At 40.7% G+C, this 72,089-nt stretch overlaps 1 protein-coding gene across 3 annotated transcripts; it reads right to left on the bottom strand.

The window, feature by feature from the left end:
• Positions 1 to 12,238: 12,238 nt before the first annotated feature.
• LOC132833259 (protocadherin-10-like) lies at positions 12,239 to 69,247 on the bottom strand. 3 transcript variants are annotated; one of them, XM_060851394.1, is made up of 5 exons: positions 66,374 to 69,247; positions 65,569 to 65,627; positions 65,366 to 65,472; positions 44,341 to 44,640; positions 12,239 to 13,880 (listed from the first exon to the last, which is right to left on the bottom strand). In XM_060851394.1, the coding sequence occupies exons 1-5, from the start codon at positions 68,843 to 68,845 to the stop codon at positions 13,861 to 13,863; spliced, it is 2,958 nt and encodes a 985-aa protein (XP_060707377.1). In that variant the 5' UTR covers positions 68,846 to 69,247; the 3' UTR covers positions 12,239 to 13,860. The 3 variants fall into 3 exon arrangements, with proteins under 3 accessions (XP_060707377.1, XP_060707378.1, XP_060707379.1); XM_060851395.1 differs by lacking the exon at positions 12,239 to 13,880 and adding an exon at positions 53,449 to 53,573 and having other exon boundaries at positions 44,558 to 44,640; XM_060851396.1 differs by lacking the exons at positions 12,239 to 13,880; positions 44,341 to 44,640 and adding an exon at positions 48,848 to 48,925.
• Positions 69,248 to 72,089: the final 2,842 nt, after the last annotated feature.

Raw genomic sequence — 72,089 nt, 5'->3', positions numbered from 1 at the left:
TGTTCTCTGAAACGTTCCGCAAGTAGGCGGCCTGTCACTCTATGATACAGGAGGCCACATCGGGTGCAGTGGATGCAGTAAATGATGTGTGTGGAGGTGCAGGTGAATTTGTGGTGGATATGGAAGGATCCCTTGGGGCCTTGGAGGGAAGTAAGGGGGGAGGTGTGGGTGCAAATTTTGCATTTCTTCCGGTTGCAGGGGAAGGTACCAGGAGTGGAGGTTGGGTTGGTGGGGTGTGTGGACCTGACGAGGGAGTCACAGAGGGAGTGGTCTTTTTGGAACACTTATAGGGGAGGGAAGGGAAATATATCCCTGGTGGTGGGGTCCGTTTGGAGGTGGCAGAAATGACGATGGATAATACGATGTATATGGAGGTTGGTGGGGTGGTAGGTGAGGACCAGTGGGGTTCTGTCCTGGTGGCGATTGGAGGGGCGTGGCTCAAGTGCAGAGGAGCGGGAAGTGGAGGAGATGCAGTGGAGTGTATCGTCGATCACGTCTGGGGGGAAATTGCGGTCTTTGAAGAAGGAGGCCATCTGGGTTGTTCAGTATTGGAACTGGTCGTCCTGGGAGCAGATGCGGCAGAGACGAAGGAATTGGGAATATGGGATGGATGACACCTCCATCCCCCATCACGAAGGCCTCAAAGCCCTCCGCTTCTTCCTTTCACGCCATACCAACCAGTACCCTTCCACTTACACCCTCCTTCGACTGACTGAACTGGTCCTCACTCAGAACAACTTCTCTTTCCAATCCTCCCACTTCCTCCAAACCAAAGGAATAGCCATGGGCACCCATATGGGCCCCAGCTATTCCTGCCTCTTCGTAGGATATGTGGAACAGTCCAACTTTCACAGCAACACTGGAAACACCCCACACCTTATCCTCTGCTACATCGATGACTGTATCAGCACTGCCTCGTGCTCCCACGAGGAGGTTGAATAGTTCACCCACTTTACCAACACCTTCCACCCCGACCTCAAATTTACCTGGACTGTCTCAGACTCCTCCCTCCCCTTCCTAGACCTCTCCATTTCTACCTCGGGCGACTGAATCAACACGGACATTTACTATAAACCGACTGACTCCCACAGCTACCTGGACTACACCTCCTCCCACCCTGCCCCCTGTAAAAATGCCATCCCACATTTCCAATTCCTTCGTCTCTGCCGCATCTGCTCCCAGGACGACCAGTTCCAATACCGAACAACCCAGATGGTCTCCTTCTTCAAAGACCGCAATTTCCCCCCAGACGTGATCGGTGATACTCTCCACTGCATCTCCTCCACTTCCCGCTCCTCTGCCCTTGAGCCCCGCCCCTCCAATCGCCATCAGGACAGAACCCCACTGGTCCTCACCTACCACCCCACCAACCTCCATCTACATCGTATCATCTGTCGTCATTTCTGCCACCTCCAAACAGACCCCACCACCAGGGATATATTTCCCTCCCCTCCCCTATCAGTGTTCCAAAAAGACCACTCCCTCCGTGACTCCCTCGTCAGATCCACACCCCCCCACCAACCCAACCTCCACTCCTGGCACCTTCCCCTGCAATCGGAAGAAATGCAAAACTTGCGCCCACATCTCCCCCCTTACTTCCCTCCAAGGCCCCAAGGGATCCTTCCATATCCACCACAAATTCACCTGCACCTCCACACACATCATTTACTGCATCCGCTGATCTCGATGTGGCCCCCTCTATACTGGGGAGACAGGCTGCCTACTTGCGGAACGTTTCAGAGAACACATCTGGGACACCCGGACCAACCAACCCAACCACCCTGTGACTCAACACTTCAACTCCCCTTCCCACTGCACCAAGGACATGCAGGTCCTTGGACTCCTCCATCGCCAGACCATAGCAACACGCGGCTGGAGGAAGAACGCCTCATCTTCCGCCTAGGAACCCTCCAACCACAAGGGATGAACTCAGATTTCTCCAGTTTCCTCATTTCCCCTTCCCCCACCTTGTCTCAGTCCCAGCCCTTGAACTCAGAACCACCTTCCTAACCTGCAATCTTCTTCCTGACCTCTCCGTCCCCACCCCCACTCCGGCCTATCACCCTCACCTTAACCTCCTTCCACCTATCGCATTTCCAATGCCCCTCCCCCAAGTCCCTCCTCCCTACCTTTTATTTTAGCCTGCTTGGCACACTTTCCTCATTCCTGAAGAAGGGCTCATGCCTGAAAAGTCGATTCTCCTGCTCCTTGGATGCTGCCTGACCTGCTGCGCCTTTCCAGCAACACATTTTCAGCTCTGATCTGCAGCATCTGCAGTCCTCACTTCCTTCTTGTCATCTACTTCTGCATGATTGCAGGAGTCTCTTGGCTGTATGTGTGAGCGTAAGTTGGAACTTTATTAAATTATTTGTTCCATTTGGTGTTAAAGACAGCAAACATAGCTTGCTATGCTTTTAAAAATGACACAAACACCTGTTTGTGTGTATCTTTTAGAACTGTATCATTTAACTAGTTAAATGCTCACTAGATTGTCAAGCATATTAAAAACAAAACAAGATGTTGGCAACAACCAAAAGATGGAAAAGGAAGGTAACCATTCTGTTGTTTCTTCCTAGGTCATAACAGAATTGCTAATATCATGAAGACATTTCTGACTGCATTTTGCATGTTCAAAAACGATGAGGTTGGCACCTGTGCATGCAAAATTTAGTCTGGGGTACCAATAATTGGACTACTTATTTTCTCAGCACTACATACAGGGATTTGCCATTGGACAATCCACTAATACTAGTAATGGTGTTACAGAAGAACAAAAGATCAATTATTGCAAAAACATGTGAGAATTTGCTGAGGCCAGAGAATGGGCACCAAAATCATTTCATGTCAGCTAACCAGACGCACGTTCTTTATCAATTCTATTCTTCTTGCAAACACTTCAGACAGAGAGATTTCCATTGGGAAACCTTTTAATGTTGATAATCAAGCTGGGATAAAGATAATGGCCTGGATCTAGCAATTGTGATGACAATGAAGCAGTGAATATTCACTAATTTGTGAAATTGACACCGTCTGCTGGTGCCTGCATGAGAATGATGTAATTGACAAATGTGGAAGTTAGCTGTCAGGAAATTCTGGTTCCTCCATTGAGTGCACTATTGCTTTCTTCATAGAAGCCATTAGGAGAAAGTTCATGATTTAGTGTGAAATTCCACTTTTACACACAGCACAGTGACTCAGTGCTTAGCACTGCTGTTTCATAGTACCAGGGACATGGGTTCAATTCCACACTTTGATGACTGTCTGTGCGGAATTAGTATGTTCTCCTCCTATCTGCAAGGCTTTTGTCTAAATCCTCCGGTTTCCTCCCACTGTTGAAACATATGCAGGTTTAGCAGATTGGCCATAATAAATTTCCCATAGGATTACAGGAAGATGGGTCTGAGTGGGATGCTCTCTGGCTCCAATGGGCCGAATAGTCTGCATTCACATTGTATGGCTTCAATGATGATATAAACCATTGAAAATGTTATGGAATGTTGAAAGGGGTGTACCTGAATTTAAATCAGTGTACAGTAATAATTACTATTCAATAGCTTTTCTGGCTCTGTAAACTAATTTTATAAATCTGAAGTGACATTCCTTCCATTCCATAATTTTTGAAAAATCTGCACATTTGAAATAAAGTAATTTATCTTTATCTAAATAATCCTGCAGATTCTATTTCAATTCCATTGTTAAATCCCAATATTTATCAAGTTGTTTTTAAAATGGCTATAAAATGAAAGATTATCAGTGCTTTTAACTTTCTTCATTGCTCTCGATGGGAATTCATCAATCTAATTAGCAGCTCGGAATTCACAGATGCTTCTCTATTTCTTCCCTATGGCTGTCACTAAAATGAAATCAGTACTTATAATAGAGGAAAATGTTGCCAGAGAACTCAGTAGATTTGTGCAGGGAACTCTCTTCATGGTCAATGGCATGCTGACTGCAAAATTAAGACCATGAAATTGTGTTTGGTACTGGAGCTGAAAATAACCTAAATCTGGCTCTTCTCAGAAAATGAGAATGGAAAACAGGGCAATGTCCAGGACAACAAGTAGCCGGCATATTTCCTTGCTGTTGGCAAATAACTCTCAAACTGAATGGTTGTTGGCAAAATCTCCCTTTAGACGAAAGTTTATTTCCAGCAATAGTCAAATTAATGTAGCAATGGAGCAAAATGTTGCAGGACAGTTTTCAGAATAATAAGACAACAAATAATGATTAACAACTGAAAGGAATAGCTACAATCAATGATTGTAGGTAGATTTAAGAAGTAAGCTCATAAAATTCTGACTAAGATAAATGAAGAATCTGGAGAAAGGTGTAAATCGGATTTCTATTTCTCTGGAGACAAGAAGGCAATCCTCAAATTCTTATGGGAGAAATCTATGAACATTGATGTATGTCGATTTATGAACATACATTGATATATGCTTTTAAGAGTTACCTCTTAGTCTCAGTAATTAAAGGAAGTCAAAAGAAGTATGAATAAACTAAATCCTTGTATGTTAGGATTTAACATTTTGAAAATGCAAATTGCTTTGTTGCTTGTGGAATCCTATTTTGTACAGCATGCTGAGAGAAATAAAATTGCTTATAAATCAAATTTGTGCATATCAGAAATAAAACTAAACCAGTACTAAACTTGCCAGGAGCAAACTTGGACTTGAATGGTTTCAACAATACATGTGGAGAAGAATTATTGTACAGGGAAAAAGATATTTCACTAGAATACATTCACTGCCTGCTGATTCTACTATAACTTCATGTCAATGCTAGAATTTTGCAACTGCCATTCTCTCCCATCATGTGATCCAAATCACCATGACAAGTGTGACACTCTAAGTCGTAGTAGCAGTTCCAAAAAGCAAAAAGCAAAAGTTGTAAATTTTAAATGCAAAAGATGAAAGACTGCACAATTTTACAATTGAAGTTTAAATAATTTCGAAGGCACTTTAAACTCATCGAGTACATAGATCACTTGTGTTTGGGCATTCAATTCATGCCAATCTGAAGGAGTAGTGTAAAATTGTAAGCCAGAATTGGGATTAACATTTCATGAGGTCTAATAACTGAGTGAACACAATCAAATTAGATGACATGAAGTTGTAAGTCACAGTTATGGAATGTAAAGGACAATTTTAATGTAACAGCAGTCTTTCAATCGATGATCAATTATTATGGCAAATCTAGACTACTTTCAAACTGAGCACTGTTTTGAGAAACTCTGTTGAACTTTCACAGAATACATGTAATAAAGTTACATAAAAAAGTGTGCATAACCAAACTACTTCAACCTATCACAATGACACTTAACTCAATCATTGTTTACTATCAAGCTGGCATGTCCACATTCTCATTGGTTCTTATAAGATCATAAGAAATAGGAACAGGAGTAGGCCATTTGGGCCCTCGGGCCTGCTCTGTCATTTAATAGGATCATGATTGTTCCAAATCCTTGCATCCAAGTTCCTGTCCTTTCCCCAATAAGCCTCAATTCCTCTACTATCAAGAAAGTATCTATTTCAGCCTTAACTTTACACAAGGAATCTGACACACAGCTCCCTGTACCAAAGAATTCCAAAATCTCACAGTCCTCCAAGAGGAGAAATATCCTCTTCATCTCTGTCTTAAATTAGCACCCCTTTATTCTGAGACTATGCCCTCCAGTTCAAGAATCTCCGATGATTGGAAACATCCTCTCCTCTGCCAAGCTCCTTAAGAATCATTCTTTGTTTCAACCATTGATTCCATGAGGTCACCTTTCACAGAACACTGAGAATCAGATGTCCTTCTGAAAGTGACATAATTTAGATAATACCTAATGAATTTCTAGATTTCAATGTTCACAGGAAGGAAGGTGAATAAGAGTGGGGGATTCAATTTTAAAAATGGAACAGCAAGAAAGAATTAAAAATAGAGAAAGAATTTTAAAAAGTAAAAAGGCTCATGAAGAAAAATTAAGAAAACTTTTTAAAAAATACTACAGTTATAAAATCTCATAGAACCATTCAAAATATGAAAAAAATGAGATCTCAAACTTATAATTGTACATTTTCTGGGAAAGAGATATTGATGACGGTTATTTACAATTATCAAATAAAAGCAAGACACTGCAGATGCTGGAAATCTTAAACACACAGAGAGAATGCTAGAGAAACTCAACAGGTCTGGCAGCTTCTGTGAAACAAGAACAAAGAACAGGAGAAGGGTCTGAAGAAATCATACCAGATATTAAGCTTTAATTGTTTTTCTCTCTCCACAGATGCTGCCAGACCTGCTGAAGTTCTCCAGGATTCTCTATGTTTGATGAACAATTGTCATATTATTAAAATGGTGCCCTATTAATTCACCCAAAGGATGTGGGCATCATTGGCTGACCAACATTTGTTGCGTCTCTCTAGTTGCCTTTGAGAAGGTACTTGTGAGCTGTCTTCTTGAACCTGTAGTCCATATGTCCTAGGTAGACCCACAAAGCTGTTAGGGAGGGAGTTCCAAGTTCTTGCCCTAGCAACAGTGAAGGAACAACAATATATTTCCAATTTGGAATGCTGAGTGGACTGGAGGGGAACTTGCAGATGGTGGTATTCCCAAGTATCTGCTACCCTTGTCCTTCTGGATGGAAGTGGTTGTGGCTTTGGGAGGTCACAAAATCTTCAATGAATTTCTGCAGCGCATCCTGTAGATAACATACACTGATGCTACTGAGCACCAGTGGTGGAGTGACTGTGGATATGCTGTCAATTAAACTTTGTCCTGGATGGTGTCAAGTTTCAAGCATTGTTGGAGTTGCACTCAAACACGAGGATCGACGTTTCGGGCATGAGCACTTCTTCAGGTTCATGCCCGAAACATCGATTCTCCTGCTCTTTGGATGCTGCCTGACCTGCTGCGCTTTTCCAGCAACACATTTTCAGCTCTGATCTCCAGCACCTGCAGTCCTCATTTTCTCCCCATTGCACTCAAACAGACAAGTTGAGAGTTTTCCATAACACTCCTGACTTGTGCCTTGCAGATGGTGGACAAATGAATTATTCGCTGCGATATTCCTAGCCTCTAACTTGCTCTTATAGTTATTGATGTTATATGGTGAGTCCAGTTGAATTTCATGGTAACCCCCAAGATGTTGATAATTAGGTATTCAGTGATGGTAACATGTTACAAGAAGCAGGGGCTAGATTGTATTTTATTGGAGGTGCTCATTGCCTGGCATTTGTCTGGCACAAACATTACTTGTCATTTTTTCTGCCAAAACTTGGATATTGTTCAGGAATGTTTGGATTTGAACATGGACATCTTCAGTGTCTGAGAAACTACATTGTGCAAACATTGATGCGTAATCTCACTTCTGACCTTATGGTGGCGAGAATTCATTCATGAAGCAACTGCAAAAGGGACACTTAGGACACTTCCCTGAAAAACTCCTGCTGAGACATTTTGGATCTGTGATGAACTGACCTCCAACAACCATTTTCTTATCTACCAGATATAACTCCAATCAGTGGGGTGTTTTCCCCATTCCCATTGAATCCAATTTTGCTAGAGTTCCTTGATGCCACACTCGATCAAATGCAAGGTGTCAAGGACTATGACTCCCACCTCACTAATGGAATTCAGCTGTATCCTCCATGTTTGAACCAAGGCCTTTAATGAGGTAAGGAACCGAGTAGCCTTGGGGGGGAATCAGAACTGGGCACCAGTGAACAGGTTATAGAAGGATACAGCGCAGTACAGGCCCTTCGGCCCTCGATGTTGCGCCGACCGAATCCTACCTAACCTATACTAGCCCAATAACTTCCAAATGCCTATCCAATGCCCGCTTAAATGACCATAAAGAAGGAGAGTTCACCACTGATACGGGCAGGGCATTCCATGAACTCACAACCCGCTGTGTGAAGAATCTACCCCTAACATCTGTCCTATACCTACCACCCCTTAATTTAAAGCTATGTCCCCTAGTAACACCTGACTCCATTAGCGGTAAAAGGATCTTAGTATCTACCCTATCTAAACCCCTAATCATCTTATACACTTCTATCAGATCTCCCCTAAACCTTCTCTTCTCCAATGAGAACAGCCCCAAGTGCCTCAGCCTTTCCTCATAAGATTTTCCTACCATTCCAGGCAACATCCTGGTAAACCTCCTCTGCACTCGTTCTAAAGCTTCCACATCCTTCCTATAGTATGGCGACCAAAACTGCACACAATACTCCAGATGAGGCCGCACCAGAGTCTTATACAACTGCAACATGACCTCAGGACTCCGGAACTCAATTCCTCTGCCAATAAAGCCCAGTACACCATATGCCTTCCTCACAGCACTATTTACCTGGGTGGCAACTTTCAGAGATCTGTGTACATGGACACCAAGATCCCTCTGCTCATCCACACTACCAAGTAGCCTACCATTAGCCCAGTAATCCATCATCTTGTTATTCCTACCAAAGTGAATGACTTCGCACTTAGCTACATTGAATTCCATTTGCCACATTTCCACCCAGCTTTGCAACTTATCTATATCCCGCTGTAACCTACCACTTCCTTCCTCACTATCCACAACTCCACCGACTTTTGTATCATCCGCAAACTTGCTTACCCAGCTTTCAAGTCCTTCCTCTAGATCATTTATAAAGATAACAAAAAGCAATGGTCCCAAAACAGATCCTTGTGGTACACCGCTAGTAACTGCGCTCCAAGATGAACATAATCCATCAACTACTACCCTCTGTCTCCTTCCAGCCAGCCAATTCCTAATCCAAACCTCTAATGTATCCTCAATGCCATACCTCCAAAGTTTTAGCATTAGCCTACCATGGGGAACCTTATCGAACGCCTTACTAAAATCCATATACACAACATCTACTGCTTTACCCTCATCCACTTCCTTAGTCACCTTCTCAAAGAACTCAATAAGGTTTGTGAGGCACGACCTGCCCTTCACAAAACCATGCTGGCTATCCCTGATCACGTTATTCCTACCCAGATGTTCATAAATCTTATCCCTTACCGTTATTGTTGAGTACGATAGCATGGTTGAAGACAACTTCCATCACTTTATTAATAAGCTTAATAATCAAGAATAGACTAATGGGATAATAATTTTGGATTGGATTTGTCCTGATTTTTGTGTACAGAACGTACCTGTACAGTTTTCCACATCGTTGGGTAAATGACCATGTTGAAGCTGTACTGAAACAGCGTTGTTTACCATAATTAGAACTAGAGTTAATTTTCTATATATCTTTAATAAACTTGTTCAAATATGACACACCTCCAGATCAGCTGGGACTTCTTTTTTATTCATTCGTGGGATGTAAGTAATCTGGCTAGATCAGTATCTATTGCCCAACCCAAATTGCCCGGAATGCAGTTTAGAGTCAATCTCATTGCTGTGGGTATGAATTCACATGTGGGCCAGTCCAGTAAGGATGGCAGATGCTCTTCGCTCAGAGAAATTAGTGAACCATGTAAATATTTACAACAATCAACAGTGGTTAGATGGTCGCCATTAGACTAGCTTTTTATTGAATTCAAATTTCACCATCTGCCACAGTAGGATTCAAACTGATGCTCCCAGATCATGAGTCTGAAGTGGATTACTAGCCCAGCGATATTAGCACAATGCCACCATCTCCCCAAGCCCAGGTCTTATGGTCCCACTATGCTACAAGACTCCCAATAGATTTAATTTTTTGTTATGAGTATAATGAGTAATTCATGTATGAATTTGGCAACCTCATGAAAATCACAGGCCACTTAAGAACAAGGTACAATTTTCGCAAAGCTAACAGTGAAGTAGTGAGGGCCTTGTGGTGCAGTGGTAGTGTTTCCATCTCTGGATCAGAAGACCACAAGTCCCACCTTCCCCAAACATGTGACCTTAACATGTCTGAGCAGATTGATTAAAAAACATCAACTACGAAGCAGTACAATTAATTGACTAGTGACTTGCAATTCACAAGAAAATTCTTGCTCCAAGTTAATGGCCTATTTGCAGTTAATTATAGGTTCAGATGCAATTCTCTTTTAAGGAGAATCCAACAGAAATATTACTGGAGCTATGCAGTGGTATAGGCGAGAATGGAAACTCGTAGGATTATTTCCAATCAGTAAAAAAATTGTAAAACCCTGGTTTGTGCCAGATGCAATCTGTGCTTGAAGTTTTGCACCAGTTTGATCAATTAGCATTCAATTCTCTGGAAAAACCTCTGCAATCTAATTGACATTTTAGGCTTTTTGTTTAATTGGGGAGAAAGTGAGGTCTGCAGATGCTGGAGATCAGAGCTGAAAATGTGTTGCTGGAAAAGCGCAGCAGGTCAGGCAGCATCCAAGGAACAGGAAATTCGACGTTTCGGGAAACGTCGAATTTCCTGTTCCTTGGATGCTGCCTGACCTGCTGCGTTTTTGTTTAATTGCCAAATATTAATCTCTTAAATAGAAGAATTGATGCACTTAAGTTTGATCATCAAATGTCAAAGACAGTAGCTGAAGGAAAAATTTTAGAAGAATCAATAATTATTCTCTTCACCATGAAAGTTTCTAACAGTAACGTAAGAGTAAATACTCAAAACATGTAATGGCTTTAAACTAAAATGATCAAAGGTGAGAGAAAACCTGAAAGAATTTAAGAAGATAAATTTTATTCTTTCAGAATTTCAATGATGGTAATCCCAGCTGGAATTTTCAAAGGGTTGGCAACAGGTATGGCAGAGCTTTGAAGTTCAGTCACAGAGATCCAGTCAGATCCTAATGCCTCTGAAACAGCCTAGACTTTTCAATAGGCTGTTGTGTGTGGGCAGATGTGGGTACTGCAGATGTTGGAGATTAGAATCAAAATTAGACTGGTGCTGGAAAATCACAGCAGGTCAGGCAGCATCCAAGGAGCAGGAAAATTAAAGTTTTGGGCAAAGGCCCTTCATCAGGAATGTTGTTTGTGGGAGCAGGCAGTGGGGAAGACACTCACTTCTACTTAATAGCCCCTTAATTTGCTGTCATCAACAGAATGATTTGAGAAGAAATTTCCTAGCGAGCCCAATTTATTCTATCCACATGAATGCACAGCTGCTGAGTTCACCAAATTGATCATATTACTTACGACAAACTTTTAAATGTAATCTTTGTGACCATTATGAACACTATACCTACCTGTCTCGACCATGGTCACAAACAACTGTGTTCCACTTCTGGGGATCTTTGTAATCTTCTTTGCAAAGCAGCACAACCCCGAATATAGCTGCTATCTGCCTTTGTCACTAACACCTGGCAGGCAGCTCCCATCTACTGGAGGTACTTGGTGCCTCTAACTGAATGCTGACATAGTCTCCTGCCCAATTAGTCTACTTGCATTTGAAAGGCAATTTACAAACATGCCTCAGTTCAGTTGCATATCTGGACCTGAAACTTATGTGGGTATTAAGTTTCTGATTCCAAATTAGAAACTGTGCTCCTCGATATTAAAATCCTTAGCAATTGTTCTAAATACTTAAACTTCTTGCAATACTTTACACAGTACATCTTCATTATGTAATGCTAGTCATATAGCACAAATAATTTGTAACCCAGTCAATCCGGCATCATGCAAACTTAAACATAGTTATCCCAAAATCATCTAGTCTTGAATACAGCAGCATCATCCAGAGCACAACTTCATCTAATCTTTAGCCATTAATCGTACACATTGTACAATCTTCACATAACCATTAAAACATCTTCATGTAGTCACTCCAAAATTATATATTCTTAATAACCAGACCAATATTATATAATCCTTAACATAGTCCCATCAATAATTACAGAAACATGAGATATGATTACATAGACTGTAAGTTGTATTCCTGACAAAGGAATGTAACCCACCCCCCATATACTCTTCTTCTCTTGCATCCTTTTGAGAATCATTTTTTTTCTAATGGTTTTGTATTCCTTTTGATGTCCTAAAGGTAAGAGAGTAAACACTATGATCTAAAATTGGTTCTTTCTTTACCAGAAGCTACAAACCAATGGCAAATCTTTAGACATCGCTTTTATGGTAATGATTTCAGTTCTTCGAATACCAGTTTGTTGAAACAATGAACTTCAACCAATGTATCTCTATGGTTGGCAACACAAAGTTGCAAAGACATTAATAGTCATTTCAACAGCAAATTATACTTAACACAAAGACTGCAGCATTAGACTAACATTATTACAGAGACATAAAAGGTGTTCACAGAACTTTTAATGAATAGCACTTTAAATCCATGATTGTAAACAATTGCATCATTATTCTGTACTGCTTGTTGAATTAACCCAAATGACTGCTGTGTAGCATTATATTTATTTCATGTTTCAAAGTTTTGCTGACTATTTTAAGCACGTATAAACTACTACAGTGTGGATAGAATAATGTATTACAGTTTTTATTGACAATAAACTGTTTCAACAATGTGAGAAAAATACAACATCCATTTGTTCATAATATCTTATCTTTAAAAAAGTCAAGTTTCCCCAAATTTTCAGCTTAATCTGATGTTTCTTTTAATCTAAAAAAGTTAAATTTGGTAGCTTAAAATAAGGGTCGGCTTAAATAGTTTATCTGACCAAAAACCAAAAGAAAAAGTGATCCTGTATATTATAAAAGAGCGGACTAACAGAAGAATCTCCATTCAAAGATGTGGAATGCTCTTGGGGTTCAAATGATGTGATTAACCTTGGGAACATTGTTCTATAGATTGCTGAATATCTAAGAGATCATATCAATATGTTATGGCTCTTAAATATACTCCTACTTCTCACTCATTGTATTTCAGTCATACCAAGAAGTTCTAAAAACTTATATCATATTTACAGGAAGTGGGTTTGCTGGGGGTAACTTTATACCTAAAAGGATTCTTCTCCTTGAGTAAAAGTGAAAAAAGACATCACAAGAGAAAGATCCATAGATTATATGCATGAGATAAAGGAAAATGATCTTTTCTGCTGTCTACCAGTGGAATTGTTGGTTCCTTGTGGAATCTAGAACAATTACTCATGAGAAGGTACCCAAAAAAGTAGTTCAAAATGATTTGTCGTCTTGCAAAGAGAAAAATCTTTTGTGTTTAAATTTACTTTTAACTTTAAGTGTTATCATGGATCAGCTTTCTAAATTTCTCTTTTGGTGTGGCTTTAATCAGTTGTGGAAATGAAGGATGGGATTATTGATAAATAGAATTATTGATATTGAGAATTGCTAAATTGTCCCCTTACCGAATACCATCACTTCATAAAAAAAGCAGTACACTTTTTTATTTAGAATTTCTGAAAGAGTACAGTAAACACATTTGCAAATAACACTGTGTATAAACTACAGAACGTTATTGAACTGAGGAGCTCTGATAATTGTGGATCTGCGCTCATCACTAAAAAGACCTAGGAGTGTGCGTGAAGGACACAGTCACAGTCTTGAAAACTTGTCGCTATTTGGGAACACTCGTCACAAAAAAAATAGAAAAAACAGTCACATCTAAAACAGTGATATTGCATTTGTAATGCACATCTGATTGGTTTCTGTACAGTTGGCTTCTTTTGGTGCCGATCTGTGGCGGTCAGTAATTAAAGAAAGAGTTAGGAGCTCAGTAAAAGTTTTTGAGTGCTGTAAACAGGCACACACAGGTCATGAAAGTGACTAGACCAGTCACATCCAAAGAGTCTCCAAATCGCATCATTCTCAGACCTGCTGAGAGCATTCGATTCCACTATTAGCACGATTGTCTCCAATAACATAGGAATCGACTACATTATGCACAACTCGATGGCCAGGATGACGGACTGGAAAGCTGTTTCTTTTTCTTTTAAGTCGTTGGCTTGTGCAAAATCATGCTGCAACAACAGAAGGGACTAGCAAATTCTCTTCCGTGCTGTGGAGAGAAACAGACGAATAGCAACAGGTTAGTGATAGAGCTGATAAATATCAACATTTCATTTCTGTCACTGCCAAAGTGTATGTCACCCTCAATGATTTAATGCCTTATTGTTTCCCCTCAGTCACTGCAGCATTTCTAATCTGTGCTTTCAACTTCTCAGAGTCTCTTCATTTCAAACTTGCCTAAGCTTCAGCTAAGGTAACATTAGCAGTCAACGCCTTTTCCTGCACAAATGTCCATATAACCATCACTACTTTTCTTGTCAAGCTGCATGTGCCTGACTGAATCAACTTCAATGTGCTTATCTTCAAATTTCACAACAATCTCCCTTACCCTGTCAACCGTATTTCATCCCCTCATGACCAATGACGGCTGTGGAGTGCCTGTCACCACAGCACCATTCGAGGCAAGTTTTTTGGAATTTCCCTGACTCCACAACCTCAAAAAACAACTGTTTCTAAAGTTTACCACACTCCAAATGTATCTTGATAGCGGCCTAAAGATGTTTACTTTCACATGAGGAGCTCTGTTTAAATATATGATCTAAAAATTATCATATAAATTATTTGTGTTGTTTTCAAAGAACATAGGATTGAATGAAAAATGAGAAAAGACATATTAACTCTGTTCTTCTCTCTCCACAGATGCTGCCTGACTTACTGAGTTTCTCCAATCTTCTTTGTGTTTATTAATTATTATTATCATTGTTTTCATCATTCCTCTACACGACCTAGCATTTTCTCAATTGAAGAGGACCTGTTCCATGGCCTTTTCTCAGATCTCCCTTGAGCTCAAAAGCAGTGTGAGTTAAGATGTCTTGCAAATGTCCTTCACTGAAAAAGGTGTCTCTTAAAAACTCTGGCCTTGATTAGGGAATTCAATTCTTAGCAGAAATGAAATTTTGGAAATTATGCTGTGACATATGAATATATAACAAGTGGCACTGTGTTAGTAGATTGCTTTGTTATCCTTTATCAGTCTACCAATTCCAGTAAAATACAAAGAAAATACATTACAGAGAGACATGACATTAGCTCACAACAATCAGAGCAAAAAAAAACGTTCTGTGATATGCTTGGTGAATCCAAAAAAAGATTTTACAACACAAACACCAGGTTAATTTAAATGCATTTTAACAAGTCCTTATTTTTCTTTTAGTATCAAGTTACAAGGTACATTTTACTAATATGGATAATTTCAAAACTAATTTAATTTTCCATGTTGAAATTAGGTTGAATTGATCTGAATAGCATTCTTCCATTTCTATCAATTCCATTAGAGCTTGTTCTTTTAAATCAACATAAATATTTTAAGCTTGTTAGGATTTAATTTTGTTCAATATTGGGGCAAGAAAATGTTCTTTGAAGTATGTAACTAAGTATCATATATCATGGTATTCTGATCTCATTACGTTCAGATTTTTTTAAGAGTATCAGGGTTATGATAAACTACAAAAATGCCAGCGTATATATTGAAGGGAGAATTTGAAGCATGCTGAATATTTGAATACACTACATTGAATACACTGAGACATAAATGTGAAAATTTACACAAACATTTGCAGCTTGTGCCAGGCTTTCTGACTGAACAGAATTCCAATGCATCAAAATACTCTTGTTCACTCGTATAAAATGTCAAGATGTCAAACAATTTTCATTCATTCCATTGTATCTAATCATTTCCCATACACTTCTACAATATAGATTTCAAATGAATGAAACCATTTTTCATTTTTCTCACCACTTTTTCTTTTCTATTCTTTATCATTTTTCCCTGAAGGGAAAGGAGAGTTACAAGTACCACCAAGATGCAGTAAATAATGTAAAATGGAGCACACTGACTGTTAGGAATCGGTTGTGATTTTAATTGTGTAAGATTGATGGCCCATTTTATCTTTCTCCCAATTAGTATTCCCAGTGGTATGGAGGTGCCAGTGTTGGACTGGGGTGGACAAGGTCAGGAGTCACACAACATCAGGTTATAGACAACTGGTTTATTTGAAATTATAAACTTTCAGAGCGTTACTCCTTTGTCAGGTGAAGGAACAGGACTCCGAAAGCTTATGATTTCAAATAAACCTATTCAACTATAACCTGGGTGTCGTGTGACTTTTGATATTTCCATTGATATCAGTGGGAAGAAAAATTAGGAGATGGAAAATGAACTATCATCTTGCCAACATTGGTGTTACAATGTCGCACAGAACTAAAACTGGCCTAGTTTTCTAAAGGAATGTGCATCATTTTCATTTCAGTTTAAGAATGGAAAATTCAAGAGGTTTCTTTACAGGTGTGCACTCTAACCAGTCTGAATGTCTGATATTTCCCAGGAGAAAGTGAGGTCTGCAGATGCTGGAGATCAGAGCTGAAAATGTGTTGCTGGAAAAGCGCAGCAGGTCAGGCAGCATCTAAGGAACAGGAAATTCGACGTTTCGGGCATAAGCCCTTCATCAGGATTCCTGATGAAGGGCTTATGCCCGAAATGTCAAATTTCCTGTTCCTTGGATGCTGCCTGACCTGCTGCGCTTTTCCAGCAACACATTTTCAGCTCTGATATTTCCCAGGGGCAGGTTAAGGAAATTTTTCTTTCTTAAGTCCCCTCTGCAGAACATCCTTCAATGCTATGCCTAAGCAATCACTATGAATGTTTAGAACTCAATGGTGACTGTCAAAGGTCACTCAACCATGAAGGATTTCCTTTGCTAAATGGGATCCTTCCCTTAAGGCGATTTGACAGTAGCAATCAGATAATGATTGTACGTGAGACCACCAATTTATCTTTCTAATCTGGGCTTCTCGGCTGAGATGAGCTACTTCAATCTAGAATCAAGATCAAACATTAACTATTACACTATTTCTATTAAATATTGCCAGACTATTGCCAGTATTAATTTTAACCTGGAGTTCTCAAAATATTTCACAGGTATAGTTACTTTTGCGTGAAGCATAACTTTTGTTAATATTTACTGCTTTGCTCACAAATGATTTTTTTTAGAGTGGCTGATTAATTAGGCTTTCTGTTCGGATTTGCTGATTAGTTATATTCATTGGCAACTTAGTGAAACCCTAGTTCAAGTAATATAACTTCTTGACAAAATATATTTCTGTGCTTATTCTGTTCAATTATAAATGCTAGCTGGTAAATGAATTGTTAAATTATTTGGATACAATTTATTGGTTACAATTGTTCGCCCTCTCTGAATTATGATGTGAGCAAGCCTAATGGGGACCTATTAATTTAGAAAGCAAAATTATAAAAATGGAAGCATTAGAGATTTGGCTTTATTTATGATATAATCAGGACCGTAAGTGCCTGAACTATACGCTCTCAATTGTAGATGATGAAATTTGGATTCAATGTAAAAATCTGGAATAAAAAGCTCATCTGAGAGAAATCATATAAACATGGTTGACAGATAAAAACATTCTTCACCAGTGTCCTTTAGGGCAGAAAATATGCGATCTTAACTTGGTCTAGCCACATGTGAGGAGAAAGTGAGGACTGCAGATGCCGGAGATCAGCGTCGAAGAGTGTGGTGCTGGAAAAGCACAGTCAGCCAAGCAGCATCCAAGGAGCAGGAGAGTCGACATTTCAAGCATAAGCCCTTCATCAGGAATCCTTCAGTTTGGGGGCAGGCCATTCAGCCCATCAAGCCCATAGTGAACCTTCGAAGAGCACCCCACTCTGATCCACAACATCCCTGCATTTCCCCAGGCCAATCCAACTAACCTGCATATCTTTGGACTGTGGGAGTAAGCTCTAACACCCAGAGATAGCCCACACGGACACAAGGAGAATGTGCAAACTCCATGCAGACAGTCACTCGAGGATGGCAATCAATCTCAGGTCCCTAGCGCTGTAAAGCAGCAGTGCTAACCACTGAGCCATCATGCTTCTTCCTAAGTTGTGAGATTTATAACTTGGAGTAACTGCATGCTAAATCAGGGAAAGGCAGATTATGGATTTACACATCAATTCTCTCTAGATAAAGGTCAGAATCACATTTAGCAATTGCAGGAAATACCAACGTGGAAATAACTGTTTTATGTACAGAACAGTGCATTACATTAGGGTATCTAAACAAAACAATAATTCCAAAGGGATTCTTCCTTAATGGAATGTGTTTTTGAAACCTCTCTGTGTTTGATAAAAAAGGCATAATTTCTATCTTGATATGATTATGTGCAAGTGAAGCTATGAAATCTTTCAACATGGTTCCTTAATTGCACTGTGTTTTGGTACACAAGTGGAAAAAGATTGCCTGATTTTTTTTAACATAGAGGAAGCATTTTTCAAATGTGAATGATAGAGCAAACAAAGTTTGAAATCAATCATGCTGAGTGCAATCAATCTATTTTTATTGCAGAGTGCACCATCTTAATTCAGTTTGGCAGGGTGAGAGAGAAACAGGAAATAGATGCCAGACACTGGAGAAGAGAATGGGAAGAGCACATAATGAAGAAGAGATCATAGCTGATAAAAGTAAACAAGGAAGGAGAAATATTGTAACACTGAGAACAAGACTGGGAACAAAGGATTCTAAATATCATGCAACATTCAGACAAGAATATATCCACCAGTTCAGAAAGGTACATTTCAGTGAATGCACTTAGAATTATAGAAAACACACAACAGAGTACATAATTCACTCCATCTCTCCCAATGCTACATACACAAGTTTCCTCTAATACTGTTCTGAAGAAAGGGTCACTTGACCCAAAATGTTAACTATACTTTCTTGTCACAGAAACTGCCAGACCTGCTGAGGTCTTCCGGCAATTTCTGATTTTGTGTCTGATTTCCAGCATCTGCAGTTCCTTTCTTTTTGTTTCTCTAATACTACTTTTTCCCACTATTTCTGTATTCCTTTTACAAGTTTCCTTTCATTTTCAACTAATTCTTATTTAGTAATGTGTTCAGAGTGACATACATAAATGAATTTAATTTCATTCTTCCAGAATACTAACACTACACTCTCCTCAACATTTAGTTGGTATCATCCTAACAACCCTCTGATGTAAAGAAATACTTCCTGACATCTGTCCTAAACCTGTCCTCACAACCTTGAATGAATGTCCTCTTGTCCTGTTATCACAGTTTATCGAAAGATATTGTTTCATGTTTACAGTCTCTACTCCATTAGGTGTCTTAAATAGCTCTACAAGGTAATTCCGGATGTCTCTTTTTCAAAATTACCTTGGTTACTCTGAATATTTCTCACAGCTTTGTTAGACCAGATTTTGAGTATTAAGTGCTGTTCAACTCACCATATCATAAAAAAAGGATAATGAGGTACTGAAAAAAGGGCAAAGAGAAGACTGAAAAGTTAATATCAAAAATGCATGGAGCATACATATCAGGAAAGAATCAACATACTGGGTTTCTACTCTCCTGACAAAAGAATAAGGGGTGACTTAGATTATGATTGAGTGTATATAAAGAGCATGCTGCCTCTTTTGGAGAAAGTGATTACTGGAGGTGACCAATATAAGACAGCTATCAGGGAATTCAAAAGCAACTTCTTTCTTATAACATTGAGGACATAGAAGTCACTACCGGAAGGAGTGATAGAAGTACATTATATGGATGCATTTAATAGGAAGCTGGTGAAGCATCTGAGTAAGAAGGAAATAGATTGATGGCTACAATGAAAGATTGAAATGTAAAAAGATGGGAGGAGGCCTGAGTGGAATAACCACCTGCCTTAACTGGTTGAGCTAAATAGTCTGTTTCAGTGTTATATATCCTATGGGAAGTTATCCATCTAATACCAAAAGATTTGCTTTTTCCTTCTGCACAATATCCTTCGTGTCTCACTGGTTATCTTACATTGCACCAACAAGAACTGTAATATTTCACTGCAGATGCAGCCTTGACAGTGGAATATAGCCCCTACAAGAATCTTGATTTGGTAATACAGTCCTTTATTCTGCTTTCTTTGCTTATTGCTACAAATTAAATATTGCATCAAGATTGATTTTACTTCTTTGCAGGCAAGCTTTCCTCAACTGGTGAACTGCATAATTCTCCTAATACATAGCATTTGACTCTATAGAACATCATTTGCCACTGATCAGCCAGATGCACACCTGAGATAATTTTAAATATCAGCACATTGTGTGGGACGTCCTGCTTGCTGGCTATGCATGCTTGGAAATCAGTCACACATTGCACATAATTTCCCAAAAAATAACAACTGCAAACCTACTGATTTGAAAATTGTAGGCTTTACATAGTGAACTCATGTTTTTTCCAATATATGCTATGAGGGGCAATTCAGACTTGTAGAACTTTTTAAAAATCTTTTAAAGATCTTAACTGTTCAATCTGTGTGCCCGATTTCTTTTCATTTGATGTTATCTTCAAATTGTGCTGTCTTGAATAGTCAGTGCTTACATAGATTGTTTCTGTATGACAGAAATGGAAGCAATCCCAACACACATCCCATGGTATCCACTTCAATACTGATCTCCTACAACTCTGCTTTCTCTGCCTCGACCAGTTACTGATCTGTATCTATATCTTGTTCCAAATAATTGTTAATCCAGTCTCTCATAGTATATCATCACAAAAGCCATTAGGAAACAGAAGTGCAGTTTGTCATGTGTATTTCATCATCATTGCTGGATATGTTGGCCTCCTGAAAGTTTCTGAAAGATTGGTTAGGAACACAACTCCCTTGGGAGCCATATTGGCTAGTATTTATTAGGCAATTTTCATACAAGCACACTTACATTTATTCCTAATTATTGATTTCATTTGTGTTTTTATACTGATTATAGATTGCAGGCTAATGGATGCTCAGTTGCTAAGCATGAATGTTGTCATCTTCTTAAAATGTTGGAATAGAATTGTCTGCTTTCAGTCTGTTAACCTTGCCCTTACATTCCACTTGCTCAGTATTACCTTCAACATGATGCTGAAATGTAGTCCATTCATCCAAGAGAGTATATTGTGCTTTCAACTCAATGCAGGTCCCTTAACATTTGTCAATAGTGTTAAATGCACAATATCAGTTCAGACAATTCTTACACACAGTTCCTGATTTTCATTGTGATCATCTAAAGTAAAAATTATTCCCTTTCAGTCTCTTCGGGATTTTTGCTTCAGATCAAGTCCTAAAGCATGACATACAATGTGTGCTTAATATATCCAGAGACAAGATATTTCTTTCTTTCCTATTTGTTTTTGGTATGTGTACAACACTGGCAAAGCCAGGATGGGTTGTTCATCCCAAATTGTATGCTTATCATATTATAATCATTCTCATAAACAGTTCCATTAGGTTTTAACTTACTTGTTAATTTTCCTCTGGTTGCTACGGGAATTGAAAGAATGGTTCCAGGTCTCTTTTGCCCTTTCAGTAACTTAAAATTCTGCTTCTCATATCATTATGCATGTACTTAGTGCAACCATCAACAATTTTTTGTAATTCTTTCTATTCTTTCCTTAATCGCTCTTTTAATTATGTAGATCATATGTTTTAGTTTGTATTTTTAATTATGTCTCCACTGTATTCAAACATTTTAACATTTTATATGCAAACCTGAATGAAAAGAATGGAGATGCAGCCAATGTTTACAGATCATGGCTCGAATCCAGCTTATATTCATAATGCAAAGTGTTTTAAGGATTGTTATCAATGTGCATCTTAAGATTGCATTGGCCAGAAGATGCAGTTAGTTTGGATTTCAAACTAATAAACTAAGCCTCCAAAGTCTAGTGGACAATGGCTACAAGCCAAAAATAATTCATGGATTGTTTAAAACGTGATATAGTGGTTCTCTAGGTTAGGCTTTTAAACAGGTGAGCACAGGGCAAATGAGTTTGCTGCATTGAATATTTGTTTGACGTGGAATTACTTAAAGATTATGCAACATAAAAAGATGGGTCAGCACAAGTTTGTCTTGCAGCTTTTCTCCTTCCCACTGCCCTGGGAAAACAGCTAATAGAATCAAAGACCCCTTCCACCCAAGTTTTACTCTCTCCCATCCTCTTCTATCGGGCAGCAGATACAAACATTTGAAAACACGTATTTGCAGATTTAAGAACAGCATTTTCCCTTCTGTTATCAGACTTATGAACGGACTTCTCATATGTTAGAACTATCTTTCTCTATACCATCTCTATAGTTGTAACACCATATTCTGCATTCTGTTCTATTACTCTGATGTCCTTATGTAAAGTATGACTTGTCTGGATAGCATGGAAAACAATATTTTTCATTAAGTACATGTAACAATAATAAATCAAATCAAAAAATCCCACCTGTTTGCTCTGTTCCCATATTCCTTTCTACTTCCAAATTCACTAACCTGATCTTGATAGGTCTCTGTTTTAGTCATTAATTTTGGTTATACATTTTACATTCTCATAGCCCTCTATGTAAAAGATTTCTCCAACTTTCAGTCCTAACCCCTTACGTTTTATCTTGTGCTGGTGTCACCTCATTCTCATTCCCCCATCACTGTAAAAAACCTGTTTCCATACACTCTGTCCCAATACAAAGTAGTAGCAGTTAATGATAACTGGAAGAAAGTCTTACTGGAGATTAGAATTTTTTGGACTTCCACAGACATATATCCTTCCATTAATTAATAACAAGGAGAATAGTATGCAGTTTTAACTTTGTGGGAAATTAATAGTAATAACATCCATTTAGATAGCACCTTTAAAGTTGTAAAATGCTCCAAAGAATTGCACAAGAATTATGAGTTATCAATGGGCATATGAATAGGAAGGGTTTAGAGAGATATGGGCCAAGTGTTGGTAAATGAGACTAGATTAGTTGGTATCTGATCGTCAAGGACAAATTGGACCGAAGGGTCTGTTTATGTGCTGTACATCTCTATGACTCTATGACTAAGAGTTATCACAAATAGCATCTTACACATCATTCAAAGGAATTCAACAGATCAGCTCAGAGATAACAGATATGTTTTAATTACAATGATAATGAAGACACCCGCATCCAAACAATGTGATGTTATTGTTGATCAGTATTAATTCAGTCATAGAATCAAAGAGTCATAGAGATGTACAGCACAGAAACAGACCCATCGGTCCAACCCGTCCATGCTGACCAGATATCCCAACCCAATCTAGTCCCATGTGCCAGCACCTGGCCCATTTCCCTCCAAACCTTTCCTATTTATATACCCATCCAAATGCCTCTTAAATGTTGCAATTGTACCAGCCTCCACCACATCCTCTGGCAGCTCATTCCATACACGTACCACCCTCTGCATGAAAAAGTTGCCCCTTACCTCTCTTTTATATCTTTCCCCTCTCACCCTAAACCTATACCCTCTAGTCCTGGACTCCCCAACCCCAGGGAAAAGACTTTGTCTACTTATCCTATCCATGCCCCTCATAATTTTGTAAACCTCGAGAAGCTCACCCCTCAGCCTTCAAGACGTATATGCCAAATTCCATGTAAGTCCTTGCTAAGAGTACACTGTGTTGAATGAGTTAATAGCTCTGAAAGGGTTAATGTTGGAGATGGCACTAAGCTCCATCTAACCTGATCATAAGGATTTGTGTGGGCAAAGGAAGAATGGTTTATGTTCTCAAAGAGGACAGACTTGCTATGCTAGGTCTCCTCACAGTCTTAGTAACCATGTCTCAGTTCCAATGTCACCTGAATTTGATTGCTATCATGTAATATATTACAACTTGTTAAAGACAATAGCCTCTGCTTGTTAAACATCATTCCTGGTTTCCCACTGCCACAGTGTAACAGTGACTTCTTAGATCCAATCAAGAAAAGTGATAATACAACAAAATACTCCAAACAAAAGCTGATAGAGCAGATAAAATACACTGTATGTTGTTTTGGATGTATCATCAAGGAAATAATGATACCTTGGAAAGTTCAATAAACAACAAGGCAGATTGTTAAATTTGTTTCGGACAGAGAAAAGAACATTGAGGGAATAATGTAATTCAGTCTAAATTTATACAAAATAAAAGTCATGTAGACTTGAGCAAGTTATATGCAGTAAATTGTGGTCACACCAGAAAACATGTGCTCAATATTAGCAAGCTTCAAATGAAATGAGATTTTAAGATTAGTTTTCAGCATCAACACCAGACATTTGGAATAAATACCTGGAAAAAAACAGTTATGGATGCATTGAATAACTCTTCAAAAGAGTAAGACAGACATCTGGCTAACAAATTGAATTGGAAATTATCAGCATATGTATAGGCATAGATGATTCACAATGTTGTAGAACATAATGGTCCCTTTGTTATTAATGAATCATTTGAAAAGGAAGAGGTTAGAATTGAATAGTACAAATTATAAGAATGGATTTATATATTAAATTTGATTTGATTTACCATCTAGAGCTAAGAGAAATTACAAGTTTTGGTTGTCATCCCCAGGGGAATACAGACAGTATTTTCAACTCTTGGTCCCAGCCAAAACAGCTTGACCTGTGATGGGTTGGGAATCCTTTGAGAGCTGCAACAAATTTGGTTATGGCTGTTTAGCTGAGCCACATTATTAATATACTGCGTCAGGTTACCTCAGCAATTAGCAAGGGTGGGTGGGATAATGCATGGGATTTGCCAAAGAAAGGAATTCTCATGCATGGGATTCAGTGGCTGAGCAGAACAGAAGTATTTGACATGATGGAAGCCACTAGAATTGATAGTCCATCTGCAAAGTTGCCTGTGACCTCCAATTCCCTCATTCTTACTTGGAGATCCAACTGCTGGAGGTGATCACTTCTAAGGTGGTGAGGAAATGACCATCTTTCTAATTAAACAGGAATGCATGGAAGAGGCCAAGGAGGTCAGCAACAGGAGGGTCTGTCATGAAGTCAATTCCTGCAAAATATCCAGGGCCTCAGGAAGGTGGGAAAAATGAGTGACATAACATTTTCAAATGCCAAACCCACCCTGAAGATATTACCAGTACTGTCTTACATAACATTCTGCAATAAAACACACTTGCAGCTGCATTTTTGTGTCCATGCAACTCATAATCATCAAGACAACCAACACTCAATATTATCCTATTGCCTCTCACACCCATGCTGCACAGTCACCTTCCACAACTATTCCTCCTCACCACACAAGCCCTTTCTACCCTGCATGGCTGCCTTTTTTGTCCAGTGGTGCTGGAAGAGCACAGCAGTTCAGGCAGCATCCAACGAGCAGCGAAATCGACGTTTCGGGCAAAAGCCCTCTTTATTCCTGATGAAGGGCTTTTGCCCGAAATGTCGATTTCGCTGCTCGTTGGATGCTGCCTGAACTGCTGTGCTTTTCCAGCACCACTAATCCAGAATCTGGTTTCTAGCATCTGCAGTCATTGTTTTTACTTTGCCTTTTTTGTCTCCTTGCTGGAGTAGAACGCACACAATTTTGTTAAGAGATAAAGATCTGAAGAGGCTGTGTGGGTGGAGAATGGTGATGGTTTGATTTTTCCGAGGGATAGCTATCTTGACAGCCACTGACAATGTATAACCACTTGGTCACTGGGAGGTTGCCTTGTTCTAGAAGTCAGCAGTGACCTGCCATGGCAGCACAAGATTTCTGAAGTCCTGGCATTCTAATACGTCAATAGAACTGATCATTTGCATGTGGACACTTCATTTGTAGTTTTCACTCCCCAGAGCCACAGCTCAGCAACCATCCGCCAGCCCCATTCACCTCTCCATTCTCCCCCCAAACTCTGTGGAGCAGTATAGGGCTGAGAATGCAACCAGTGTTGCTGCTGGAATTGCTTAGGCTGCTGAAGGTACTGTTAGTGTTGTTAGTTATTGAGTATATGATTTGGGAAATCATATTGCGGTTGTACAGGACATCGGTTAGGCCTCTTTTTGAATACTGCATTCAATTCTGACCTGCGTGCTATAGGAAAGATATTGTGAAATTTGAAAGGGTTCAGAAAAGATTTACCATGATGTTGCCAGGGTTGGAGAGTTTGAACAATGGGGAGAGGCTGAATAGGCTGGAACTATTTTCACTGGAGTGTCAGAGGCAGAAGGGTAACCTTATCGAGGTTTTTAAAACCAAGAGGGGAATGGATAGGATAAATACACAATGTCATTTCCCTGGGGTGGGGAGTCCCAAACTAGATGGCATTGGTTTGAGGTGAGAGGGGAAAGATTTAAAAGCGAGCTGGGGGCAACATTTTCACACAGAGAGTGATGCAAATAAGGAATGAGTTGCTAGAGGAAGTAGTGAAGGCTGGTTCAATTACAACATTTAAAAGGTATCCAGATGGGTATATGAACAAGAAAAGCTGAGAGAAATATGCGCCAAATGCTGACAAATTTGATTAGATTAGGATATCTGGTCAGCATGAATGAGTTGGATCGAAGGGTCTGTTTCTGTGCTGGACAGCTCTATGAATCTATGACTCTATGCTGGATTTGCATAGCGCTAAAGATTGTTCCCAACCATGGTGAAGGCAGCTAAGGAGTACAGCTGAAGATGAGCATAGTCTCAGACAGATGAGCTGACTTCCAGGAATTTAGCGACAACCTATCAAGCAGCATGAGTACAATCTGATAAGAAATGCTGTGACAACTATTCACACACCTTCCCATGGCTAGGACTCTTTGTTTTCATTGTTAGAAAACTTCCAAGACCGTAATGACCTCCTCAGGAGACAGACACGTGCTGCAACCAACAGGGTACCTTTCGTTATCCAGTATTTCCCAGGAGCTGACAAACTACGCCATGTTCTTCGTGACCTGCAACACATTATCAATGAGGATGAGCACCTCATCAAGACCTTTCCCACACTTCCACTACTCTCCTTTAAACAACCGCCAAACCTCAAACAGATCATTGTTCATAGCAAACTGCCTGGCTTTCAGGACAACTCCATACAACCCTGTCACAGTAGGCACTGCAAGACATGTCAGAGCGTGGACATACCTCCCACCTTGACCATCCTCCAAGGCAGACTTCAGGACAGGCAGCAGGAAAAGTGGCCGAGCAGAGGCTGATAGCTAAGTTCGGTACTCATAGGGAGGGCCTCAACTGGGACCTTGGGTTCATGTCACATTGCACTAAATACACACACACAGACACTCTACACACACACGCACTCTTACACACACACACACTGGCACTCCTTTACACATTTACACATGGACACACATACACACAGACAAGCACAGACACACACACACCCTTACAGACACACACACTCTCACACTCACACATGCACCCCCTCACAGACTTAAGACACTCTGCACTCACTACACACACACACACATACACTTTCTCACATGTACAACCCCCAACCCAGACCAACACACACACACAGACAAAGACCCACATGCACACATATATTTTGTGGGGTGAATTTGTGCTTGCAGGATTACATTGTACTTTGCTCAAAAACTGCATGCATTCATGTAGAACTCTGAGCTCAAAAACTGCATGAATTCATGTAAAACTCCGTTATCTCACTTTTAAGATTAGAATCAATCTAAACATCATGGCATAGACAGGGGGCCAACACCTTCAACATATTGTCTAGCTATCACCATTGTTAACAGCTAACCTGAGAATGCAACTTTTTTAAAAAAAAGTTTTGTGATTTACACATGAAAGAAGTGAATCTATCATGGTATTCAAACAGAATTTAGCGACAACCTGTCAAGCAGCATGAGTACAATCTGATAAGAAATGCTGTGACGACTATTCACACACCTTCTCATGGCTAACACTCTTTGTTTGCATTGTTAGAAAACTTCCAAGACCGTAATGACCTCCTCAGGGGACAGACATGTGCTGCAACCAACAGGGTATCTTTCGTTATCCAGTATTTCCCAGGAGCTGACAAACTACGCCATGTTCTTCGTGACCTGCAACACATTATCAATGAGGATGAGCACCTCATCAAGACCTTTCCCACACTTCCACTACTCTCCTTTAAACAACCGCCAAACCTCAAACAGATCATTGTTCATAGCAAACTGCCTGGCTTTCAGGACAACTCCATACAACCCTGTCACGGTAGGCACTGCAAGACATGTCAGAGCGTGGACATACCTCCCACCTTGTACACGGCAGGTACTCATGTGACTCAGACAACATTGTCTATCTTATACGTTGCAGACAAGGATGTTCTGAGGCATGGGACATTGGGGAAACCAAGCAAAGGCTACGACAACAGGTGAATGGGCACCACACAACAATCAACAGACAGGAGTATTCCCTTCCAGTTGGGGAACACTTCAGTGGTCCGGACAGTCGACCTTGGACCTTCGGGTGACCATCCTCCAAGGCAGACTTCAGGACAGGCAGCAGGAAAAGTGGCTGAGCAGAGACTGATAGCTAAGTTTGGTACTCATAGGGAGGGCCTCAACCGGGACCTTGGGTTCATGTCACATTACAGGTGACCACCATTGCACTAAATACACACACACAGACACTCTACACACACACTCACTCTTACACACACACACACCGGCACTCCTTTACACATTTACACATGGACACACATACACACAGACACACACACACCCTTACAGACACACACACTCTCACACTCACACATGCACCCCCTCACAGACTTAAGACACTCTGCACTCACTACACACACACACACACACACACACACACTTTCTCACATGTACAACCCCCAACCCAGACCAACACACACACACAAAGACCCACATGCACACATATATTTTGTGGGGTGAATTTGTGCTTGCAGGGTTACATTGTACTTTGCTCAAAAACTGCATGCATTCATGTAGAACTCTGAGGTCAAAAACTGCATGAATTCATGTAAAACTCCGTTATCTCACTTTTAAGATTAGAATCAATCTAAACATCATGGCATAGACAGGGGGCCAACACCTTCAACATGTTGTCTAGCTATCACCATTGTTAACAGCTAACCTGAGAATGCAACTTTTTTTAAAAAAGGTTTTGTGATTTACACATGAAAGAAGTGAAACTATCATGGTATTCAAACAGGTGACAGACTTAACAGACAATCAATTTTCAATGTATAATTTCAGTTACATCACACTGTGAATTTTTGCTGTGAATTCTGTGTGTTAGGATTCAGACCTCCACTATCACCTGATGAAGGAGCGATGCTCCGAAAGCTAGTGTGCTTCCAATTAAACCTGTTGGATTATAACCTGGCGTTGTGTGATTTTTAACTTTGTGCACTCCAGTCCAACATCGGTATCTCCAAATTCAAGACCATCGGCTTTCTTGAAGAAGTAATCCCCACTATTCATTTGGTGCCTTGCTGACCTCCGCAAGTTGCTGACAATTCGAGAAAGTGATGTATTGTTTGTTTAATACCAGAATGATCACTTAAAATGCAGCTAATAAATATTTGTAAGTTCTAATACCTTTCCAGGCAGCTCCAAAGGAGGTTCCCACTTACCTGGAAACACACCCAGGTACATTGCAGAAGGAGGTAGAATGATATCTGATCCAATGTAACATTTGTAGGGGTTTATCACCTTGCATATGCCCAAACTTACCCTACCTGCTCATAAAAATTCCCAAAGAAGTTCACTGCTTACATTTCATTGATCTTCGGAGCGAACAGGATTTAGCATTGAATGCTTATTCCACACTTTTCTTACACATTGTGGAGGTACTTTGATTATGGATGGGATTGTGAAGTCGGTGATATTGATTCAATTGTCTGCTATAAGTAATTCCCAATTTTTGTTTCCACTGGAAGTCGGAACTTTCCCTTTCTGTCCACACCAGCACTGATTACAATCCAAAGGAATGCAGGGTCACAATGTTTAAGAAGCAGTTTAGAAATGGAATTCATTACTTGTTTAACTGTTATTTCACCTCTAATGGCAGACTTTAAAAATTACCTTTCAGTTGATTTATCTTTTCTTTGAAGGAGGTTAACTTCAAATTAGCTGCCAACCTGGGTAATCGTGAGGAAAAAGATCAGTCTGAGACTGACACAGTTGGGAGAAGGAGCAAGTCAAACGATCAGGGCAGACAGGAACAAAGCAGTGAACAAAGTAGGACTGAAAACTGCACTTATTTCGATGCAAGAGGCTTATCAGAGAAGGAAGATAAGCTCAGGACATAGTTAGGAACATGGGGCTGGGATATCATAGCAATTACAAAGATGTGGCTCAGGACTGGCAGCTTAATTTTCCAGGATACAAATGCTGCAGGAATGACAGAAAGGGGGGCAAGACAGGAGGGGGAATGGCATTTTTGGTAAGCAATAACACTATGGCTATACTTAGGGAGGATATTTCTGGGAAAACATCCAGGGAAGTTATTTGGTTGAAACTGAGAAATACGCAAGGGATGATCACCTTATTGGGATTGTACCATTGACCTCCCAGTGCTCAGTGGAAAGTTGAGAAACAAATTTGTAAGGAGATCTCAGTTACCTCTAAAAATAATAAGGTGGTTATGGTAGGGGATTTTAATTTTCCAAACATAGACTGCGATTGCCATACTGTTAAGGGTTTAAATGGAGAGGAATTTGTTAGGTGTGTGTAAGAACATTTTCTGATTCAATATGTGGATGTACCTACTAGAGAAGGTCCAAAACTTATCCTACTCTTGGGAAATAAGGCAGGGCGGGTGACTGAGGTATCAGTGGGGGAGCACTTTGGGCCAGTGACCATAATTTAATTAGATTTAAAATAGTGATGGAAAAGGATAGACTGGATTTACAAGTTAATGCTCAAAATTGAAGGAAGGCCAATTTTGACGGTATTAGGCAAGAACTTTCAAAAGTTGACTGGGGCGGATGTTCGCAGGTAAAGGGACGGCTGGAAAAGGGGAAACCTTCAGAAATTAGATAACAAGAGTTCAAAGACAGTATATTCCTGTTAGGGTGAAACACAAGGCTAGCAGGTGTAGGGGATACTAAATGACTAAAGAAATTGGGGCTTTGGTCAAGAAAAGGAAGGAAGCATACATCAGGTATAGACAGCAGAGATCGAGTGAATCCTTCGGAGAGTATAAAGGCAGTAGGAGGATATTTAAGGGGGAAATCAGGAGGGCAAAAAGGGGACATGAGATAGCTTTGGCAAATAAGGTTAATGAGAATCCAATGGGTTCTTATAAATACATTAAGGACAAAAGAATAACGAGGGAGAGAATAAGGCCCCTCAAAGATCAGCAAGGCAGCCTATATGTGGAACCACAGGTGATGGGGGAGATACTAAACGAGTATGTTGCATCACTGTTTACTGTGAAGAAGGGCATGGAAGATAAAGAATTTGGGGAAATAGATGATGACATCTTGAAAAATGTCCACATTACAGAGGAGGAGGTGCTGGACATCTTAAAACACATAAAGATGGATAAATCCCCTTGACCTGATCAGGTGTACTCTAGAACTCTGTGCAAAGCTGGGGAAGCGATTGCTGGATCCCTTGCTGAGATATTTGCATCATCGATAGTCACAGGTGAGGTGCCGGAAGACCTGAGGTTGGGTAATGTGGTGCTACTATTTAAGAAACGTGGTAAGGAAAAACCAGCGAACTATAGCTGGTCAGACTGACACCAGTGATGGGCAGGTTGTTGGAGGAAATTGTGAGGGACATGATTTACATGCATTTGGAAAGGCAAGAACTAATTAGGGATAGTCAGTATGACTTTGTGCATGGGAAATCATGTCTCACTAACTTGATTGAGCTTTTTGAAGAAGTAACAAAGAAGATTGATGATGGCAGAGTGGTGAACGTGATCTATAGGGACTTGAGTAAGGCGTTCGACAAGGATCCTTATGCTAGACTGGTTAGCCAGGTTCAATCAAATAGAATACAGGGAGAACTAGCCAGATGGTTACAGAACTGTCTTGATGATAGAAGACAGGGGGTGGTGGCGGAGTGTTGCTTTTCATAAAGGAGGCCTATGAGCAGTGGTTTGCCACAAGGATCAGTGCTGGGTCCACTGTTTTTTTTTATCATTTGCATAAATGATTTGGATGTGAATATCAGAGTTATAGTTAGTACGTTTGCAGAGGTGTGGTGGACAATGAAGAAGATTACCTCAGAGTACAACTGGATCTTGATCATATGGGCCAATGGGCTGGCGAGTGGCAGATGGAGTTTAATTTAGATAAATGTGAAATGGTGCATTTTGGAAAGGCAAACAGGGCAGCAGTTATGCACTTAATGGTAAGGTCCTGGAGAGTATTGCTAAACATAAAGAACTTGGAGTGCAGGTTCATAGTTCCTTCAAAGTGAAGTCACACCTCGATAGGATAGTGGAGAAGGCATTTGGTATGCTTTGTTTTGCTGGTCAGAGCATTGGGTATCAGAGTTGCGAGGTCATGTTGCAGCAGTACTGGAGATTGGTTAGGCAGCTTTTGGAATATTGTGTGCAATTCTGGTCTCCCTCCTATCAGGATGATGTTGTGAAATATGAAAGGGCTCAGAAAATATCTACAAGGATGTTGCCAGGTTTGATAGGGTTTGAGCTACAGGGAGAAGCCGAATAGTCTGTTTTCCCTGGGGAGGTTGGAGGCTGAGGGGTAACTTTATAGAAGTCTATAACATCATGAGGGGCATGGATAGGGTAAATAGACAAAGTCTTTACCATGGTTTGGGAGAGTCCAGAACTAGAGGGCATTGGTTTTGGGTGGGAGGGGAAAATTTGAAAGGGACCGAAGGGGCAACATTTTTGCGCAGAGGGTGGTGTATGCATGGAATGAGTTGCCAGATGAAGTGGAGAAGGCTAGTACAATTACAACATTTAAAAGGCATCTGGATGTTTGTATGAATAGGAAGGGATAAGAGGGATGTGGGCCTAGTGCTGGAAAATGGGACTAGATTACTTTAGGTTATCTTATTGTCATGGACGAGTTGGACCAAAGGGTCTGTTTCTGTGCTGTACATCTCATTGACTCTATGACTGTAAGCCTCAACTTAGCCCCTACGAGGATTATACCTAGTGCACAAAGATATCTAAGATTGAACTAGCCCTTGCTCAGAAACGAAACGCATGGAATTTGAAAGTTTTACATTACTGCACTTTGTTGCGTTTATTGGCATTAAGCAAAACAATCTTGACTTAAGCTATGTTATTTCTGTCACTGGAGTTCTTCATGCTGGCATTTGGTTGCCAAAGTGAATAATTATATAATATACCAATATTAAAGCCTTACTTCACTGACCTGAAGGAAAGAAGAAGAGGGGCAAGGGAGAGAGGAAAGTTGGAGGAATCATAATTATTTAGGAACAAAAAGGGATCCTGATGAAAATATGTTTACTTTTACCTATAACCACTTTAAGAATGGAAGCTGTGGTTGGAAAACATTCTTTTATTTCCTTATTTCCACACCTCTAATAAGTATTTGCTGTATTACTAATCAACAAATTTGCAACTGACTGTGCTATGTACAATTTCTCCAAGCAAAATAATTTTTGGAAACAGACGTGAAAACACTCAACAAAACTGAAACACAAGAAAACCAATTTAGACAGGAAACAATAAGTCATATGGTGTGAGAGGTGAGTGCTGACTGGTTGGACTATGATCGACATGGACATGCACAAGCAGTGTTAACTGTCTTAGATAAGTGAGTAAATTCAAACCAGGTAAGGCAACTCTTAATGTTTGGGCTAATGAAATGGACATGGAACATAACCCTCCATGATCCTTTACTTCATATGTAAAGATGCAATATCTGGACAATTTTGAATTTCTGCCTAAATATAACAGGATATTTATTTTGTGTGAATAAATATGCTTTGAGTAAGTTCGAATGAATCACTCTGCAAGTGTGGCTCATAATCTTGAATCGGTTTCTGGTGTAACTGTTCGTGCTGTCTGGATTAGTGAGAAAATGTTATCCAATAGCAGAATAACAACTAATGTTCGACATTATGGTTGAAATTTTCCACTCCCTTGATCAGTGTAGGCAATGGTGAGAAATGTAAGAAAACACTGTTTAAGCAAAAACATTAGAATCATGACATTGAGAAAAGACTTCCTATCTTTACCTGTAAGATTTAAAGAATGAGTTCAGAATCTTCCTAGAGAGCATGACTACTCTAATTCATGCAATTGCACTTCATTATTAGCCTAACTCATCTAATTTCTATGCAGCTTCGAATTCTCTATTCGTTCTATGATAAACTAGGCAGCATCAAAATCTTGACATTAAAGTCAGAGCAATGATCTGTCAACAGCAATTTGATTCTGTTTACATCACAACATCCCTGCATGCTCCATAGACACCACACACACACGCACACACACACGCACACACACACCTCATGCAATATATCTTATGGCTCTTAGCTTCAGTTCTAAGTGCTCACTTGGAGACTGCCAGCCTCTGTGGTTTGCATTACCTTTTAACGCATAAGAAGAGGTGGCAACTTGTCACTGAGCACTGAATAGTCAAAGGGGTGGACATTCATCTAGCACCGTGTCATGATAATGTCGCACCAACAGCAGCTAATACAGAAAATGTGCTGCGTGTGCTTCAACCAAATGTCATGTGTAAAAGTCAAAGTGGACCAGTGCTCAGTGAGGTCAAGGAGAACTGGTCATCAAGGGACTCATCCCATTTCAATTCAGAACCTTTCCATAGCCAGTCAGGTATTTGGGCCTGCCAGAGTCTGGAGATTTGTGTCCATGGATTGGTACACAAAGTGTTAACAGGACAAAAACAAGCAGTCCAGGGATTCAAGATAGATTAGTCAGGGTACTGTGGAGAACTCAACCTGGCAGGTGAGCCAGTTTTCCTGCAACGGGACAAACAGAGGGACTGAGCATGATGACAGTGGATGGAAGAGTAATTAATGTTGGTCAGGAGAGATGATAACATATTCTAGTTCCCAGCAGTTGAGTAGGAACACAGAGATCAAGACGGTCATTTGTTTGGGAGGATGAGTTGGATGTAAGTGTTTTTGTTTTCACAACAGGTTCACTAACTAGAGTTGTTGTCCATGGGCTTCTGTGAGAGGCATGTTCTGTGACAAATTTAAAGTGAATGGTGATCCTGTGAAGATGAGGTAGTAGAGAAAAGATGATAGAAGTTATATTTACAGAGTGCAGGAGACCATTCATCCTCTTCTTTCACTACTGTGTATTGCATTTTACTCAAAACATTGCACTAACCAGGTCCACCATCTCATTACAGACTGGCTCAGTCTAGATTAGATTACTTACAGTGTGGAAACAGGCCCTTTGGCCCAACAAGTCCATACCGACCCACCACCCACCCAGACCCATTCCCCTACATTTATCCCTTCACCTAACACTACAGGCAATTTAGCATGGCCAATTCACCTAACCTGCACATTTTTGGATTGTGGGAGGAAACTGGAGCACCCGGAGGAAACCCACGCAGACATGGGGAGAATGTGCAAACTCCACACAGTCAGTCGCCTGAGGCAGGAATTGAACCCAGGTCTCTGGTGCTGTGAGGCAGCAGTGCTATCCACTGTGCCACCATGCCATCCTTTAGTGATGTAGCCTCCTTTGCCAGTCACCAGGATATCATAGAATCACTGAATCTCTACAATGTGGAAGCAAGCAATTTGGCCCATCAAGTTCACACCAATCCTCTGAGGGTCAGACCATCCAGACACCTCCCCCGCCCCATCCTTGTAATTCTGCATTTCACATGGTTAATTCACCAGGTCTGCACATCCCTGGACACTATGGGCAATTTAGCATGGCAAATCCATCTAACCTGCACCCTAAAGAACATGTACAGACACGGGGAGAATATGCAAACACCCCACAGTCACGCAAGGCTGGAATCAAACCCAGGTCCCTGGAGATGTGAGGCAGTAGTGGTAACCAGTGAGCCACAATACTACCCAACTAAGAAGCAGTGCCTTCCTTTCTATTACTGTCCATCAGCACTTCCAAATCCAGCAAACTGAGAGATAACTTGCCTTTCTCAGTTATTTTCTTGGGGATAACAGTTCGAGATCACAGTATGAAGGGAAGCTACCAGTTTTCAGCATCTGAGGTACAGTGAAGTTGTGTTTAGCTATGGTGCATTATTGATGCAAAGCATCAGGTACTTCTGCCATGCCTCCCATATGATTCCTGATGAAGGGCTTTTGCTCAAAACATTGATTTTCCTGCTCTTCGGATGCTTCCTGACCTGCTGTGCTTTTCCAGCACCACTCTAATCTTGACTCTGATCACCAGCATCTGCAGTCCTCACTTTCGCCTGTCATATGATTCCGCTAAACAGCTGCTAAAGAGGCTGGTTGCATAACTAACAAGATGAAGAGTGAATGATTGTCTGAGCAAAATTGTCACTGATTATGTCAGACTGGGTGCTATGTCATCTGAGAAAACTCTGCCAAAAAAAGGACAATTCAGCCATAACTTTATGTTCTATAGGCATGCATAGTCAGCATGCAATGTATTACAGATAGTTAAATGTTCTTTGACGCAGTCTGTCAGTTGTTCAGATGTTTGACCTACATCCCTGGCATCAGAATGGCACTGAAACCACATTATACATCTGTGCACCTTAAACTTAGAGCTGGTCATTTAGCAGTGAATTCAGAAAGAAGTTTTCACAGCACGTGAGATGCAAATATGGAATACTTACCATGAAATGGCTGTGGATGCTAAGATTGATACTTTTGTTTTTTAATTAGGCAAGGCTATCGAGGGATTATGTACTAAAGGACAAAAGTGAAGCTGAGTGTTTGATCAACCTTGTCTAAGTGATGGGCAGAACAGACTTAAGAGGCTGAATGGCTGACATCTGTTTCTGTCTTCCTACACTCCTACTGAGAAAAGACTTACAAACTCAAGGAAGGGTCGAAGGCCGAATCACCTTTGGCTCTAAAGTTTGCCCAATTTACATCAGGTTAATCTGGAAGGTGGAAGTGTCTCAAAGATTTGAGCTGCAGGGAAAGCTAGTTGTCTCATGCTGCTACAGCATAGTAAATGTACAAATGATGTTCTCCATTAACAGGCTGTTGCTGTCAAGTCAAAACATGACAGGGCCTATCACACAAATGAATGTCAGTGCCAGTGTGATGCTAGGCATGTAGATCATATATCCCAAAGATGGCCAGTTTGTCTCTGATGGCATGTTCTGTTGGCAGCTTGCAACCAGGCAACATACTAACTATATCTAACCAGGCAGAATTCTAAACATATTATTCAACATTAGGTATGATCCTATTATTAGATGACATTTTTTTCAATTAATCTTGACTGCATTCACAATTTTGCTGTCAGCTAATTTAAGATTGTCAGTTGAGTTCACATTATTGTGGTACACTTGTGCTTATTATAATCTACATATATTGGGATACAGGGACCTGCACTTTGCAGACAGAAAAAAACATGTACACACACTGCACCTGTTCCAAGTGATAGCTATTCCATGGTTCATTCCTCAGAGCAATGCCACGACAAATTAGAATCAATCAGCCTGTTTTAAATTTAAACAAAACTGGCAGTTAACTGTTAGTTATCTTCTAGCTGATGCATTCGCCATGACAACACCTCTACCAATCAGATGACCAGAATATTCTTCTCATACAGTATTGAAAATGTTGTCCTCTTGTTTCTTGCAAATTGACCTGATAAGTGCAAGATTAAAAGCTTTGATAAAATCTGTCTTTTTTGGCAATATCGAATGTTGCTTAAAACAATGAGTAAAGTTTGGTTTGAATTGATTGGGAAAGTTATATTTTATTTGCTGTGTTTCTCAAATAAATATGTCTCAGGCTTAAGCACAAGTGATTTTACAATCATGAATATATGACTGCAGCCCACATATATATTCCATTTTTTTAAAGGTAAAAACATTGATAAGGAGTTGGGATAAGTCTTCTGATCTATTGAATTTAATGGCTTCGGTGCAGTTGGTGTTCAAGAACAAAGAACGCATTTTATTTTCATATTGACAGATGTAAAATACCCTATCACTACCTCACCACGGCAATTAATCTATTCAAACACTGGTTTCAAACCTGCACAACCCTGGTGTTTTTACAAGTATCCCATTTGCTTGGAAATTTTAATTCTGCAATCAGCTTAACATCTTCATCTGTTCCATTTTATTCAGACTTAATTACCCACATTGCAGATCCAGATGCCTGTAATCGAAGAACACTTGGCACTTTACAGAGGATATAATTCTTAACACATTCATCGATTTAGTTTTCTCCTCACTGAAGATAACAGACTATTTGTCAGCCATTGTTCAGTTTTTTTTCCCCCAATATCTGCCTACAATTGTTCAATCTCCTCTTGTTTACTGTCGGCAAATTAATGACTCTGTGAAGGGTGGTGTCATCAGCAAAATGTCTGTCGCATTTGATATCATTTCCCCAGGTAATTGATCAGAATTAAGAATGGAAAAAGATCCAGTGGTAGTCATGCGCAAATACTCTATTATCAGTGAGGAAGTTGCACACTCAGTCTAATAGTGACCGAATAAGTCAACTTTCCTTTCCCATAGGTAAAAACAATGACTGCAGATGCTGGAAACCAGATTCTGGATCAGTGGTGCTGGAAGAGCACAGCAGAAATTAACAATACAATAGTACTGTCTACATTCCTGGATATGTGCATGTCATCAACTATAATCTATAGTCAATATGTCTTCAGCTATTGCTAATATCTACGTTTTAACATCAACATTTATTAAATTTATCCATTTTCATTTTACCACCCTTCTGATTTTTTTGGTCTTCCATATTTGTACATTAGATGTGATACTGAAAGTGCAACGTTAAATTCAGTTTGAACTTTGTGCTTACCAATGTGAAAGATACCAATTCCGAAAAAAGGACTACTTTCCATTTCACTTGAATAGTTTCAATACGCTTCAGGGCAGGGATGGCACAATCAGAAGCAATGCAGGATATGCTTTACCTGCCTTAATAGTGTCTCTCAACTTTAATCTCAGAGAGATGCCAGCGTTTCTTTTTTTTTAGTTACCCACAACAAACATCCTGTAGGAGGCTTCTATGAATGTGGCTGCTAAATTGGTTCCAGGTTGGGGGTTGTTTTGTGCGTGGACATAATACCCAAATGAAACAGAAACAAAGAGGCAGAAAACATAAGAAACGTTCGTCTTATCAATCTCATTTCAGTTGCAAACCAGATAGAGTCATTGAGTCATAGAGCTGTACAGCATGGAAATAGACCCTTCAGTTCAATTCACATAACCTGAATTAATCGAGTCCCATTTGCCAGCATTTAGCCGATATCCCTCTAAACCCTTCCTGTTCATATACTCATCCACATGCCTTTTAAATGTTGTACTTGTATCAGTCTCCACCATTTCCTCTCATTCCATACATGCACCACCCTCTATGTGAAAACATTGTCCATTAGATCCCTTTTTTAAATATTCCCCCTCTCCCTTATACCTATGCCCTCTAGTTTTGGAAGCCAGGAAGAAAAGACCAATGACTACTGTATTGCACAATCATCTCTCCAATGTAGACAAATTTTAATTAATACACAAGTTTCAACAATAAGCACTTCCAATGAAACTGGTTCTTTGTTCAATATACACAGAAGATTAATTCTAGACTGATGCTCACATCTTAAATCACCCTAAATATGGTTCACCTAAGCCTAACTCAATCACATCTTGTCGATCTATACTGAATGCTAGTGAAGCAATTACTTGATTTGAAAACTTGCAGTCTTGTTTTCAAGTATGTTCATGGCCTCACCCCTCCTTATCTTTGTAATCTTCTCCTACCCCAAACAAAATAACAGAAGAGAAGTACAGCACAGGAACAGGCCCTTCAGCCCTCCAAGTCTGTGCTGATCATCATGCCCTAACAAAACTGAAGAAACAAACCATATCCCCTCATTCGGACCATATCCCTTTATTCCCTCCCTTGTATTGTAACCATCTAGATGCCTCATAAATGTTGTCAATGTGCCTGCTTCCTCCAACTCTTCTAGCAATGTGTTACAGGCTCCTGTGTGAAAAACTTCCCTCACACATCTCCCTTAAATATTCCCCCTCTCATCTTGAACCTGCACCCCTTGTAATTAAAACTTCGACCCTGGGAAAAAGGCCTCTGACTATCCATTCTATCTATGCTTGTGATAATTTGGTAGACCTCTATCAGGTGCTCTTTCAGCTGCCATCTTTCCAGTGAAAACAATCCTGGTCATTTTAAGCTTTCTGCATAGCCAATGCTCTCAAGACCAGGAAACATCCTGGTGAACCTTCTCTGCACTCTTGCCAAAGCTTCCATATCCTTCTGGTAGTGTACTAAACTGCACACAATACTCCATAACAAGGGTCTTATGTAGCTGCAACATGATTTGCCGACTGTTGTACTCTATGCCCTGACCGATGAAGGGAAGCATGCCGTATGCCTCCTTAATCACCTTGGCCACCTGTGTTGCCACTTTTAAGGAACTGTGTACCTGCATGCCCAGATCATTCTGTATGTTTGATGTACTGAAGGATTCTGCCATTTACAACATAATTCACAACTTAATTTGACTCTCCAAAATGCATCATCTCACATTTGTCTGGATTAAACTCCAACTGCCATTTCTGTTCCAAGTCGCCAATCTATCTATATCCTGTTGTATCCTTTCACAATCTATGACACTATCAGCAACTCTGCCAATCTTCATGTCATCTGCAAGTTTACTAATCAGACCACCCACATTTCCTCCAGATCATTTAGATATACTGCAAATAACAGAAAAGCTAAGATTGATCTCTGTGGAACACTACTGGTTTCCAGTCTCCATTCTGAAAAACACCCTTCCACTGCAACCCTCTGTCTGCTATGACCTAGCCAATTTTGTAGGCACCTAGCCAGTCCACCCCAAATTCCATGTGATTTTCATCTTTGTACCAATCTGCCATGTGGGACTTTATCAAATGCCTTACTAAAATCTATATAAATTGCATCCACAGCCCTTCCCTCATCAATTATCTTTATTACATCTTCAAAAAATTCAATCAAGTTGGTGCGACATGACTTTCCCTGTACAAAACCATGCTGCCTGTTACTAACTAGTCAATTTTCTTATAAATGTGCATAAATCTTGTTCCTCAGTATCTTCTCCAAGAGTTTCCCCACCACAGACTCATGGGCCTATAAATCATTACATTATCCCTGCTTTCTTTCTTAAACAAGGGGACAACATTGGCTAATCTCTAGTCCTCTGGGACCTCACCTGTGGTCAAAGAGGATGTGAAGATATCTGCTAATGCCCCAGCTATTTCTTCCCGTGCCTCTCGCAGCAATCTGGGATAGATCCATCTGATCCTAGGGAGTTGTGAGTTACCTGTGTTCCTCAAGTTTTTCACCATCCCTGGATATTTATTACTTCATCACCGATGACACATTGAACTATCTCGACCCTCAGTTCTGGCACTCCCTCGCCTCACTCCTCTACCTTTCTTGCCTAATTTAGGACAGTTCTTAAAATCTAACATTTTAACTAAGCATTTGGTCATCTGACCTAACATTTCTTTATACGGCTCATTGTTATATTTTATTTGATAACACTGTGTATAATGCCTTAGAATGATTTACTAGATTAAAAATGCCACATAAATACAATTTGTTCTTGTAAAAGTTTTTGTATTTTTTTCACTTTAGGGCAATCATTTATATTTTTGGACCATGACAATCATATTTTTTTCTCCCCTATATAACAGATAAATACCAGCCTCTTTAGTATGGAGGCTTAGATAAGGACAAAAACATTTGCACCTCTGAACCTAGTTAACGTGAGGTGCTGGTGATAAATTGATTCAACAAATGACTAGCAACTGTATTACCGAATTTAAAAAGACCTTTACGATTGAAACAAGAATCAGCATTGAGGTACAGTTGGTGTTAGACTCAAAATTAATTTAAAATGGAATTGTTAAACATATATATTGGAAATGCTTTGCAATATGTACAATTTCATGACACTTCAACACAACAGTCATTTTAATGCAATTAACTCCGTAGAAGAAAACATTTGCAAAATCAGAGATCTCACAGGTCTAAGAGGAATACCAAATTGAAGGCTCATTAGTGAAGAAGGAGCTGAATGCATAGGGAAGTGCAAACATATATGATGCACCAAAGGAGACAGGGCAGAAGTAAACTGGAGATTTCCAAAATTAAAATCACATGTCACCCTTCAACATTTTTAAAACCGCATACACACATTTAAAATGCACATTATATGCTAATTAGGAAGATAGAAGAGCAAATACGCTTTTTTTAAAACAGCAAATGGCAAGCATGTAAATTGTCTTTAAGCAGTACTATTACTGGGAAAAACTATGGCATGTTCTGTTTTGTTTGCTGACCAAATAATACAAATTGACAATCTAATTCCCATCAAAATAGAGCAATGCTTTTATTGAAGGTGATGCTTCAATAAAAGCTCTACCAATGAAATAAATTCAAATTTGACTTTTTTCTTTACTCGTCATTATATATGCTCATGGGACACAAGACTCTAAAGCAGGAGCAGTTAAGATGAAATTCTAACTACTTCCTTTTTCAAAGTACAATTATGAAGGATAATGTGCAACATTAAAAGGCATTAATGGGTTGGGCTCTCCTGCAACAGAAAATATGCAATATAACTGGAGCTAAACTTGGCATAAACATTGATCTGAAAACTAGAAAAACTAACATTTATGTAATGCCATTCATACCGACAGGAAATTTCAAAGTGCTTCACAGTCAACTAAGTACTTTCAAAGAGTTATTGATGCAATGTATGATTGCCAATTTGTATACAAGGCCCCATAAACACCAATATGACAAGGATTTTTTTTTAGCTGTATATTGAGAGCTAAATATTGAACAAGATGCAGTGATGACTTCCTTGCTGGTTTTCAATATAAAGCTACAAAAAGTGTTACACTGTTTCTGTTTAACATCGCATCAGAAAGGCAGCACCTCAGACAATGCAGTATTCCAACAGTACTAGATTTGAGTGCCAGTATTATCTTTGCAATTAAGTCTTGGAGCGGAGTTTGAAGTCATAACATTTTGATTCAGAAGACTATCAACTAAGCACAGCTGACATGAGCACAAAATCATCTCCATGTGAAAAGTTCATACAACTTTAACTTCACTTCAACTTCACTTGATAGTTGCAAGCATTATAAAGTGAACTTTCATCTTTTGATGGGAAAACTGTTCCCTACTGGTCCATTGATCTGTCTTGCAGTTCTGTCTTTTTCAATTCAGATTATTTCTCCTTCCCATTTCCTGCCGGCATTGATTTCTTGATTAGAAGGGATGTGTGGATACCTTGTGATAACTTGCCTAAGTTTTCATTATTCCTGTCTGGCCCCTCAGATGTAATATGGTGATTTGATCATGGAATGTACCAACTCAGGCCAGCCCAAACTACATAAGCATTTCTCTGCCAGAAATTGCTCGAAAATGATTTGCTGTGAAAGCCCTGATTTAGTTCTCTTAAGGGGGCGATACCTCATTGTACCTCATTGACTACTCGACAGAGATCATCTCTATCTGGACAGACCAGAAACTAAATCTGGGACATTATTTGATCATACAGTTCAGTTACATAGTACCTTTACAAACAGAGAGATCCCCAAGTCCAAATTTCAATTTCTCACATTGACAAAAATCCAAGAGGACCCTCAGCTCTGAGTTAAACTTAACAATTTCAACGTAATTTCGACAACAATCAACAGATTACTCAAGTGTGCACTTACAATATACTGTCTGAAACTGATTACGGAACAGTGTGACACTAGCAGCATAACTTAATACTGCCAGTTTCACAGCAGTGGAACAAGTTCTATGTGAGACTGTAAAACAACAATAACAAACAACCTATTGTTGGAAGGCTTGTAAAATTCACGATAAATACAAATAGCTTGAATATTTCCACTTTAAAGTGGAATTGTTCATTCTTAAAAGCCATTAAATACAGATGAACACAAGCTACATGAAACAGGTGAGAAAATATCTTATGTCCTTTCATTGATCTCTTCCTGACCAGCATAAACAAAGACAAAGCATGAAAAAAATTCAGTAAAGTCGCAATACAACTCCAATGCTGTGACTTAGCCTGATTCTAAGACATAGCTATGACAACTTCTCTGGAGAAGAGAGTCACAATTTATTTAGATTTGACAACACAGAGGACAATTCCAATGTTACATCAAATCTGATTTGAGAAGTGCCCAAAGAACCTTTGTATCTCTTGTGTATGCTTTAAATATATCCAGAGTTGAGTCAAGTGCATGGAAACATCTATTTCAACTTTTAATACATTTAACAATTTGGCATCAATTCAACTATTGAAATCCAGGTGGATTCAAGTATCTGGTTCAGTTTCATAGTTAACCCCATATTACACTTCACTAAAACAAGTCAGCCTGTTGAAAATAATAGAATTTTCACAGCAGGTTACTCTACAGATGTAATGTATATAAAATTATTAATCTGACTTCATTTTCACAAAAGGAAATGATTTCATTCAAAGCACAAGAAAAGTTCATAATCAAAAATATTTTGATTTGATAAATACTCACTTAAATATGGCGGCTTGTAAGGCGCACGTGTGTTGGGCAGAAGTGCATCATATTCTTTCTTTTCTAAATTAGATGGATGTGACTTTTCTTTTCCAAATGTAGAGAAGGATTTCTCTCCTGTCTGCTCTGGAGCTTCATAGACCTCGGTGTCAGGCACAGAGTCCATGCCAGGAACATGCAGATTGCTGCGGTAATCAGGTCCTTGACGGCCATCTGTGGGTACAAATGTGGGCATCCAACAACGATCTGAGTGTCCCAGTGCTTTACACTCTTCTGTGCAATTGGAAAAGAGGTCAGCTCCTACAAATGTAAGTCAAAATAAACAGTATTAGGGACATTAACCTTCTACTGAGGACTGCAGGATGCCACTTCAATATTTGGAAAGAAAGTTCTAAGATGTCGTTGGTTATGTATCAATATTTCACTGGAGTCTCCAATATATTTGCTCCCACCCACGAAACTCCTTCAGTACAAATTTTCACAATTTTACTTTAATTTTGTTCTGTACACTGAGATAAACACCAAACAGCAATTGACCACAGAGTGATTTATCCGCCAGCTTTCACCCCATGAAATAATGAACAAAGATCTTCCAAATACAGCACTACTCTGAGACAGGAAGTGCCAAGGACACATTAAAATTCAAATGAGCCTTCTCTCTGGACAATAGCACTTATAGATTTACCTACTGTGAATTTAAACATACACTTTTTAAAGGAAATGCTAATGCAGACAAATAGAAAGATCAAGTTTGTGTCCTTGTCATGCTGATGAAAGAATGCTTTTGTACTCCTTTTCATATTATATATAAAGAATGACAACTATCATATGACTATGATAGTGACTATGCTGCAGCCACTACTTACAATACAGACAATGATATAGTTCTAATTACAGATAAGGATTGCACATTAACACAGTTTGATGAAGGGCTTTTATCCGAAACGTTGACTCTCCTGCTCCACAGATGTTGCCTGATCTGCTTGCTCTTCCAGCACCACACTCTCAGAACTATGCCATGCACCAGTAAAAATGCCTCATTAAGTTATCTATTACAAGATATGGTGTGCAACAGATTCTAAAGTCACTTTGGACACAGATTTACGGCATTGTGTTCTGCATGGTAAGAATGTTAGATATGCTGCTTGCCAGAATAGTTAATGTCAGTTGTAAGAATAATTCCACTTTAAATGATAGGCAGACTATTTTCTATTTAGGTAGCTAAATTCTTTTTTTCAGAAGAGTGCAAAAATAATCCTGTGATCTTAGGTAAACTGCATCTTAAAGTTTTGCACCCTCTCTGAAATGAATATAGGAATTTTAAGCAGGTTATTACATGATAGGGCTGGGATTTATTCTTTGCTGAGACCAAAGCTGACATAGCAGATTGGTTCCTGTTGTGCACCCTGCCTAATTTCCAATTCTATTGCAGTACGAAATAGCCAGTCACTCCCTAATGCCAGATTTGATCCAATGCCGAAGTTAAATTTCATCTTCTGTAGCCTCAAACATTGCAATGTTTTCTGCATTACTCAACGATACTCAATAAAGCAGCAGATTAATTCATAATTCAGAGCGACTGAATTTATTGCTAAATTTACACGAATTTTCCTTGAAATGTAATGTTTGTTTGACTGTATAATAATGCCAACAATAATGAGATTGTGAATTGAACAATTATCTTGCACTGTAAATTCCCACCCAAGATGAACTTTTTTCAGATTGTCCAAATTTGTTTCATGGATACATTATTTCAAATATTCAACTGGCAAAGAGTTAATACTAAGCAGAATTGAACTTTCTTTAATGTTGTGGATATGAAGGGTATTATGTAACTGTGGAACAAAAATAAAAGGATAGTTGGAATGCAAGGTGACACAGTGTTGAAGTTCCTTTCTTTTCATTCCTCCAGTACACTGAAATTTTTGGTAGTAACCATGCAGGAAATTTTATTCAGATGAACAACTAGATAATAATAGCATGAAGACGAATGTCACAATTTAAGTTTGCTGCCTGAAGGTAAGAAAATCAAAGGTTACAGAAGAAATTTGTGACAACAATTTTGAAAAACTCTGCAACGATAGCTCTGCATTTTTCAAAAATGCTGAGTTTTCTGCCTGAGATCTTTAACACTATGCATTTTTTTCCCTCCAATTGAACACACGGGCATTTTTTTAATCAAACAAAACTTATGCTGAAGCACTCTTTCAATCAATATCAGTGAGATTTGATATCTTTGCACAGGGAATATCCAATCCAAGTAGTCATAATCTTTCAGATTAGAATGAAAATTGGGGCAATGATCATTTTAAAGTTGAAATGCCACAGTACTAAACCAGATAATAACTGATTACATGACTTGAAGTCAAATTTTGATGATCGTACAAAACCTTCACTTATATTCCATCATAAATTCAGGAAAATATCCCCCGCTGTCTCACAGATGTGTGAAGAAGAAAACATAAATATCAAAATTACTTACAGTCTCTGAGTTCTATAGTGGCTCAGTTGGTAAAAAGAACAAGAAGCTGTGCATAGAAGCTAAAACTATACCTGCTCCAATTGCCAGATGAGTTCACCTGAACCAGTATAGCAGTACTACAACTGACCTCAGCATCATGCTCTACAAAGCTGAACAAACAACTGCATCTTCCATTTCAATTATGATTCAACCACCCAGCTACATGAAAAATGTTTCTATGTTATCCGTATGTGTTTGCTGAGACTAGGTGAAGTCAGGACTGAGCTTAATTGATTGTCAAATAGGCTACAAACAACGTCTAATTCATAACTGAGAAACAATTACTTGAGTGAGCTACCAGAAGATAGTACAAATTAAACCGGGGATATTTTCAGTATCTAATAAGAAATACCACCATAAGTATGGTCTCCCTTCATTTTTTCTTTTTGCTTTTCACATGAGGATCATAATTCTTATTGGAATATCATCTCCCAGGTATTGGAAGTTCTCTTGGAACAGACCTAACTGGACAATCCCCTAGACCAATTCCTCCTCACCTTTGCTGACATTGTTGTTCATGACAAAATCTGTCTCAACGGGTGCCAGCAGCTCCTCTTTACCTCACAGAAGTGCTCAACCTCCATGAGAAATTAATATTTTATTCAACAATCACCCTCAGTCCTGAAGGAACACTGTCTCATTTTCACTGAAACAGTTGTATATGGTAGAAATGATAAATAAATAGTTACTCTACTCTATCCATCCTGTCCTCTCCAAATGTTCACATATATATATTTTCATGATATTTCAACTTTTCACACCCAGGACTACTAACCTAAATTATGTCACCTACACAGCCAGTTCAGCTCAAAACAGCTGACTTATGCTGTCAAATGCTATAAAAGTTAAATTATGAAGATTAATACATTTTACATTAAGGTCTGAAGCTCCAATAGTAAACCAATGTATGGCTTAGTACCATAGTGGATGTATGTACGCAGCCATCAATTTGTAAAATTCTAGGCAATTAAGTACTTTGAAATATCCCCGCTCTGACCATGGGTGAGATCAACTAATGCAGAAGAACAATGCATTAAACTTGGATCAGTCTGGATCTATATGATTGAATGATACATCAAATTATGCTCTTACACATCAATTACTAAAAAAGTACCAACTCCAAGAGTTTTGACTTTAGACAAGAAGTACTCCTATGAGAGACTGTAACCTTTGATGTCCATTTCAATTTTCTTCAAATTTTTCAGCATTTATTTCTTTTAAATAAACTTTTCAGAACACAGCACAGTAAACTTTAAAAGTAACATCAAACTTTATTAATATAACAGGTTTGACTTGACAGACAGGAAAGATAATAAAGTGCAAGATTACCTTCAAACTTCAGGATGGACTGTTGTTAAACATTCATGAGGTATGTCGAACAATTTTGTTCCAAGGGAGGAATATACTTATGGATGGTTTGAAAAGATACATTCTTATCCCTTTGTATTGAACACAATTTTCCTTGCTTATTTTAAATATGCATTTTCCCCCCCTACCTTATCATTAGGTTAATCTAGGCCATGTAACATACCCCAGGCATGAGGGAATATAGATTCTCCCAAAGCCTACTTGAGCAGAAGATATACAATGACAATTAGCAGTGGCTCATTACCTTAAAGCAGCACCTTCTCAGACATAGTGGAACACCTAAATTTATTTGACAAATTTGTTATGATTTGACAAATTCTTATTTTCATCATTGCTATTTTCTTTACACAAAGTCCTTGGTTTAAATTAACACTTCAAGTTACATAAGTGTACTATTGCAATTCAAAAGTGCAGCAGAACTAGTCTTAAAACATCAGGCAGACAGAAGGGGTCTTTACAGAGTACATCCACATGTCAGTACAGAAATGAACATAATTGCTGAATATTAGGTGAACATCTCTAACAAAGTTCGTATGAAATGTTCTTTTGCTTCGGACTGTGTGAAGAACTGTGATTAGTTTGCAAACGTACCAACTACATTCAAATAATTGGTAGATAGTGGACATGGTCTACATTGAGATTACTGTTTTCATCCTTTTCACTGAAATGTCTTCCTTCCAAGATCCAAAGAAAAGTCTTTGACAAAAGATTTCAGCAGGAGAATAGAAAGCAAATCAAGAATAAATGTTTGGAATGCTTTGATGCCATGCCGTCAGGATCAAATGTCATGTTCTTTACTTAAAAGTATGCATGCCAACAATTACCTTTATCCTTAATCTTTAACCATGTAATCCTACAGTTACTTCCTTCTGTGGAGGCCCAGCGTCTATAGGGTATTTTGTATTAACTCAACACTTACCATATCCTTTCTATAATGTACACTAAAAACATCTAACCCTAATTAATTTTTCTTTCCTCAATTTACTATTAAAATACCAGATAATTTCACTTGTACATAGTAAAGAAAGATTAAGTGTAGTTTCCCAGATAGAGCACGATTCGATGCTGGTGATATAGGACATCATTCAGTACCCAATTCAGTTATTCTCTTACTACACATTCCCATAAATATATGATCTATTATTAATGAAAGCTGACTGTGAAAATTAGCCATGTTTTAATCATACACTTTCACTGTGCTGCAGTCTTCACAGGATAAGAAATGGAATGATAAGAATGATTTCAGACCAAGAGGTTATTCCCATCAGGAAAGACTGAACAGCTTCAGGATCTTCTTTGTACAAAAAAATGAAAGCCTGATAGAGGTCTTTGATACTAATTGTTTAGGGGTCAGGAATGTAAGATATTCACAAGTCAATCCAAGGAGGAATTCACGAGAAACCACTTTATTTAGAGGTGATTAGAATCTCAATCACCACAAGTTCAGATGAATAGCACAGAAACATTTTACCCAAAGTTAAATATTCCTTGTATATCACCACAAACTCTCTGATGTACCTGCTATAACTCACCATATCTCAGTGTAGATGGCCTATTACATATCCTTCCCTGTTGTACATAATATATAAATTTCCATTCCCCACTGTAATGGCCCCTCCCATGTATGTCTGTACATCAACGCCTTTTCCCTAGTGTAACTGGAATATCTCTCCCCTCCTCTGATGAACCTGCTATATTTCTTTCCTCTGCTAGTGTACCTCATATATCGAGCCTATGTTTCCCAATCTGTCCAGTCTACATATTCCCCCTTGTCCTCCCAGAGTACATTACTCATCATGTCCTTCCATTGTGTACAGAGTATACTGTATCACAGAAGGATTACAGGGAGAGTGTGCAAATGTCATTTGTTCAAAGCTGGGCATGAAAATAAACACAGCAACTGCAGATCAATCACCTTAACCTCGGTGATGGGAAAGCTTTCAGAACTGATCATGCAGGACAAAATGAATAGTTAGTTGAGCAAATGCAAGTGAATTGAGAAAAGACAGCATGGATTTATTAAGAGCAAGTAATTGTTAACTAATTTGCTTGAGTTTTTGTTGAGCTATCAGGGAGGACTGATGAGGTTAATCCTATTGAGGTGTCATGAATGGACTAAAAAAAGGCATTTAATAAATTGCCACACAACAGACTTATAAGCAAAGTTGGAGCTCAATGAATAAAAGGGGTGGTGGCAACATGGGTACCAAACTTGGTTGAGTAACAGGAAATGAACAGTCGTGATGAACATGTGTTATTCAAATTGCAGGGGGGTTTATTGCAGAGTTTCCCATGGATTTTAATGAGACACCTGCTTTTTTTGATAAATATTACTGACCTAGACATTGATGTCAGGGCACAACTTGAAAATGTGGATATGATACAAAACTTTGAAGTATTGTGAAACATGAAATACTGGCGGAGAATTCCAAAAGACAGAATGGTGGAATGGGTGGATAAGTAGTAGAGACAATATAAAACTAAAGAGTACATTCTTAAGGAGCACGTAAACAGAGGGACCTGAGTGTACTTATACATAGATCATTGACAGTATAGGTGTAGAAGTGGTTATTAAAGCCTACAACATTCTCAGCTTTCCCCAATAGGAACACAAAGAATGAAAGAAAGGACATCATGTCAAAGCTATAAAGAACACTAGTTGGAGTATTTCCTTCACTTTTGGTCACCACTTCTCAGAAACGACAGGAAGGCATTATGATGGTGCAGAAAAGATCATAGGAATGGCTAAAGAGATTAGAAACTTCAGTTACGTAGGAAGTTTGTAGAGGTTAAGATAGCTCTCCTTCGAGAAAAGGTGGATGAGCAGAGACGTACCAGAGGTATTTTAAATGTTAAGGGTTCTGGGCAGAGTAGAAAGGAAGTAACTGTTCCCACTGGGGGAGGATTGACAAACAGAGGCACAAGTTCAAGTTATTGGGCAAAAAGAAGCAATGGCGACACAAGAGAAATGTTTTCCATGCAACACATGGCTAGAGCCTGAAATGCACTGCTTTTAAGTTAGTGCATACAGGGTCAATTGGGAGTTTTAAAAGGGAACTGGGTCATTATTTGAAAAGTAAAATGAGTCAGACTATGAAGCAAAGGCAGGGATGTTGCAATAGGTGAATTGGTCCTTCAGAAGTCCAGCTCAGACTTGACTTGCTGATTAGTCTCCTGTGCTGTTAGGGAAGAAAGAAAATAATTTGTCTATGGGGTTAAATTAAGAAGGATGGGAATATGTTTGTAAGGAGCATAATCACAGACAGAGATCTTCTGGGTTGTAAGTACTTTGTAAAACATCATAAAAAGATTATATGCCCAACTTCTATTGTAAATACAAACATAAAAATTTTATGTAGGAAAGGAACTGTGCACTGGTAAGATCATTCATATTTTATAGATTCAAGTGAATGTTTCCCGTCTCTTTCAAATTCTTTACATTGGAAGTCTTTAATCAAGCATTTTCATTTATCACAAATTCAATCCAAGAGAATTGCACACACTAACCTTCCAAATAAATGAACCTTCTTCTCAAGTTACAACTGTCTATATTTAAAAATAGATAGCTTTCACCATTTGATACATTATTGCAGAAATTACATAAATTCACCATCAAAAACTAACTCAATGTAAATGACAGAAAATATGATCCTTACATTCCATGAAGGACCTACACTGTAACGTAATATTTTCACTTTGTCGATGATGATTTTCTTAGCTAAATATGAATGGCAATAGTACGCATTGGCTATCATTTTCATTTTGTTTTAAGTATTGCAGCATTAGGCTATATTCTAGAAATGTATTGAAGAGGGATTTCAGTACATTCATTGTTTGATGATCATAGTTTTACCTCCTAATGGATGTCTGCAACATCCTTTAAAAACATTATATAATACTGTAGTTAACAGCTTTTTAATTACAGAGATTGTATGGCACTAATATTTTACTTTAATACTCCAAAGAAATTGTCCAAGTTTGAATGCTACTAAAATAGGAGTTGATTCATTCCTGTGATGCGTTTTCAATGTAGTTAACACTGTTCAATATTCATGCTGTAACTAATTGCAATTTTTATTTTATTTTCTCAAAGGTTTTTCACCACATTGATAAATCAAGGTTTGTTTTTGTTGTCATTGAAGATTTCAAATAATAAATCTTGCTAAATCTTGGAACACTTACTCAAAAACATTTAGCAAATGTACAATCTAAATATTATCAGCACTTTAGCGTACTGTTAATGTGCAACAATGGAACTTTTAATTCGCATCTAACTGTATTGACCTTGATTTCAGAGTATTCAATTCCCAAGTACCAACTTGGCTTAATTGGATGAAGACTAAACGACCAAAAATAAGGTCCCTGTTTGCCAACTTGCTAAATTTGATGCTTGATACAAAACTGAGCCACAGTTCCAACTGCACAATTGGCCTCAGGAAGCTGAACTAAAATAAATAGCCAGTTTGCCTGTATCTTCCAAATACTCGACCATTATTGTGAGCCATGTTTGGAACTTAGTTGAGGTTATGATCAAGCTCAACAGCAGTGTTTCTCCCATGCTTCAATAGTTTCTGCTACTTCCCATTGAAACTCACAAGCACAGATATCATATGGCAACTGTGATCCATTCAACACAACAGTATAGGTCAATCAATGGACAGTGATGAGATAGTTAACAGGTAATACCATAAAGATAAAAAAAAAGAAGTAAGATGCAATTGCTGGCAACTTAATTCACCACCTCGCTATTAATAATGTTGGATGTTGTTATGTTTACAAAGCAAAATCATAAGGTGACAATGTTTTTTTAAAACTTCATTTTAGGTGCTGGCAATAGGATTGCCACAACAGAACATATTCTGCAATCTCAGGTTAATAGGTCCTTTTGAAATTTTCTTCCCATTTAACTTTTGACCTTAAGAGGGCTTCACTCTAAAGGGTAAGCAATCTTTCATTTTAATTAGGGTGATATGTCCTTTAAAAACACCAAGGACAAGTGAGCAGCTCAGGAAGTTTGATGCTTCATTCCCAGCCAGAAATACACATATTCCAGTCCCAGGGCTCCCTCCCACTCAAACTCAGATGCCTCAGTTGGTTGAACTTCATCAGTTCCCGACCAGACCCCTAGAAGAAGTGCTATATGGAAGCAAGAAGTTCCATTCCTGGGGAGGGAGTATGGAGGGAGGGGAAAGAGAGAGAAGTGTCATGGTCCAACGCACCCTGCTCAAATCGCACCTCCTGCCAGCCGCTCACAGAGCTGCATTGACGGCAGTCGTAGAGAAGTCTGAATCCTGGACCGTCCTGCTCTCCCCCAGCTGGAGGAGGATGCACCTCGGTGAACGGCCTGCAAGGGGAGAAGACAGGAAAAAAATGGAAAGAACATTTTAAATAACTGGGGGCACCTTATTAGTGGGAACACTTTACAAGTCAAAATCACAGTGGAATTCACTAATCAATGTCCATTAAGGTCAAATTTTAATGTGCATGACAATGGAACACTGACATACAAAAGAAAATGTCAGTTGTGAAGTTCACTGTCAAAGCACTTTCAAAACGACTGTTGAACAGATTATAAATGAAACTGATTATTTTTTCCAATGACTTTTGCACAATTCTAATTTGTTTTTACATTTAGATTTAAAAGGTGCCAGCTGATGGCATTGTTGGTGGAACCTTACAAGAGGAATTGCCGTATCTTTTGGAAGGAAGAGCAGTTCTACTGTAAATATGTATTGATATGCTGATTACACAAAGAGAGGTATAAGAATCGAGAGACCCAAGACCCAATTAAGAAATTTCCTGCATTATTGGAAATACCAGTCTCACTCACTTCATGTTATTAAGTAGGAAGTCTCCATTTATAAAATGATAAAAAAAAAGTACAATAGCAAAACAAAAATCCACTTCGAGTCATAGAGAAGTACAGCATGGAAACAGACTTTTAGGTCCAACTCTTCCATGTGAACCAAATATACTAATCTAGTCCCATTTGCCAGCATTTGGCCCATATCCCTCTAAATCCTTCCTGTCCATATACCCATCCAGATGACTTTTAAATATTGTAATTCTACCAGTCTCACAACTTCCTCTGGCAGCTCATTCCATACATGCATCACTCTCTGCATGAAAAGGTTGCCCCTTAGGTCCCTTTTAAATCTTACCCCTCTCACCCTAAACCTATGCCCTCTAGTTCTGGACTCACCCACCCTAGGGAAAAGACTTTACCTATTTACACCATCAATGCTCCTCATGATTTTATAAACTCCTATAAGGTTACCCCTCTGCCTCTGACACTCCAGGGAAAACAGCTCCAGCATATTCAGCCTTTCCCTATAGCTCAAACTCTCCAACCATCCCATGAGCCTTTTTAACTACTTTATCTACCTTGCACACCAAGGTCCCTATGATCTTTGGTGCTTCCCAGGGTTCTACTGTTCACCATAAAACATAGAGCAGGATAGCATAGTAACATGACATTTAGATGATTGACAGGCCTTGGGGAGTCAGGAGGTGAGTTATTCACAGCAGTTTTCCTTGCCTCTGACTTACTCGTGTAGACACTGTATTTATACGACTAGTCCAGTTCTGTTTCGGGTCAATGGTAACTGAAATGAATGTTGACTTTCACAATGGACTGTTATAGAATGTCAAGAGGCAATGATTAAATTCTCTCTTGTTGGGGATGGTCATATTCTGGTATATGTTTTTTAATTCACTTTTGGAACATGGGCATCACTGACTCGGCCAGCAATTATTGTCTACACCTAGTTGTCCCTTGAGAACTGTCTTCTTGAAATGTGGCAGTCCATATGTTGCAGGTTGACCTGCAGTTCCGTTAAGGAGGCAATTCCAGAATTTCAATAATACTGAAGGAATGGCGAAATGTTTCCAAGTCATATTTCCAGTTGGCGTAAATATCATTTGCTACTTGGATTTTTTTTTACAGTATTTGGACATGGGCTGCTGGAGCACTGCCACATCAGTTTCTTTTTTTTTCCATGAGCCTTTGGTTCCAGTTCTCCTAGTCCAGATTTGTTCTTGCATACTTGATGTCAGTTCTCTGTCAGTGGATTACTCTCACTCTGGATTGACTAATATTGTTTACCATGGTTTCATTAATCTTGTAATGGTATGATCGCTGTAGTTTAAATGATCCCCTACTGTCATTGATCTACTTGGCCCATCTGATGCTTAATTTGAATAATTTGTTAATCCCAAAAACTTTTCTTTGAATGATTTCAGAGGTTTCCTGACCTCATGAATATAAACTAATTCAAAAGGACTAAACCCAGTTGACTCGCTCAGTGGCAAACAGCAGAAGCTTAATTCCTTCTGACAACTGTGAGGGTATGAAAGACATTATTGCTTTGCAGGTTTGATGGAACTTTTCTAAAGCACCTTGGGTCTGCTGGTGATATGCAGATGAATATAACTGTAATGTACAAACAGTACTCATAATATTCTGAACAGTTTCAGACATGTAATTAGAACCTTTATATGACTGTATCTCCAGCAAGAATTTATATTGAATGAAGACTGGATTAGTTTCTCATTTTGAATATGCTGTTCTATATTTTATATTAGTGGCAGAAATTAAAGTCTGATGGAAATTCAGCTTGCTAAATGCCCTGTAGCATTTTAACCACTAGTGGAAGATGAAATGAGTATAACAATGAAGATATTTGAGGCTTAAAAATGTGAAGGCAGTAAGTATGTCCTCAAAAGCAATCTTCCCGTTCCTTATCAGCACTTGTTATTTAAAGATATTTGCACCCACTCCCCGCAAAAAATTAAGTTGAACAGGGAGTCTCCATTTTCTGAAATGAAATTTCCTAAGAAGATTCATTTATCTAAAAATGGTTTGCCTTCAATCAAAAATGCTCACATCTCGGGTGTTCATAAAACTGATCCGTTTTATCGTCAAATTGCGAGTTAGTACAAGCATAGGAAATGAACAGATATATGTAATATAATTTCAGACTAGCTCACCAACCTACCAGTGCTCATGCTACTGAAGTGCCTACAGCCATGTAATTAAACCTCGCTCTCTATTTACAACCTGCCTCTTCTCTCCTCTGGGACCTCCACTGAGGAGATTTATCAAGCACAATAAAAAATAAACTCTGTGCCGACAGAAACAGGTAAAACACTTACTCCTCTTACAAGCTTGTTTCAGATATCACACGCCTGTCACCAAAAAACTGTGATGACACTGAAAAAAAGCATTGACATCGAAATTAAGACATGAAAACTGAACCTCGCCACCATATGGCTGATGAGCACAAGGTGAAAAAGACAAGAGATGACAGCAGGCATTTCTGCACAAATACAAGAGCTTTTGTTGTTAGTCTGTGCCCTCTCAAAGATAAATTTAACACTTTTGATGTGACTTATATGTTGTTTATCAAGGAGAGACGTAAGGGTCACATATCTGTGTGACAGAAGGGAAATTGGCTTTGTAAATAGCTGTTGTATATGCTTCAAGGAAGGGGTTGAAAGTGTAACCATATAGCTTTCATAAAATATAATCATGGAATGGTAAGGGTTTTACACAAAACTCATCATCCAGTGTTTTTTTTGTGTGGAGTCAATCATGCCAAACCCACAACAACCCAATTAATAAGATATCTCTAAGCATTTAAAAAATTACTGATACATTAATAATGATACAACTCTAGGAGGCTTTTGGAGAGTAATTCTGCTGTTGGAGAAATAGTTACCTAAAATGACCTAATTAGAAGTATTTTGCAGGTCATTTTAGCAATGCCATAACTTTGCCTAATTTGGATTTGCCTTAAGGGGCAGCTGTCCTCTTAAAAATCACGCACATGTGCAGAGGAAAAGCATTCCCTACAATCCTGTATTTAGCCACACTGCACATCCTCCTGTGTTTTTACTTCAATAGAAGTGGGCAGTATGTCAATGACTTCCTTGTTTGTTTATGGCAAAAAAATGTGCTGTACTGTGCATGTGGCAATCTAATATTATGAATCCACATCTGATGCCTAATCGTTCAATAGGAGAGTAGCAGACATATTCTATAAATAGTATTTCTTTTTTTGTTTCTTACAGTGTAAGGTAGATCCTACCTGATCCAAGAAATGAAGCTTAAAATAACAGCATGCAGTGGATTCATGATTGGCTGAACAGTAACATTTAAGCAAAACACATTCAAAACTCAACTAAATCCAGGGCTTGAAGGAAAATGTGTATCTTCGCTATTGCTATTGCTATTGCAGTGGATTTTGTCCATTGCATCCTCCTTTCTATAACTAAAATGTATTACTTCTACTAGCTCATACACATGGATATAATTTATTCACCTGACAAATCAAGCAGCATCCAAGGAGCAGGAGAATCGATGTTTCGGGCATGAGCCCATCTTCTTCCTGAAGAAGGGCACATGCCCGAAGCATTGATTCTCCTGCTCCTTGGATGCTGCTTGACCTGCTGCGCTTTTCCAGCAACACAATTTCAGCTCTGATCTCCAGCATCTGCAGTCTTCACTTTCACCTGACAAATCACCATGATTTTAAATTACTGTTTGACAAAATTTGACTAAAAAGCAACCAAAATTATGATTGTATAAGCACTCCCATTTTCTTATCTTGCATTGTGCATTCATATCTTTAATAAGAAAAGATTTTTGTATGCAATCAGTATACCAATCAAATTCAAAGCGAGATTCAGTCTGGCATCATTAGCTCAGCAAGATGGATTGAGCGATTAGAACATTTATTTAGCTACATGGAATGGACTGGTATGATATTATCAATTTAGCAATAATGAATGAGATTGTGGTACAATTTGTCTTAGCAAGCAGGCAGGGCTCACTGTACACTGCCACTAGAACAGCTTGCTTGTTTCAAAGCATATTTGTTCACTAAGCTTGCCATATGTAACCAAGTGCCTCCACTTCAGAAAAGAAAAATTAAGGCAGGGGAACAAGGAAATAATGATCAAAGAGAGTTAAAACAGAAACAAAGCAAAGAGGACAAAAGAGGTTAAAATGGAAGTCACAGTGTTGGCATGGAAATAATTCTACGAAACCTGGTTTAATTATTACTGAACTCCCCTAGCTATTAAAACTATTGAGACCTGCTTTTATTTAAGGAACGTGTATTCAAGTAAACCAGTAGCTAGAGTGTATTAAGGAGAAATAAATAGGCATATAAATCTACACTCCAGCAACAAAACATGGACTTTTAAAATCAATTGAAATCACAATGCTTTCATATATTAAAATTAAGAAAACATTTCGATGTATGAAATACCATATTCTTAACAAAGTTAACCAACACTTTCAAATTAACTTCACATCACACATTCATAATGACTATTGATAATAACAGGGATCAAACAAATTATGAAACTAGAAGTTTATGATGTGGCAAATAATGCTGAGTAGAATTTTATGTACCAGTCTCACTGCACTGATTTCTTATTGAATATTTTACACAAGATCAACTTCTTGAAAACTATTAGAAAACAACTTGCTCACAACTATTTGCTGGTCTGGCTATCACCTCCTGCAATTACATCAAAAACCTTAGTCCTGCCTGAATGTATTACAGTTTACTTCCACATCATAGGAAAGGCAACAGCTCTCTGTGGCAGGTGATTCCCCCCAGAATAAAGCTATTGTATAGTTCTGAAAAAAATCTTAAATAAACTCATAAAATCAGTCAACATGCACTGCAGATGGGGCACACAATGGGATTAGATGGTTTATGGAAAAATAAATCACAAGTGATTAGAGTTTACTCCTCCTTGGGGCTCTTGAGGCAAATACTTGACATCACTGTATGATTTGCTTTTCACTTCAGGCATTCTGTCCACTCAAAGTCATTTGCTTCAGTCAACTCATCAAAACATCAAACCTGAGTGGTAGGGCAAAAGCTGACCACTATTATTACTATTGTCAGCTCTTACAAATAGAATGGGAACACGACCGTTTTAAGTATTCTCAGTCTGAGGGACGGTGTGGTTAATTGATTTAATTTGCATGGAGAAACACTCCACGCTTCTGTTTGACACGGAGGCAAGATGCTATTGACGTGCGCTTGTTATTGCATGTTCTATTGGCAACGCTTGTCTATGCAAACACGAAAGTGCTTTCTTACATGCAGTTGGCAGTCCAGTGGGTTTTGCACTGACAACGAAAGACTCGATTGACACGAGCTCTGTTGGTAACCAAACTCTTTCCAGGAACAGTGGAGCTGCAACCCATGTTTTAAAAAAAACCTGAAGTTGCATCAGGTACAATTAAGAAGATAGAACCTCTCCTTCAGCTTTTTCATGTCACTTGCCCCTTCAATCTGATTGGAGGGGATGTCCGACAAGTGGTTCAACAGCTAGGCCGGGAACAAGAAAACGGGTGCCACCATGAGATTACACAAACAAAGCGACAGTAAAACACTCAAATCAAATTTGTATTGTACCACTGTAACCAGTTTAGGAGATAAACAGTTTATTTAATCAACATGGCGTGCTACTATTGGAGCAGCGCGGTGAGGGAGGAGATGCTTGGGGAGCCGCACAGAGCAGTAGTCAGGATGAAAGCTGGTGTGAGCATTGCAACTCTGATCCTCAGGGTGCTCACAGCGTCACTCTTCATCTGAACGGCGCCCCGCCAGGCAGCGAACTTGAGGATATACAAGTGGGAGTGGACAGTTCAACAAGGCGTCGAGAGAGGGAGCGAGGCGAGGCTCGTTTATCATGCACTCATTTCTCTTCAAAATTGTTTTTATGTATAAAAGCTCCTGCAATGCAAATACAAGGTTTCCGTCTTAGTCCCACACCAGTAATTGCTATGCAGAAGTCTGAAAGCAAATGACTGATAAGTGAGCTGTTGCAGACTGCGGACGTGAACTGGGAACGGGATCGCCAGCATCGTGTCTTTTGAACTTTAAAAAAAGCCAACTATAAAGAGCACGTGTAGAGTCTTCGCGGCTGCGATTGGGGGATCTCTTGCCGTTTGATTCTGACTTTGCGACTGAGTTATTCAAATAGTATACTGCATTTAAACAGATACTGAAAATGCAATCACACGAGTAGGAGGACATGTCCTAAAATTCTTTCAAGTTGCCTAATGCTTATGCTGCAAGAACCTACAGCTACTGGATCGCCGCGGTGTAGCTTTATTTCCTCCGAGATCGCTCCTTTAGTATGGCTGACAAACGCCCACTGTTTGCTAAAATCAACAAACACTTCTTTTGTTCTGAAACCCAATCGCAGCGGGGCGAAGGTCTATGGGGACTGCCCTGTTCAGCCAAGACAGAAGTCGATAGGACTTGTGGGGATGCCTCTGAGCTGTACAGCTTTGAATGGGCAGCACGTTCGGTTCCGTGGCTTGTTTCTTCGATCTCATTCCTGCTCCCTGCTGTAAAGTGGGCTTTGTGTATTTTCAAGTTGCGATAAACATACGCATTTAACAGACATCCCCGACTATTTCCCTAAATTATCAGGAAATTCCACCTTAGGGGTTTAATGTTCTCGACATCAAAACAATTCTTGCTTTTCATACCTAATGAAGCGAAACTTGTAAACTGACAAATCTTGCCTCCTTTATTTTTCAGGCCGCAGCTGATGTAAGTCACTTTCTGTTTATCCCTCGAGACTAACCTCCTGTTGTTTTGCAATATTTAAGTTTGCAATCCTCATGTCTTTCCTTTCAAATCTAGGCAGATTTTATTCTTGTTGGGTTAACCCTTACTTGACTCAAATGCTTTTGAACGTCTTTCATGTTGAATGTTTGAATCAGATGAAAACTAAACACATTCGAGACAACCAAGAACACGGAGCAAAGAAGGGACAAGTCCGGAACTTCCTCAACTTGTCCCAACTACCCACTCTTCCAACCTCCCAAAACATAGAGTCTCTGTGGCTTGTCTCTTGCATTATGCTTCCTACAACATATGATGTTCCCCTGTATTTCATGGAGTTAATATCACAACTAAGTCAACACTGGGGGAAGGAAAACATTGTAAGTGACATTCGAAATACAAGTATCAAATATACCTTCTACTTTAACATCCTTGAAAGCATTCAGTGGCTTGTCAATGCATGAGATACACAGAAAACATAATTATGAGTCACTTGATGCTTTCCGTAGTATGCTGGTATTACATTCCAACTACATTGAAACAATGCCGCCTTTTACACTGCCTATTCATGAATTTCAAGTAAGGGTAAAACATGGGGGATGTTCAATATCAGCATCTTCATGCATATTGCCAACAAAATGTTAGTAATATATTCTCTAAAGTTTCACCTGGGATGATAATGGGTTCTGCTATATTTCATGCTGTTTACCTTTGAATTTACCTCTCCTTCCACCCAGTCAGCCTTTCAATCTGTAAGACCTTCAGATATAGGAGCAGAAGTAGATCATCCAGTCCTTCAAGTTTGTTCCATTCAATGAGATCATGGCTGATCTGATAATCTTCAACTTCACTTTCCTGCCTTTTTCCTAATAATCATTGATTCCTTTACTGATTAGAAAGCTGTCTAAACAGCCTTGACCATATTTGACAACCCGGCCTCAAGAGCCCTCTGGGGTAAAGAATTCCACAAATACACTACCCTCTAACAGAATAAGTTCCTCTTCATCTATGTTTTAAATATAAACCCCATTCATTCTGAGTTATTACCCACTGATGCTAGACCCTCCCACAAAGGGAAACGAATTCTCTCCATCTGCCCTGCTAAGTCCCTTCAGAATCATGTATGTTTTAATAAGGGTGCCTCTCATTCTTTGAAATTCCAATGATACAGGCTCAACCTAATCATCTTCTCCTTATACAACAGTCTCTCTGTATCATGTAAACAGTCATATCCTCTGATGCTGAGATACCTCATACTGCATGTGATCTTTCTGAAAAAAACTCCTGACTATCTGTGGTATCAGGCTGGTGAACTTTCACTGAACTGCCTCCCATGCTGGTAAATCTTTCTTCAGATAAGAATTCCAAGATTGTTCACAATATTCCAGCTGTAGTCTGACTACTGCCTTGTATAGTTTAAGCAACACTTCCCCACTTTTATACACTATTCCATTTAAAATAAAGGCCAACATTCAATTTGCCTTACCTAATAGCTGCTGAACTTTGATGCAAACTTTCCCAAAAGATCGAACACAATCTGAGCTCTTGGGTAGGTAAAAGATATGAATTCAGGATTTCCAAAAAGTAACTTTCCATCAGTACAAAAGAGGTGGGTGCTTTCTCCAATATTTTACCTTTCTCCCCACCATATTCTTTAAATCTATGGATGAATGGTGTAAAATAATCAAGTGTGAATTTCCTGGATTCCTGAACTGTTTCAGAAAGTACGTCCTTTCTTAAAGAGGAGATAGTCTATCAACTTTAAGTTGTGAAGACACATCAGACAATTGACTGGTCAAGGGTTTGCTTTGGATTATCTAGCTGCTCTTTCTTTCCATAAAGAGGTTATTTTGGAAATTCACAACTTTCCATTTTGTCATATATTGAATGAACCATATTCTTATATGGCAATTTTTCCAAACAATATAAGACAGTCCAACATCAGAGGCTATAACTTTGTGCATGTTTCTTTCATACGTGAGCTACTCCTGAGGATATCTATTGTAGAACATGTAAGTAGTACAGATTTAAATGGAGATCCATTCTTATTGAGAGCTGAGCGGAGAACACCAAAATTCATTTGACTTATTTTCCCATTATAGTTTATTTTATAAACTTGTTTGGTTTCTGGCATTCCTACAAACTGCTTTCAGAAATGGTATTTCTACCTGTTTAGTGTGTGCAATGGTCATCTGGTTTGCGGTAAAGACTATCATAAGCTGTGTGGGTTCAATTCCCACACAGGCTGAGATTGCAATGAAAAAACCTCCTTCCATTATGACCCTCAGATTAAACCACCACCAGGCATCTCTCTCTAGTGAGCTAGAAGCCCTTTGGTCTGCAAAGACTTTGGTGCCTTTGCCTTAATGCAACTAGAACCCATTTGGCACACTTTTCTTTTCATTTATCTGCCCCTCCCATCCCTTCCTCTGTCCAGAATTCTGGCAAAACTGTCAACTGGGAAGCCCCAATTCCCTGGAATTGTCTCTTTAAACCATTCTGGCCTCTCTACCTCCCCCCCAACCCCATTCTTTCTTCAGGACACAAACCACATCCCCATTCTTCCCATCATTTTGTTCCATCTTTCATTGTCAAGCTTTGACATATTTCTAATCTGTCTTAATTCCATCTTTGTTCGTATGTATAATTCAAATTCTAACAGTTGTTGTCCCTCAGTTAAGGGCTTGCACCAACTCCAACAGAAACAAACATACCTAAAATGATCGAGGTGGCTGTTGTCACCTTCTGTGTTTCTATGAGCTGATCTCAGATTACAGTTCTAAGAATAAGAGTAATTAAGGTTCATGGATTGTTAGAGATCTTGGTTGAAGTATTTATTTTAATCCAGACAAACACACTAGCACCCAACAGGAGGGAGTGCATTATTTCAAACACATTCCATTAAATTAGTTGGAGCTTTTGTGCCAAAGTAACAGATTATCTTAATGTTCAGGGGAACATATTGGGCAATGACTGACAGAGAAAAAAAGATACCAAGCTGTTGCAGTCAAACTAGTTACCTAGTACTGCATATACTCGTACAATGAAATTTTCTGGTCCATTTATATTGGTTGCCTGCTTGGTGCTGTAAGTGTGCTCAAGTTGTTTAACATTGCATAGTATATAAAGTGTTTATACAGAGACACAGATAAGCCATTTCAAAACGCAGCATTAAAATGATTACCAGCTTTACGTTGCACGACCCTAAGATAAAACAGTTCTCTAGTCCCTTAAACCGGTTGAAACCAACGTTGATCTGATTTCCAGAATTACTTGATAATCAACGGTTTCACTGGCAGTGTTTCAAGATTGCTCAGTCAATGGTAAACACAGACCTGTGATTCATTGAACAAGTGAACAGCTATTGTACATTTCCTTATCTATTGTTGGTTTGACTGCTATTTCAGACAGGCCAAAAAAAAGCCATCCTATGTATTTTAGTGTTTTTTGTCATCCGGACTAATAATTTTCCATTTCAGGAAGGTAATGCAAAAAGGCTCTGCGGAGCCAGATAAGTTTTGCATTACTGCCATCTTCTGTGTTATGGGTGTATTTAATATCCCGACATTTTGAGAGAGAGCAGCATGCTAACCACATGCTAACCACAAATAAAACGACCCTCTCAGATTCAGTCGCCGGGGGTGGGGAATGTGCAATGGGCTTAAGAATTTTATGAAGCTCTGGGGAATTAGTTAATGCTCCCCACCATCCCCTCCCCCAGTGAGAGCTGACTGGGGACATCTGGCACAGGCCCATTGCTTTGTGTCCTTCTCAACTCCCCTGACCCTGCCACTATCGCTTCTTTCCAAATTCCATCACGTTCAACAACAAGTCAGGAATGATGGAGACGAATGCCAGTCCTGGAGGACTCGTTTCAGATTGCACATTCATTAAAGGCGAAAAAAAAATAAAGAGGCCATTGAGCGGCCGTTAGCATCAAACGTGTTTTCCATAATAAGCAGTAGTAGTCGGGTTGGATAAAAGCAGCCAAGGAAACCAAAGGGGAAAGGGGAAATTAGACTGAGAATAGTTTCTTCTCGGACAGCTTGTGCTCAGTATATATATTACAAAGGAACTGGATTCGGCGCGGCGCGATGAGCAGTAAATAACACGCCACTTCCTCCATCTCGCTCAACAGAACATCACACAATGATTTTAAAGTCCGTGACTCAACCGTAATACGCATGGAATACACACCAGGGGTGAAATTTGAGCTGCTGAGTTAACTACACGTTGTTCTTAATTCAATATTCACACATCAGCATGCTGTGCTGACATGTCCATTCATTCACACACCACACACGAGCAGTTGGGTGGATTACTGAGAATTCCAACACAGTCAGGACAGCGCGAATTCAATCATGCAGTCCCCTACTCCGAGCCTGGGGGGGGGGGGGGGGGGGAGGTTGGTGGGGTTGCTTGTCCCATTCTCTGTTACACTACGCAAAAAATGCATGTGCCTCTTCCCCCACCCACCTCCACTGCAGAGTCCGGGGGGGAGCACTTTCGAGACGCCACTAAGCACACTCACCAGAGTTCTGAGCTCGGTTCGTGGCATCGTGATCACTGTCCCCTTGTTCGCTGTCTCCGTGGCCACTGTCCTTCGAACTCACTATATCCGCCTCCTGGAAAGCCGAACTGTATGAGAAACAAGAACCGCCAAGTGTTGGTACCCAAATTCAAACGGGTCAACAGTGGAAACTGCATGACGTTCCAGATCGATTAGCTGCTCACCTGTTAACTCGACGGGGTCTGTCCACCAGAAAACTGAGTTCCGTCCGCTGGTGTTTAATCTGTAAAGCAGGAATCACCAAGTCAATAATCGTTACTTATTAAGCTGACAACCTGAACTGACATTAACACGAGGAAAGAATCCGGCCGAGTTGTGGTCGAAGCTATAACCACGATGAGGACATTTAATTACAGTTACAACTATGACCCTCAGACCTGTTAATGACAGGACAAATACTTTGGAGATGCATTTGGCACGGCCTCAAGACTGGATAACATTTTACAACGGACGAGGTAAGGGTTTTTTTTTGCAGGTCAAATGTTGGAACACCCTTTAGGACTGGTTTTATTGGGGAATGTTGATAGTGAATTCTCCTGGTCCTGACAATCACCGTTGGAGAATGTGACCTGTGTGCAGTGTGTGGGAGCCATTGTCAGAGCTGAAGTGACTAATGAGCAACAACTTCAGGACAGTCGGTGCCTGCCGACCCTCTCTGGCCCATGGGACCGAGCGTCAGCTCGTTTTCCGTTCGGGCGAGAAGACCAGAAGACTTTCGTTTCCCCCCTTCAAACAGGGCGAGAAGTCACTGGAGGTTGGCTCCAAATAACGGGAAGCAACTGGTGTGACTTTAATCGCCTTTGACAACATCTCAGGTGAAGACAGCCCCACAGGGAGGTGCAAACGGAGGATTTCGGCAACGAGATGGACTTGTAAAGGAGAGAGTGTGGAAGGAGTCACGGTTGCAAGGTGAGGGGAGACGAGCAGAGTGGGAGAAAGTTGGATCTGAGACCGGGTGTAACCACCTACCTCGTTGGATAATATACTCCCATTGGAAATGATATCGGGCTGCTGGTCGGTGTAGCCAGCGATGATAGCGCCGCAGGAGTTGTGCTCAGCGTCCGTGCTCCTGGACGGGCTGCAGGGCTTCAGGAACATGAGATCCGTCTTGGCCGACTCCGGGGTCAGGCAGACCTGGTAGCAGTAGTTCTGGCTGTGGTGGCCGAAGCCACCTTCCTCCACCGAGACCTGGGCGGCGTTGGCGCTGCTGGTCTGCACCAGCATGATGTCTGACTTGCTGAGCTTCTTCTTACGGTTCCTGGCCTGGCGGCAGCACGCACAGCCCTCTCCGGCCAGGCAGCTGGACAGGTTCAGCTTCTTGTCCTTCTGGCAGCGGACGGCCAGCATGATCATGGCCAGCAGGAAGACGAAGGAGACCGAGCCCAGCGCGATGATCAGGATGAGGGTCAGGTCCAGCGCGTGGTCCTTGGGGCCGCCGGCTCGGTTGCCCCTCTCCCCGGGCCGCTCGACCGCGCTGTCCACCGCCAGCACCAGGACGGTGGCGGTGGCGGAGAGCGGCGGCTGCCCGTGGTCCCTCACCTCGATCAGGAGCTCGTAGGGGGCGGCGCCGGCGGCGGGGAAGCGCCGGGCGGTCTTCAGCTCGCCGCTGCGCCAGTCCATGCGGAAGAGGCCGAGCTCGTTGCCGCGGGCGATGTAGAAGGTCAGCCGGGCGTTCTCGCCGTCGTCCGCGTCCACCGCCACCAGGCGGACCACCAGGTAACCGGGCTCGGCGCTGCGGGGCACCAGCTCCCGGGAGCTGCCGTTGCGGGACACCGGGGAGACGATGGACGGCGCGTTGTCGTTCTGGTCCACGATGAGGATGTTGACGGTGGCGTTGGAGCCCAGCGCCGGGCTGCCCGAGTCCAGGGCTTGCACGGTGAAGCGGAACTCCTTCAGCTGCTCGTAGTCGAAGGAGCGCAGCGCGTACAGGTAGCCGTTCTCCGAGTTGATGGAGACGTAGGTGAACACCGACATGCCCTGGATGTCACACTCCAGGATGGAGTAGGAGATGTAGGCGTTCTGGCCCAGGTCCGGGTCGGCGGCGCTCACCGCGTAGATGTACGCCCCGGGCACGTTATTCTCGCTCACATACACGTCGTAGGCAGCCTCGGAGAACCGCGGCGCGTTGTCGTTCTCATCGCCCACCTGCACCCTGATGGACTTGCTGGAGGCCAGCGGGGGCGAGCCGCGGTCCCGCGCCAGCACCGTGATGGTGTACGAGTCGCCGTGCTCCCGGTCCAGCGGCCCGTCCGTCACCACCGTGTAGTAGTTCTTGAAGGAGGACTTGAGCTGGAAGGGCACCTGGCCCAGGATCTCGCAGTGCAGCTGCCCGTTGTCGCCCGAGTCCCGGTCGGTGACGCTGAGCAGAGCCACCACGGTGCCCGGAGCCGCCGCCTCGCTCACCGACTCGGACACGGTGCTGAAGCTGATCTCCGGTGCGTTGTCGTTCACGTCGGTGACCCGCACTAGCACCTTGCAGTGAGCCGGGACCGCGTTGGGGCCAAGGTCCTTGGCTTGCACGTACAGCTGGTGCAAACTGCTCTCCTCGTAATCCACGTCCCCTTTCACCTCCAACCAGCCGGTCCGGGGGTCCAGGCTGAACAGCTCCTTGACCCGGGCCGAGACGTGGCTGCTGAACGAGTAGATCACCTCCCCGTTCTTCCCCTCGTCTCGGTCGGTGGCGTTAAGCTGCAGCAGCAGCGTGCCGGGAGGCGAGTTCTCCTCCAGGCTGACGGTGTACACCGGCTGGCCGAACACCGGCACGTTGTCGTTGGAGTCCAGCACCCTGACGGTGAGCAGGGCGGTCCCGGTCCGCTGGGGCAAGCCGCCGTCTACTGCGGTCAGCACGTACCGGTGCAGCGCCTGCTGCTCCCGGTCCAGCGGCTTCTCCAGCACCAGCTCGGCGAACTTGTTCCCGTCCCCTTGAGTCTGCACGTCCAGCTCGAAGTAGCCGTTCGGGGTGATCTGGTAGGTCCGCAGCGAGTTGCTGCCCACGTCCGGGTCGAAGGCGCTCTCCAGCGGCAGGCGGGTGCCGGCCGACGCGCTCTCGGAGATCTCCACCGTCAGGTCGGCCTCCGGGAAGGCGGGGGCGTTGTCGTTGATGTCCACGATCTCGATCTCGACGCGGAAGAGCTCCAGCGGGTTCTCCAGGAAGACCTCGAGGTGCAGCAGGCAGCTCGGGCTCTGCTTGCACAGCTCCTCCCGGTCGATCTTCTCGTTGACGAACAGGACGCCGTTCTCCAGGTTCACCTCCAGGTGAGGGGACCGGGAGCTGGCCACCGTCTGGAAGCGGCGCGCCGCCAACTTGGTCACGTCCAGACCCAAGTCCTCAGCGATGTTGCCCACGAAGGTGCCATGCTCCTGCTCCTCGGGCACCGAGTAGCGGATCTGAGAGGCGACCGGGTCCCACCAGATGCAAACCAGGAGACACCACACTAACATTTCCACAGCCTCTTCAGCTTCTTTGATTCTTGGGATCTTCTTTCGGCGATTAAACGTATAGATTATATTTTAAATCCCTCTAGTGATTGACCGGGCGCTCTGTCCAGCTTTGATCTCTCTCTCTCTCTCTCATTCTCCTCTTGCCGCTCGCAAAAAAAGCCAAGAAGGCGCATCGCATCGGAAAGCTAAACTTCTGTCTCCTCTTCCTGAGCTGCTCCTCTCGATCTCACTCTTACTCAGCAGTCCCCTGGATGAAGAGATTCCCCAGGGCGGGTTGGCTTCTTATCAAATCCTTTTGACATAGCGGCCGGTCATCTCTTCGGCGTAAACACGGCGATCGAGTCCAGAGTTTCTCATCAAACACTTTGTGAAGTTCCCCTCTCCAATCTGAATCTCATTGGGTTTTATTTTTCCTCCCCTCCCCCCCAAACCCCCCTCCCTTTCTGTCCTTTCTCCCTTGTTTCTCTCCTTCCCTCATAACCCTGTTTCAGTTCTCTCGCTGCCCGTGTGTCCTCCCCACCCCCCCAGCCCCGGGTTGCAGTGGTTCAATTCCTCCTCTTTCTCCTCTCTCTCTCTCCTGACAGATTGCAGATCCCCGGCTTCAGCGCTCTCTGTTTTTGCATAGCGCCCTCCGGGCACCAGCCAATGGCTGCCGGAGACGCTCAGCGGCCGGCTGCGATTGGCTGGCGACGGGTCGTGCGTCAGGTGCCTGCCGCCCAATGGGTGGTGGAGCGGGCGGGGTCACCCCATTCCCTCCTCCTCCTCCTCCGTCTCCTCTCCACCTCCTCCTTCCCCTACCCTCCCCCACCCCCCTCCACCCCACAAACGCCACCACCGCCGGGCAAAGGAGGTGCCAGTCTGTCGGTTTGCCCAGAGTTGCAGTGGGCTGCACTCATACAGGTGCCTATACCAGTCAGATCAGATCAAAACGCAAGGACAGTGCTTGCTGCTCCAATTCTAACCCCCCCCCCCCCCCCCGTCTCTGCGCTAACTGCACTTTTTTTCCTGCACTGACCATTGTGGGGGCGATTTTTTTTCTGCAGCTGTACGGGAGTGGGGGGTGGGGGAGGTGGAGAGTCACTCAAAATCCTGCAAGTATTCAGGATTAATCAATACACCATTGAATCAAACTGCAACAGTGACACGTTCCACACTTTTACCGGAGAGGTGGCGCCGGGATTTTTGTTTGTATGTGTAACATATATCCCGTGAAGAATCCCTCCCCAGGTCGCGATTTAACACACAGTATCAAAATATCGCCGTGCACAATCAGAAAGAGCCCCATCACTTTCAATGCAACATTTTTGCGTAACGCCAGATATGTATCCAAACGCAATCTAAAGATTTTTCCCCCTCAATTACTCCAACGCACCCCGACTGATATCTGGTGGAGTGTCACTGAGTTCCTCGGGGTTTCCGGCCGGGTGAGCCGTACCTATCAATGAATGAGGAATGGGGGGCTTCGTTAACGGGGCTACAGTCGGTGTTAACACCGGTAAATCTCTGCGTGCCGCTTACAGTTGTAAGATTTTTTTCTCTCTCATTGTGATTGCGATGGAAGGGGGTGGATGAGATTCATCTTCACAGTTTTGTGCGGCGCGTCGACTGGCTAATGAGCTGGAATGTTATGACTGAGGGAGCAGAGGGTTTAATATTGACACCGACATTCCCCGCAATGAGATATTTCGCTCCGAGAGAGGCGAAGGGAGGATATTCCGAAAGCACTCGGCACTCCACTTGGCACCGGATTTGCGCTCCGGGAGAATGAATGTTTGCTTTTGTAAAAACACATCTCGCTGAAACAGCTCCAGCGTCCAACTGCAGAGCCGGAATACCCGGAATTGAACTGGGCGCTGGGGTTTCAGTGTGCGATACTCAAAGCTCACCCGGGCGACAGCAGAGGAGACTTTGGCGTGTCCGGAACGATGCCGGCTCTGCCCGAGAGCAGGTCGCCTTGAGGATCTATTCAATCGCCGCAGGTTCTTATTGAGCGAGCGCCAGGGTAACATTTTTTTTATATTTGCACGCCATATGACAAATGGAAATTCATAAATAAAATCAAATGATGATGCTCTCTGTGTGATCTGCCTTGATTTTGTTTTCTTTCGTGATATGGACATTGCCCTTATTTCTGCTGCGGGCAGAGACCGATTTGTTGTAGATATTTCATCCGGCGTCTAGTAACGGCTTGGAGAGGTTGGGGTGGTTTCTGGGGGTTGAGGGGGTAGGGGAGTGGTGAGGGGAAAGAGATGAGGGCTCCTTGGACTCAGAGAACCTCAATTCATTTCAGTCTCCCATATGAGATGCAAAGAGCTCGGACAGTTTATAAAAGAATGGTTTGATCAATAAAAAGTAGATTATGGTCTATCAGAATATTAATGTACACGTCTAATCGATACGTGCCTTCTGGCTCCTTTTACAGGCGCAGTCGGAAATAGAGTCTGAATTTCTTGATCAGAGAATTAATCTTCCTCTTTTTTTGCGTCTGTGTATATACATAAAGCAACTACAATGCCTCTGCAGCTGACATTCTTTTTGAATGAATATTTACTAATTGACCTTTATTCTCCGACTACATCAAAACCCCTCCCATAATGAGTTCTTGTCAACTATCTTTTATAGAATTAGTTGAAATCGTTCATTGGAGAAGATAGTGCTGGGATCAGCATGTCCTCACTGGGGCAGAGACAGACACACGGTGGAATGTCTGACTGTGCCGCGATCTGCTGGGTATTCATGCCTCCTATCTGCCAGTTCAGTAATAGCACGTACTCTTTTTGTATGTGTGTACATGTGTGAACTGCGGGACACTGGAAAGACACATAGATGTATCCCGTACATAATTTGGATTGACTTTTCATGATGATTTTAATAGCGAGCCAAAACTGCCCAAAACAGAAATGTTCATTCTCGCACTGACGCCCGCGATTCAGATTCCCATTTGTGACCAGAATTTTGCTCCTGATTACAGATCCTGGTGGTGCCAAGCTTGAAGCTTCCCTCCTTTGTGCATTCGCTGCATTCTACAACTGGCGTGTTCAGAATCAAAATAATGCACAAGAGGAAGAGTGTTGTCAGGACCAGTGTTCATATTCAGACGGCTCTTTTCAGCATCTTCCAGCTGAGGTTGGCAAGTGTAGTGGTGGGCATTGCCACGAGAACATTGCAAAAGCATCACGGCAAGAATTGTAAGGATTCCCCTTCGTTAGCTGAGCAGAAATGATGGCCGATTGACAATTATTAA

Source organism: Hemiscyllium ocellatum, chromosome 36 (assembly GCF_020745735.1).
Source record: "Hemiscyllium ocellatum isolate sHemOce1 chromosome 36, sHemOce1.pat.X.cur, whole genome shotgun sequence".
NCBI classification, from domain to species: domain Eukaryota; kingdom Metazoa; phylum Chordata; class Chondrichthyes; order Orectolobiformes; family Hemiscylliidae; genus Hemiscyllium; species Hemiscyllium ocellatum.
This window is presented reverse-complemented; position numbering and strand designations above follow the sequence as displayed.

Coding starts and splice junctions, on each gene's coding strand:
- LOC132833259 (XM_060851394.1), bottom strand. CDS start 68,845: ATGTTAGTGTGGTGTCTCCTGGTTTGCATCTGGTGGGACCCGGTCGCC. Junction 65,473..65,568: donor AGACCCCGTCGAGTTAACAG/GTGAGCAGCTAA, acceptor TTTCTCATACAG/TTCGGCTTTCCAGGAGGCGG. Junction 13,881..44,340: donor TTACAAGCCGCCATATTTAA/GTGAGTATTTAT, acceptor TTCTCTCCACAG/CACGGAAGAGAATTTGCTAG.